This window comes from Mchenga conophoros, linkage group LG15, assembly GCF_057382185.1.
Source record: "Mchenga conophoros isolate Kocher_MC1m ecotype Shallow Benthic linkage group LG15, M_conophoros_male_GT1.1, whole genome shotgun sequence".
In the NCBI taxonomy this organism is placed as follows: Eukaryota; Metazoa; Chordata; class Actinopteri; order Cichliformes; family Cichlidae; genus Mchenga; species Mchenga conophoros.
In genome coordinates, this window is record NC_140540.1 from 6100446 (window position 1) to 6172534 (window position 72089).

Consider the following 72089-nt stretch of genomic DNA (forward strand, 5'->3'; position numbering starts at 1 on the left):
TTGACATTCTGTGAATATGTGGATGCACAACATGTTATAGGTATCGATTTTTAAGGAGAGCCTGGGCAGGAACCAGGATGACCTTTAACCTTATTGTTGTATATATATATTTTGTGTTATTTGTGTGTTGATCATCCTCATTCCTGAAAAATAGCAAATGCACAAATTTATTAAAATTTAATATTACCCAAAATGTGTGCCTGATCCAGTGTACCCAAGTGGTCAAATGCACTGCAACTCAAGAAAACACAAGAAAACAAAAAAATGTAACACTGAAACGAAACAGAAGTGTTTCTGGGGAGACAATAACCTGACAGAGCAGCTGTGGAAGTGACAAGCTAGCAGTAAAAGGCTAATGGCAAACATGTATCTACAGTATTATATGAATCATGTGATTAAAACACATATTACCTGCATCTTTCACTAATTCCCTACACTAATGAATCCACCACTTCTTCTAAGTGTGTCTCAGCGCATTGCTTCGCTTATTTGGATTTCTTTCACTTCAGCAGCCGGTGCACAAACGCAGAAATGTTTCTTTTGTGTTTTGTTCAGTTCTGTTGTGCTTTGTGTGCTGTTGCTGCATTTTTCTATTTGCTGGCATTTTCTTGAGTTGCAGTCTGTTCGATCTCTCAGGTCCACCATAGTCTGAGAACATTTTTCCACATATTTCACTGGGATCATTAGTCTTTTTGCAGTTTCGGGTATCGTCCCCTGGTGGTGTTTAAAAAGAATGCAGGTTAGAGGAACCTCCATGTCGACTTCACTTTTCAGACCCAGAAGCTACATCCATCTTTTATTCCGTCTATGCTCTTGATCTAGCTTGCAGTGGCAATCTGCTTTTTACTCCCATGATTCTTAGCTGTCATTTTATTTTATCTTCTGATCACCTCAACCACCCAGTTGCTGCCTTTGACCAACTTTGAATAACTGTGCACAAATTCCTCCTCTAATCTCACACTTCCTTCTTGACTTCGTTTCCTCTTTGCTTGCTTTTGAATTGATAGATAAATCTTTACAGATGTATCTGGGTCTTTCCCGGGGGATTGAAAATCCATAAAATTAGCTCTCTCTCGCCTCTGTTCTTTCCCATGCTTACAGACAAACCGACGAGTGCAGCAGCAAGATAAAAGCCAGTGTTATGTGAAAACACGAAATCACTCACTTTCATTTCATTTGAAAGGATCTTCCTAAAAAACCACTCCCTTTAGTCAAGGAGAGGTGTAGAGTCATGGATAGAGCTCAGCAGCACAGCAGTAGTATGGTTTCAGGCTTTACTAAAAACAGAGATTTTTGTCTGTATGAGATGTTCTCAGGCAGCTCTGTGTTATTCACCTGCTCTGTAGCCTTACTATCCACATGCTTTACTGAGAAACTGACTGAATATGTGTTAATGCACAGCCTCCTCATGCCAGCTCGACTCAAAGCGCCATAGCTTTCTGCAGGCATGTAAAAATAAATGTATTTCACAATAAGCTCCTCAGTCTTACGAGTGCACGGAGTCATACACATTCAACAGTTTTGACAATATTCATTTAACTGCAGCCAATTAAAACTCAGGTAACAAAATGAATGGCTCTCTGGCCCTCACTCTAAAGACATTTTTAACTATTTCTCATGAATAACTGACAAATTCAGTTATTCAGCGGGGACATAATTTTATTCTCTCTGCTGAGGTTTCTTTATTGAAAGAGATAAGTGAAAGCAAATATACCCACAAAGAATATCCAGTCTAAATATATTGGCAGGAAAAGGAAAGATAGATAAAGCTCAGTTCAGTTTGAAAATGCAAATACTACTGTGGGTTTTTTGAGGGTGTGTGTGGGTGATGTGATGTAAACTGTATCCTTGGGGTCTGCTCTGGAAATAAAGCTGAAGTAGCCCCCAGCTTGACTAATACTGTCATCTGAGATGGGAACATTTAGAAAACATAACATCTGTGAGGCGTTTTTGTTTTTTTCTTAAACTGTTTTGGAGATCTCAGTAGAAAGAAAGGCAGCACACACTCCTCTAAGCTCTTTCCCCTGAATAATCTAGCATTACAAATTCACAAGGTATGCTCAAAACCAGCACCTGCTCTTCGTGCTATTTTTATAGACAGCGCCTGAGTCACATAAGCTAAATGAGCCTCTTTTTAGAGTTTGCAGTCTGTCCAAAGCCCTCCTTAATACCCCAAGCAATTTCATTAGAATCCAAAATTAGCATGTTGTTATTGTTTTTAAAACGAGACAACACAATAACAATCCAGCCCAAATCAATTATGTTAAACGTACTTCTTATTTTACAGCTGTAGGGAAATATCATATAGTGTGACCTAAGTGGGAGGAGACGAGGGGGTGCTTGCTCTTCAATTTTCATTTCCATCAGTCTCCTCTACCGATATGGAATTCTCATGGGTGTCTTGGAGCAAGTTATCTCCTCAAAAAGAAAAAGAAAAAGACAATTGTTGATGGGGTGGGGGTGCTGGAAATATCTGGGTTGCGATGCATTACATCCCTAAATCTATGTGCAGAACATTTCTGCAAAAAGTTTATTTTTCCGACCAGCTTCATTTTCATCTTTGTCTCCTTCTGTTGCAGGAAAATGGAAAAAATGAGAAATGGTAACTGCAGTGCACGGCAGCTGAGAAGGAAATCACACTTAAAACCATGAGGGACATGTAGTGTTGACACTGTAATTAATACCCAAATTGTTTCTGTAGTTTGGAAGCTGCTCCACATGTCTTTTTTTTGGCTTAATCCACCGCTAAACATGATTACTGGAACAACTCCACTTGCTCACAGATTTTGTTATGCATAAGGGTTCATAAAGTGGGGTTTCCAAAGAACCGCACCATCCTTGAGTGAAACACAAAAATGCATCTGAGAAATCCACATGTAGACTGCAGTCCAGTGCTGTAGCTTCCAGTCAGAAACATGAGGTGAGCAAATACAGCCAGCCTGTTTCTCTCCTGCAGGAATCTTTGGCATTGCCAAGAAACGCTCATTGAAATGATGAAAAGTGACTCATCCACAGATGAGAGCAACCGAGGAAGTTGCTTTGCTTTTTCTTCTTTGTAAACTCTCAATAATTGACAGTCTGTGAAGATTTTATTAGTGACTTCATAACAACAGGCCCCCTTTCCTGCACCTTCACAAATGATTTTATTTAATTTAAATGTACACAAGAAATCCCTCGTGCACAAATCAGACACAAAATATTTTCCCACTCACTGTCTTGTTTTCTCAGGCAAAAGCACGGAGCATTGGCAAACACAACAGCCTTCTTTTGATCTATACTGCTTATTAATTCAATCTGCTTGTTTGTCTGCCTGTTCAGCATATCCTGGTGGAAAAAAAGTGAAGCAAGCTCTTTGTTTTGTTTTATATGAGCACTTTTCACCCTGGATGACTAGGCAAGCATCTCATCATTGGTTATTGTGCTGCAGCATGTTCACTGACAAAGACATCAGCATGTGACTCACTCCTCACTCTCCTACTGTAATGAGAGCTCTTCCCCAGCTGGTGCTGCAGTCGCTGCTGTTGCATGTATGCTGGCACGGCAGAGCCGCGTTTAACCCTCTCACAGAGGGGATTCGGCTATGCAAATTTAGTTTCTTCATTCTTAAGGAGGAAGGCGTACTTCAGTTTTTGTCAGCATAACTAAAAAAAAAAAGCACATTCATCAACCTGATTCAGCTGCAGCATAGTGACACCAACAATGCTTACAAACTGGAACATGCACAGAACCGGCTGGCTACAAGTAACAAATTAGCAGCTTTAAGAAATAAGTAATTCAAATAGCTGGGTGAAATGTTTGACATTTTAAATAAAACAAGCTGTTGAAGCCAGCTAAAATGATTGTAATTAATGTGCATGTTAGCTAATGTAATAGCTAACATATGGTGTATTGTACGGCTATTAAGGCCTCAGTTTGAATTCACCCCAGGTTTACTGGCTGTCATTCCCCTGCTGTTTCTCAGCTTCCTTATCTTCTGTCTACTGTCCTATTCAATAAAGAAAAAAAAATGAAATGATAGAGATTAAGCTACATACTAACCTTTATTATAGCGGTTAATAGACAACAGAATTAACTGTTAGCTAGTGTAAAAATTGAAAGGCAGTGGCTTGAAACTGTAAATACTAAAGGGGAATTAATCAGTTACTAAGAGTAGGAAAAAGTTGCAGCTGATGGTGACTTTGAAAGAAAATGCAAGTAAAATATCAAAAATGTAATGAATAACTGAAATAGCTGAGCTTAATTCAGGGAATAATCCTTTTACAAAAGTCATGTGATACAGCACAGGAAAAGCCGGCCAAAGATTGAGCTTGAGAATCTTGGTAAATACAGCCAAGCAATGATGCGATGCAGAGTTCTAATATTTTGATTTCACCATTTGCAAACATTTTCAAAACTATGTGTGATAAATGTAGTCTGCGGAGCAGTTTGTGATGCATAAATTGCAGATAATGCAGCACTTCCCAAAATCCTCACCCTGTAAACCTATTGACTATAATAGGAAAACTCATACTTGATGAGGCCACACTCAGCCGAAGGTATGATCTGGCCAGTCAGACTTTCAAATTTTCCTCCCTAGTGATGCTGGTGACCTTTTCTTCTTTGTGACAATACCAAAGAAGAAAAGTGCAGACAATCGCTTTTTGCCTTTTTACTAAATCACCATAAATTAAAGAAGGGACACAGTTTGACAAGTTAAAAGTCATGGAGATAGATTAAAAAAATCTGCTTTTTTAAGCCAGCAGTATTAATATTTTAGGAAACAAACAAGTAAAGTGGTGTTTGCGGGCTGCACCACACCCGTTGTGCTCATCTGATACACTGTGGGGGTATGTACAACAACAACAACAGAAAAAAAAGTTGAGAGCCATTGATAATGTGCACCACAACCAACAATCACAACAGAATATAACATCATTGCTCTTCTTTGTCAAAGTGACTGCCGCAATAATAGGACACCATGTGGGAAATGTTAGCTTGTTCTGTTGGCATTTTGTTCACTGTGTGAAATTTTGAGCTGGGTAGGCTACAGCTCTGCTGTTCAATAATCATAATGGTTGACAACACAAAGGGAAATGTACTTTCCTGCATGCAGCAAAGAGAATGGTGCAGTTATACAGATTTCAAAGCTGCTCCTCTGTCTCTTTCTGGCAAAACCACCTACACCCCATGACTCAGTCTGTGTTTGCTTTTGCTTTAAGAACAACTCAAGCATCTCAATTACTCAGCCAGTTCCTTCAGATTGTGAAGGGCTTTTCAGATATGAATCCAACTATAGAACTTCACATTACAAAAATCAGAGAAAGAATTTTTGCTTCCAAGAAAGGCCATCCTTCCTGATTTATTTGTCATTACATTTGAACATGTCTTTATTTGCAATATGTACATGTTGCCGTCACACAAGATAGGAAAGAAATCCCAAAGATAATGTAACAACATTGTTTTTCTTTAACGCGGCTTAAAGCACGACACGAAGAGATCACTATCAACCTGGCATTCAGCAAACTTCTTTGTTGCATGGATGTGTAGCTCATCACAATGAGGAAAAAAAAGAATAACAGCATTAAAACTTACGTATTGTTGTAACACTTTGCACAATACCATGTTGCCAAAGAAGCCAGCTAAAAACACATCATTTGAATGACACGCTACAAAACACAAAGCATCTTCATCGCTATCAGCAATAAAACTTTCTCCGTGAGATGAAAACAAACTTTCGCTATAGGTACAGTGATGGTGATGTGTGCATACACTGCAATCAGTAGCTTGTGAGTTAAGTTTGGGACAAGTGGTCAAAAAGGTGTCAAAGGTTATCAGACTAAACATATACAGATACATTATCCTGTCTTCAGAACCCCTTAAGAGTGCACTGTGGTCCATTTCTGACTTATTTTAGTCAGAAGATGATTGTTTACCCATAAAGGCAGTCAAAGACAACATTCAAAAGAAACTTTGGGGTTTTTGAATTAAACTGCAGCTCGGACCCCAAACTTCAAGCTTCCTCTTGTAGAGAATATGTAAAGATATTCACTCGTCATTAGCACATGAGAACAGAGTTACATTTTAGCCTAAAAATTTCACAGAACCAAGGATGTGTGTAAATGGATTGTTTACTTGCCTGGTTTGACAGCAAGCAGTGACATCAAAAGTGGCTTATTAGTGAAATTAATGTGGTTGTGCTATTTTAGGGCTATGCTCCAGAGAATATGCATTCCTTCAGAAAAAGCCATTAATGGGAGCTAATTGTGCACCATAACTGTCAGGTATGACTAATGCAGGACCTGTGCAGGGTAGCAAAGTGTATATCATCCCCTCTTGAGGCTTCACTGCTTGAAATAGTATCTGCCAGACTTGTGTAAAAACACAAGCTAAAATATCAGTAATTAATAAGCCCTTCTTGCAGACAATCTGTGAACTTGTCTGTTGAACGTCTTCACCTTCAAAGTGTGAAGGAACAAAGCGAAATCTCCCCTGTTTTATTAGCTGGAATAAGGGAAAGTGGGAAAAGGCATTGTGCAAAATATGAGCCTTTTGGTTTGTTTTTTAATTTAACTCAGTTGAATTTATGATTAAGGAAAGCTCTAAATCAAATAAATGATCAGAGCTAAAATCAGGACTACCACACTTGGAAAAGTCTACATATATATATACATATATTAGGAGTGCAACAATACTCGTATCGATATTGAACCGTTCGATACAGTGCTTTCGGTTTGAACAATACCAAATTTTTTATTTATTTTATCAACTTTTCTTCTGACGATGCTGTCTGTGTTAAGAGCTCAGTGGATCTGCGTTCGACTACTCCGCCTAGGCTGCACTGTCGAGTGCAGATCCACTGAGCGCAGCACAAGCTAGCAAGACAGAAGCTAAGCTCGTTGCAACATGGCAACTGCCTCAACGCTACCCGAAATTGAACCTCCCCCACCCTCATTCTCTGTATTGAACTCTCTTTTCCAAAGATGAGTGATTCCTCGATCAGATAGATTTATTTGTTTTATTATTTTGCTTTTGTTGTTTCAGCAACATTAAATTTAAAACTGTACTTTTGAGTTAAAATATATATTCATAATTTTAATAAATGACAAATTAAAAAGGCATGAACATTTTTTTGTATCGAAAAAATATCGACCCGTGACACCAAAGTATCGAACCGAACCGTGAATTTTGTGTATCGTTGCACCCCTAATATATATATATATATATATATATATATATATATATATATATATATACACAGTTAGAAGTCTGGAATCTATATACGTCACCAAATGTTGCATTTCCTTGCTTCAGATTCACTGCTAGGCCTTTACTGTGGTCACATTTAATTGCTTATTATTGGGTTTGTATTTAACGACATGCTCGGTTCAGACAGATACGCACGAATTACTTCACCATTGAAGGATATGTAACTGTTTTGCCTTGGGTTGCTTTTGCAGTATGCTTTCCATTTCCACTGTGAAGTTCAGTGTGATCAGTTTTACAGCTACAGCTGAATCTGAGCAGAGTGTAGTCGTGTCATTATCATCAATAAACACCAGTGACTCAGTTCCACTACCAAATGCCACATTTGACCATTTGAATCTACTCCAGATCTTTTATTTGCTTAATTTATAATACAACGGTGCAGAAAACCAGGCCTCACCTGGCTGTGTAACTGCTTGTTAGTCCATTGTCCAATTATAAGTATTTTTTGAGCCTCTTGAAATTAAATACTAATTAAATACTTCTGTTAAACCACTTGAATGAAATCGGAAAGTCTGCACATCTTGATCGTTTGATTTCCAACAAACCAGAATTTACACAATTAAGTCTTTGTCCAAAAACCAAGAACCTAACTGTATGTAAGTCCTGCTTTGAACTGACATTATGTACTTTATGTATATGGCATCCTTAAATGGCTCGTGCTTCATTTCATATTTCATGCTGTGTTATCAGATGTATCACTTGTAGAAACACTGGACACCATTTGCCCTGAATATCTGGCCATCTCACATCTGTGCTTTACTTCAAAGGCCATAAATGAAAATTAGTTTAAGCAGTATTAATGAAGACACTTTTTAAACAGTAGAGAACACAAAAGGACAAACATTAAAAAAACAAACAAAATAAAGCAAATTTGTATGTATGTAGGCAAACATATCTGCATGAGCAGATTTTAGGAGTACTAGGGATTTGACAGATGGCTAGCTTTACTGAGGAAAAATGCAGGCCTGTGGCTCCATTGAGATTTTTCTGATTCATGCCAGTGCATTTGTTTTAATGAGAAGGGAACCCTGTTCCCTATTATAATTATTATTATTTTGATTTTCAAGAGTTTGATCCTTTATTGATGAACGCTCTATATTTTTTTTCTTATGTCCCTCTGGAAATAAGTCCTTTGTCATGGTTTAAGAAAGTGTAAATATTCTCACATCTTCTTTTTTTATTTTATTTAAATCTTGCGGTGTGAGGCAGTCAGCCCAGAGACAAATGCATTTTTGAGCTGATGGGGGCAGATTATAGTATATTAAAGACAATCCTAGGTGGCAAACTGAGATGATACAGGGCAAGACTCCACAGGGCAGCTCCAATTTTAACAGCAGCTCAAACAACAACAGTATAGTATTGGTTTAGGTGAATAAGTTACACTGTGTTGATCTGAACCTTCCTAAACCTCTGCTTGTTAATAATTGGTTAAGTTCAATAGGTTACTGTATGAGCTTCTCTCTTCAAAGTTTCTTTAGGGCTTGTGGAACCTAAAAATCCGTCAGGAGAGGATGAAGCAAACATGGATTTAAGCCATTGCAATGCAAACTGGGCTCCAACATGGAATGCTTCCTTTACTCAAACCCTCTGTCTCAGCAGTCTCTCTCAATCCACAGGCCTCCCTCTTCTTGCCCTCTTGCTTGACCTCTCTCCAGTCACTGTGGCAAATCTTGGCTGACAGAGGGCCTGCAGGGAGAGAAGTCTGGAACAAAAGGAAGGTGGAGGGGGGGAAAAATTGTACATCCTGGAAAAACTTTCCTCAAAGTCTGCAGGCGCAGTGACATTCCCCAGAGGACGGTGTTCTCTTCCTGGGCTCCCTGGAGGTGTTTGGAAAGAAGGTGTGACTGCTATATGTGCCCTGGTTTAGAAAGGTAGGCAATGAGCGCTACCACTACCCCTACATACACACCGGTGCCTATAGTGATGGAGAGGGCAGCTAAGAACAAAGCCCTTCGGGAGGCGATGTTGGCCAGCGGGAAGTCACCTTTGTTCACTGCCTTAGTGGTCTGTAAAAGAGAAAACAAAGAAGAAGAAGAAGAAAGTCAGAGGCTGATATCATTTGCAACGACTTCAAGAGAAATGGTGAGCCACTGAAAAATATGTTGTTTATCGTTTCTATTGCAATGTAAAACCTAAAGTCATGGAAATGGAGAGACCAACTGACTGACCTGTGCAAATAAATACATGAACTGAATAAAAAATGCATTGCAGGACTAAGAAATCGCAATCAGTGTGAAAATGTGAAGGACAGGAGGTTATGGTCACCTCAGCTGCTATCACTGAATGACAAAAATCGTATGGGGGGAAACAAGATAGATAATTTATCATTGAACTAAAAAAATAATAATTATTTTCATATTTATATATCACACAGTTAATCCATGCTTTCAAGTCACAGAGTGTAAAGCTGGTTCTTTGTGTGCCCACACTGCTTTTTTCCCCCTCCAAAGAGTGACTCCCACTGACATGACCCATTTACAACAGGCACATATAGATCCTCTTCACGAGCCCCTGTTAGTGTAGCTAGAAAAAGCAGCCGTTAAACCGCAGTAAATACTAGTTTTTGTTTTCAATCAAATAAGAATCCTAAAATTGGTGTTATATTTTGTCCTCTGACATACATTTATTTTTCAAGCAATCTGCTTTTATAACAAAAACCACTCTGAGAGCACAAACCTCTGCCAAGGCTTCTCGTTGTCTGGGCAGTATTTGGTTTCAAGGAAATGGGAAATGGCATTGAGATCTTTATGCATTCATTTTGCTTTCTTTGTTCTTTTTATTCATTCTTTAAGAAGTGTGTTGTACAATAAAAAGTAATTTCAGGCTTTTCTTTTTTCTCTGTTGAAACCCATTTTAATATACTTGACATGTTTTTCAGTACAATTATGTTTTACTTTACTTACTAAACTTAATTTTAAATGTTTAGTGATAAATGTCAAGCGAAAACGTTTCTATTGATTTTTTGTTTGATAGTTTTGTTTTCCAAGTAAAATCATACTTGTTCATGAGCATGTATTCAAATTGTTATGTATTTAAACACTTAGCCTTTTACTGTAATGTATATAACAACATCAAAATAAAATATTAATAATATTATAATAAATATAATATTTATTCACTGTTTTCCCATACATTGTCAATACAAACAATGGCAGTGATAAACATATTTTTAAATACCTACAGCTTTACTATCACTTTGACTTTCAGATCAACCTATTAACATTAAAGGAAAGGTCAAAGGTCAAATGGGGAATGATATTTTATATCGTTATACTGCACTGTACTTTCAATACTAAGAATCATAGTTTATAGGTGAGGTTATAAGGCTTTTGTCAGTTTTTAAATCCATTAATCATTAAGCTGACCTTTAAGACCTTGTAGGATGAAAGCCAAGTTTTAATGAATTGTTAACATTACCCAACTCTACACACATACAAAGTTTTATCAGAAGTGATTCAAAACTCTTTGAGCTTTTCTGTGTTTACAGACATGAATGATGACACGCATGCAGGTACTGCAGCCTTTTTTTCTAAGTATATATGCCAACTGGAAAACCAATTGACAAAAAGAAAAATATATATATGTATGTATACATTTACAATATAATCACGTATATATGATTTGCAATTTGACTAAATTTGATTTGTATATTTAATCTGTCTGATTTGCGTTTCCAGGAAACTACTGACTTTGTGTTTTACAGTGCAAACACTGAAGCGATTATGTTGCATGATTCAGCGTAATGAATATACGCTTGAGCATTAATATAGTGTATTTTTAGAAGTGTATTAGAAGAGTCTATGGTAAAAGAAGAAACTAAATGAACACTGTGAGATTAACAATGGGCAGTACTTACATTCTCAGAAATAACAATTATTTGATACGTAATAACTTCAGAAATAAACAGACTGAAACTTGGTTATGTTTTGAAGTGGTCCGTTTCCTGCCTCATTAGTCACTGTAGATGTATATTAAACATGTTGGTTGTATTTAAACACATCTAAATGTAATCATGTAGGCGAAAAATTCATCCTAATTTTGTGGTGATTGTAATGTGAAGTCTGGGCTCCAAAACACTGAGCTGAAAATGATTATAAAGCAGGGAGCTGCAGAGTTGTGCAGTGTTTGGATGTAGTATTTGGAATCTACATCAAAACATACATTTTTTTAGCATTTATCATCACACTATAATTATTGTAATATATGCATGCATGTATGTTTCCTATCTCCCACACATAGGGCGGGGGATTTGCTAGTTAATAATGGTAAATAGAGAATCTCCTCTCTAAAGCAGGAGCAGGTATAAAGACTTGTGGTTGCTGTGCTATGTAACCTTTAGCTATCTTCTTGTTCAAATGGATTTCCTCGCCAGAAGGGAAAGGAAGGGAAAGGAAGGGAAAATAGACTATTTTGATTTCTCTTTTTCATTTAGTTTACTGAGTGGAGGTTATCCCTGAAGCAGAAATTACAGAGCATAAACTGTTATATTGGCGTTTTTTGGCCTTTGTATTGGCTTTTTAAGTTTCTTGTTTCATTTTTCTTCCACTAAATTAAAATAAATTCAGTTTTTTTATTACAATGCCTTACTGTATTTACTACTTTTTTTTCCTTCACAGCAGTCAAAGATTCAGCAGTCTCCAGTGTTCAACATGTTTATAAATTACAACCATAATTCAATGTGCCAACAACACAACACAGTCAGATGGGTGTGAACCTGTGCTAACAGAATTTTGAAATGCACTGTGTGGATGCATGAAATGGCCTTCATTATTCTTGTATCCAATTTAATAATGATGTGTGGCATGTGAGTATGATGAAGTTGGCCTTAGGGTCACACTAGCTCACTCTGCCACTTTCATTTTGGAGGTGAGCCACAGCACCAAGTACATGAGGTAACATTTCTTACTAAAAATCAAGGTTAACAAGGATTGCACTGCTACTCAGGTGCAGCTCTCTCAGTAGTCAGAGAGTTTGCATCTGGCAGAGGCAGGGAGTGGAACCCTAAACACAAAGTCTCTATTAAAAAAAAAAAAGAGCTATACTTGGTTTGACCTTTGACTTTGAAAGTCTTGCATATGAGTTGCTTTTGTAGAATTGCTTTGCTCAACATAAGGGAAAACTGAGAAGAATTCTGAAATCTTCTTCTCATTGAGAAGAGCGAGCTGGTTCAGGTATGTAGTCTAATAGCATCTTTCTTTATTTAAGTGTGGTCTTGTTGGATATCTGAGGGGAGAGAAGAAATACTGACTGGAGTAAGGATTACTTGAAGTTTACTTTTTTAACATAGTATAATCTGAGATAGTTCTCGAGGCTTTCTGAAGGCCTTTCAAAGTTGCTTTTCCTTGAAGATTGGCTGTTTGGTTTTTTCTTGTGCTAGTCATATAAATAGTAAAACAAAATCTGTCTTTGTAACATTAAGCCAGTATAATGTTTAAGTATTGCACTTAAAATTTAATATTTTATACAGTACTGTATAATGCTAATACTGTTTTTAGCCGCCTGTAACAAAAACACATAATTTATTCTAATTTCTTTAGTTGAATCTACAAAAAAAAAAGCCAAAGATGACATAACACAGTATTTTTGTAGCAATAAGGTGATTCCCAAATAGCTGTTAGCTGAAAACGTATCTTGGCATCGAGTGCAACATGTCCTTAAACAAAATGAGGACATTTTCCTTCAGGAAAATGAGGATAGTAGAGAAAATAGAGAGTGGAAGATGCAATAAAAAGTGGCAAGACTATTTCCTAAACTATATTTGAAGGTGATGCTGACATTTTTTACTATTTACAAAGAAGAAAATCCAGCAATGACGTTTGACAGGACCCGAGAGATGCATCTGGCTCTTCAGTTGATCCATCTACTTGCGTCATTAGAAATGGTCTTACTGGGAGACCATGTGAAACATACAGTGGAACAGTATCAGCCATAGATTGGCCTCCCCAGAGTTCGGACCGCAACATTTTTGAAGCAGTGTGGGAACATCTTGACAGAACAGAACAAAAGGCAGCACACATCTAAAAAGAGCTTTATATGTCCTTCAAGAAGCCTGGAGAACTATTCATCAATCAGACTCAGAATACTTTATTAATCCCTAAGAAAATTATTTGGTCACAGTTGCTCCAAGACAATAAGAACAGTAACAGACTGAACTAAATTAAATAATACAATATATTACAAAGTGACAAATTTAAGAAATTGGCTCTAATACATGCAAACAGCTTAGTTCAGTCTTTCTTCAATAATGAAGGTGCTCATACCAATTATTGACATTCAAACTTATTAGAATTGTGCAAACTCTGTGTTTGCCTTAGAAACTGTATTATGTTTGCACGTTTTAATAAATCGCCGCACCTACTTCCTGTTCTACCAGCAAAATATAAGGAAATATCGGAAGGCTCAACTCTTTCGCACATTACAGTACAGTTTACAGAAATACAGTGATAACAAAGAATGAGTGCAGTGTGCGATAAATCTAATGTAAAATATATATTGAAATTTCTATTAGGAAGATTGTCTTGATGCTAGCTCTGTTTAGATTACTGCACATCCCTCTCTCCCGTTTCCCCACTTCAAACTCATCACTTTTTCCTGAGGTCATTTATTCTCTGCCAAACCAATCAGATTGTGCTTTCTCTCCCACTGCCAGGTGTTATTTTAGTGTGGAATTAATGCAATTCTCTTCAACCTTACTGGTGGGTTCTTCACATCCCTCCAGTTCTCATGTCATCACTCCTCATCCACCACCAGGGTCTAGACTCCATAAAATGACTAACCCGTTAAAATAATGACATCACAATGGGGTCTACTCACAAAAGGCTAATGGCATATTTCTTTTCCCTTTTGTGCATATTAAGTCGAATACATTATTTTAATTACTCTTTAAGTGTCTTGCTTTATCGCTCTCTCCTGACAAAAATATTGTATTATTCATAGTCTCTGCCAATTTGCACTACAGTCATGCAAACAGCGACAAAGCAGCTGTACCAGAATATGACCTCTAGTTACTCATGCCTTCCTCCATTTAGCTCGAAATTCTGGATCTCATTCTCTGCAGTTTCTCACCAGGGTAAAATAACTCCAGTGAAGCAGATATAAATGAATTTTGCATATTTAGTCCGGCTTTAGCCAATTATATTAGAACAGAACGACAGGCATTGTTTATGTAGTCATTTCAATATATTGTTAAGAACATAAATGCAGACAGGATTAATAATCAGTTGTTTTCTGCTTTTAAGGAAGCATTGTTAATTGCCATGAGCTCAGAGCTCAAGAGGATTTTTTGATGCTTACTGGACGGAAAACTTTGTGTTGGGGTTGTTTTTTAGGGTACGGAGACAATTACGAAGCATTTAAACAAAATCAGATGCCTAAAACTTTCTGTATGTTTCTGCGAGTGCCCACAGCAAGTGAAGAAGATGTTTCACTGCAGATTACTGAAAAACCAATCACTTGTTTGAATTCCTGACTTTTGTGGATGTAGCCCTGGCTCAGACACAACGCATCTGTCAGAACCTTCTGTAGTTTTGCAGAATGCACGCAGAGTGGCCATTAGGAAGGGTCTTGTATCACTTTGATTGTTTGAACTTAATAAAAAAAACAGCACAAGGTATTGCCACTTTGCTCTGTTTCTCTAAGGCTGAGCAGATTTTTGAAGACAAAGTTAATAGTCCAAGACAAAGACAGCTAGATTAGAGCCAACGAGAGAGGCTCTTTAGACAAATGCCTCGAAAGGTCAGGAAGAAAATCCAGACGAAATATGTGCATTCGAGGCAGCCTTCAGCTTCCACATCAATACAGTAATCACTGGAACAGAAGCACCATTATGAGGGGTTTATGGGAAATTAGGCTTTAATTTGCTTTCAAAATGACACAAAGCACATTCTCCCTCTGACAATATATTAGCACAACCCCACAGAGGTCTTTGGGGACACTAAAATAGTTCTGACTTGTTTTGAGATTCAGACTGAAGAGGGTTTTTTTTCTACAGAGGCTATTCAAAGGGCACTCACTCGAGGATCAGTTTCTCTGGTGCATTTGTCAAATATGATACGCAATGTTTGTCAGTTAAAATGAAATCAAGGCATTTTGTGACAAACTGAAATAATGCTGTAATGTGGACTGAGAGTGATGAAAATATCGCAGCTTAACTTTTAACACTGTCAATCATTGTATTTTTCCTTGAATACCCTTGAGAGCAAAATGGTTAGAAGCATTTAAGGCTTTATCTCCACCACCTTGACAAAATGATTGAAATGTGGTGTCATAGAAAAAAGATAACATCTGAGACTCGGCTGCATGGAGACTCGGCACCCTTAACAGGTTTTTCTTCCAAACAAACAACACTCGACGCCCCCTTCTCTGTGTCTGTGTCTCCGCCTCCCTCGCACAGACAGGCACAAATAGAGAAACAGTTTCACTATAACGAGCTCATTCATTTTCATTCTTTATTATGGCTCGTACGCCATACGATAACTTCAGGGGAGTCTTATTTGCAAGATCGTGAAATAGATTGTTGCTGCTCCTCAGCCCTGCACTTTCCAGTGCAGATGTCTCAGAGCTAAGTGACGAATTTATCAGCATCTCCAAAACAAAACACTCACCCAATTAGCGGCAATAATTGAAACTCAATTCCGCTTCCCAATCAAATGCTCAAAGCTAATTTCCCTCAGATATTTATGGTATTCCAGTTATTATCAGCTGATGTGTGCGTTTGTGGGGGGAGGTTAACACTGAATCTCAAAATTGTGCACCACAAGTTACCATAAAGACATTATGCACAATAAAAGCCGTTGTCTTTGGCGAACAGCATTACAGCAGCATATGAATGCATGTCTGTTTTTGTGTTAAGGTGTTTGCTGACGCCTTCACTCACTCGTCTCCTTGGCAAAGCAGCGGCGCTGTATTTGACTAGGCCTGACCTTCCAGTGGAACAAAAACACTATTGATCTGCCATCCACAGAGTCTATTACAGTCGCTAACGTGTTTGTTTTTAAATGTCCTTAGAGTAAGTGGTGAAGCTGATGTGCTATCATTTCTAAAATATAAATAAATAAATTTCTTTGCCCTTGTCACATCTACAGTGTTCTACAAAGACAGAAAGCTCTGCCAAAGCAATGAAATGAGCAGGGTGTGTATATGTGAAAGGAACCTGCGACAGAGGTAAATCCCTATCTTAGAAAACTGATTTCCATCCCAGTTTGCATGTTAGGTGTGTTTTAACAGTCAGGTACAGGAGTGGATAATTCATTTTCCCAGAGGGCCACATGAGAACCTGGGACTGTTGTGGAAGGTACAGCCTTCTACAACAGTCCCAGTTTCTCAAGCGGCCCCTTGAGACAATTAATTGCCCAGCCTCGGTCAGGTAGCTTGTTGTAGGTAGGCAATATTTATAAGCATGGCTTAGGGTTGCTTAAGCATTCTCTCTCAGTAGATCTATTGAAGCTTTCTGATTGAAGTAAAGGGTAAATCAATATAGTTTTCATATACGGAATTTTCTTGATGCACTGATTGGAAATTTCAAAAACGTAACTGATTTTGCTATGTGGTCCACAGCTCTTCCAAAACAGTGCCCTCAACCCAGCAGCGAGCGAAACGCATGCTTTGTTGTATCTGAAAGCTCCATTTGTCTGATTTTTACCCCCAAACATCATTGTGACAGACAGATTACCTTAGGCAACAATGCAACATCTGTTTATTGTTTTCTCTCATCAGTTCTGGACAGCACATTCTCATCCCAGGGCATCACTTACTGCTGTTCCGGCAAATGACGCAGGCAGAGATGCACACAGGGTGCGTGCCATGGAAATATTAGATTTGGAAAAATAGCTGTCTTATTTTTGAGATCTACAAAGTACTCATTTGGAGTGGCAGTGGAATAATCAGCCAGAAGAACATGGCTTTGAATTTAGGGACTTTGTTTTGCTCTTTGCTTCACTTGCACCGCTATTTGGTTAGGTTTGGAAACTGAAACAGGGTTCGCTTGAATGCTCGCAGGATTGGGATGTTGGTATCACTAAGGATAGGATTCTAAGATTAACAAAGTCAGAATGATACTATTGATTGTGTGATGATTGCACAGTTTAGGAGGACCAGTTGCTAATCTTGCTATTTGAACCCATGTCTAAAACAAAAACACAGAAAATCAAAATTATCCTTTAATTATAATAATAATGGATACTTTATTGATCCCCATGGGGAAATTACTTGTTTTTCTCTGCATTTGACCCATTCACTCAGTGAAGCAGTGGGCAGCCCACTAAGCAGGCGCCCGGGGAACAGTGTGTAGGGACGGTACCTTGCTCAGGGGTACCTCAGGGTAGCCGTTAAGTGGATTCGAACCGCCGACCTTCCGATCATGGGGCGACCACTTTACCTACTGAGCTATCCCTGCCTAGATAACATCCAATCCAAAAAGGAAATCTGACTCAGCTACAACTAGTTATGGTTTGTGTTGGCTTCTTTTAATGAGTCATATATTCCTCAGCCATTATATTTTTATGAAGTAAAAGCTGATAAAGATTCTGATTTTACCTACATGTTGAGTTGATATTGCCATTATTGGCCACCAGTGCAGTGCAAATGCACCGGTAAGCATACTCAGACATGTGCTCTGCTAGCTCCTATAGAATCACCACTTTCAGGTTGGTCCTTCTGAATAACGGCATGAAACGAAGACCAGTGAAGTGGGTTATTGAACTATAAAATTAAGCGATCCCAAACTTCCTCCATATCTTTGAAATCCTGACAGCTCTTCAGGAAAGCACCTTCTAAAGGGGGGAGATTGGCAGAAAAATCATCCATCCCTAAACACAGCCATCACTTCCCCATAATTACCCAGGAAGAATCAAATTAGCTCCTGACAAGATAATTCACTGACGGGCTTAGACTACTTGCGCCCAAGATAAGGCAGCTAAATGCTTGAGCTTTTGATAAGAATTTGTGGTCAGACGCAGGGCAATTTAATGAAAAGCTTGTCTGTCTCTAGCACGTTTGTGTGTTTGTATGTGCAGTGCGTGTGTTTACATGCATTTTCGGACATACTGTGTGTTTACGCTTGTGCTGATAGCCTTTTAATGTGTTGTCTTTATTATGCTGATGATTCACAGGACAGACTTGATTAGCGGCAAGACAAGAGGCACTCCCTGTGCTCTTTGGTTGACATAACATCATCAGAGTCATTTCAAAGAGAACTGAAAAGAGGGAGGAAGTCTGGCTGGAATCTATTAGATACCTATTATGTTGTGATTGCAGACGTTACTGAAAAGAAAATATTGGTAAAGCTTCTCGCTTCAGATTACGTTGTTTAGGGTCATTTTTAGTATTTTTTTATGCTGGACTGCAATAAAACATTCGTTTTTAGTGCATCAGTCAAAAGAATGCCAGTGTGTCTGCAAAATAATTACGGCTCATCTTTCCCAAGGGCTCACCATCTTTAATACATCAGCCCGCCTTTAATTGGGTTCATCTTCAGTCCTCTTGAAAAGTCTACACGTTCAGAGATCCTCTCTCATCTTATTATTTTGAATACAACCTTTCTTGGCATTTACAGATAGAACCTTGAAAGTGATTTATAGACTCTTCCTAAAGGAGGCTCTCAGCCTGTTTACAGAGCATCAAGCAGCCATTACAGATTGGCCTTGAGTTATTGATGCATAGCTCAGTAAAAATTGGCCTTGTAGTAAGCGAGTCAGCTGTCAGTCCTTTTTTAAGAGTGAAGGCTCTTAATCTTTTGGTAATGAGTCATACATAAAGACGGATAGATGTGTGTGTTTACATGTTTGTGTGTTCCCATCTCTACGAATTTATAGAAGCATGTGTATGGGTGATTGGGGGGGAGGGGGTGGGGGCATGCTAGACCTTGACAACCAGATGCTGCATCATTCATGTGTGACAGACCACAACTTTGAAAGGGTATGCATTGCATGCCTGTGTTAATATGTGCATGTGTGGCCTCACCCCTTGTGAGAAGTAAAATGCTGCAATCCCCAAAGGCCAGAAACAGCAGAGCATGGAGAATATGGCCAGGCCGAGATGATCTCGTGGAGGGACAACTATGAAGTTGTCTTCACTCTCGCTGTCGGTAGAACAGTCTGTCTGCACAGAAAACAGCAGTTAATGTTAAAACATATAGCCATTTAAAATTTCATGATGTATATGGGCAGACTGTGTAGTTTCAGTGGCGATGTAGCAGTAAACAGGTGGTTTGAGAAAACACTGGAATTGATTCCTTTTGATTTTTGATGCAGACAGCTGCATCAAAATGCAGACAAAGACTGATGCCACTCTTATGCTTTGCAAAATTTAAGGCTATTGACAACAATCAGTTAGTATACAGCCTGGAGAACTGTAGAGACTAACAGCTAATCTACCCCTGCACAAAAGGCCACAAGCACTTCATTAACTGAAAAGCTATATTTTTGTCACAACTCATAGCCAATGACAAGATGGGTTGTTATGCCAATTGTGACTTTGTTTACAATAGTAAAAACAAAAGTAAAAATAATAAACATGAAGTATGTGGGGTCAGAGGTATCAGTTGTGGCATGGATGATTGAGATAAGCATTTTTCTGTTGTTGAAAGTGGAGTGGATCTTTTTGTTACTTAATTTTCTTAGGTCATTTTTTTCAACCCACAAGACAAAATTTTTTGTTGCTAAAAGTTTTTGCTGCATCTGAAATTTTTGAGTTAAGATCTCAAAATTTTGAAATGCAAAGAAAAAATTAAAAAAGCTAAAAACAAAAAAAACCACTACAAATGGAGAAAATAACCTGAAATTTCAAGCTACCAAGTTGGAATTTGTGTTGACTTGTGAATGAGAAAAAAATGTTTGTTTGCTTTTTTAGTGCCAGAATAAAGCTTCCATGGTAAGTAGGCAAACTTTGATTCTATTTGACAGAACTCTGTTTTATGTGCTAACCAGTTTTTGGTTGAAGACTAAAGTTAAAACCTGACCAACTTAGGTTAGATATTAGCCATTCGTCTTTTGGTATCGGCATATATAATAGCCCAAAAATGAACATTTAAAAAGATAGCAACCAGCTGATCCAAACCAAAATAAATAACCAAACAAAACAGATATTAGCAATATCTGTTTATATTAGGTTTGTGAGAAAGAAAAAAATAATCAGCCATTATATTGAAATATCTCAGTTTTAGATATTGGTATCACTCTTAAAACAGATTCAATATCCTCTAATCCTCAGTGAAAGCACAAGCATTATTAACCGTTGAACAGTTTCTAACTACTGAGATAGAAATTTCTCATTGCAAACTCATAGCAATACAGGTAATACAAGTAATATCACCAAGACACCTCATCCTGTATATTTTTGGGCGCCTAAGTCCAACCATGTGGAACTTCTGTAAATTTTCTGTCACTGGATGATGAAATTTGCCAACAAACATGCAGATAAAAACAGGATTTACTTTAAAATACATATGAGTAAGACTTCATTTATATGGTACAGCAGTCTTTGTACAGGTAGAGTTGGTTTTCAAGTTGAGTGGGTGGGAAAAGAATCTCCACTTATTGAGAAAGAAAAAGGCATTTGTGTAATGGGAAACAAAACATACCAGCGTATGCAGGATCATTTGCTTCCACATAATGTCACAGCTCACATTTATAGACTTTTGGTGATGGCCCATTAGTTTCTCATTAGTTCTGAGATATGCAGATTCCTACATTTTGGCATCTAAACAACAGATGGCATGAAAAAAATAGCTACGGTTGAAAGTACACCCCATTTCAGATGTGAAATAGTTATGAATCAAACACACCTCCTCCCTAAAGCTTTATGAAACTATTTCACGCTCCATGCAACATTTCTCACAAGAAACTGCAGCAAAAGAGAATAGATGCTCATACATCTGCATACAGTTTAGGATGATGCAAATTCAGAGTCCTGATCCAGAGCTGAAAAGATCAGTATGTGTTACAATTCACAAGTCGGTACAGGACGTTCTGACTACGTCATTGTCTAGCATGCACGTATACAAACACGTTCCTCTTGCGGCTTTGTTGTTGGATTCTTCGACGAAGCCGAGACCAAGTACAGAGATTTATTTTCCAGGGATGAAAAGAAGTCTCAGATTGAGGCCACAGTTTCTATATGAGACATTAAGCTGCATCCTTCCCACATTATCCTGTTTGAAGGATGATCCAGCATGAGGGTGGAACATGGAAAATAAATGAAAAATACAATCAAGGCTAACAAATTGTGGGTGACTATTGTGTCAAATAAATAGACGTCAATTTTGCTCAACATTTCAATAAGAGAGATGATGTCTGCACAGATGTTGGATGTCAGGCAAAAGGTCAGGGAAGGAAGGCAGAGTACGTGAGAATCGTTATGATATATGATCTGACCAGATAATAATAATTATTATTTTTTAAGATAGCTATAGTGACAATTTTATTCTTTTTTATACAAGTTCTGGTTAAGGCAGGGGTGTCAAACTCCAGTCCCGGAGGGCCAGTGTCCTGAAACTTTGCTGCAGCACACCTGAATAAAATTAGTAGGTCATTAAGAAGACTACAGAACTTGACTGTATGCTGAGGTGGCAGTTCAGCCATTTGATTCATGTTACAGAAGCTCATGAGTGAATGAACATGGTGCAATAAAAGTACTTTTAGAAGTTACCACCTTTCCTATCGCTCACACGTTGATTCCAGATATTGTATCAAGAACCAATCCTAGACCATGGCTGGCTTGATAGAAGAGTGTACAGTTTTTACTTAAAAATGCATTTCTGATGTTTATTTTTGTGTTTCATATCGGTGAACAAGAGTGCAGAACAGTGACATTAGCATTATATTGAAAGTTACGCTTCTGTAAACATGTTAGAGTATTGGAAATACATTTGGTTTGAGGGCAAAACAGTTTTTAATTAATTTCAATAACACACCCTCCTTGTAACAATGTTGCCTGATTGATGATGAGGATTAGCGGGTGGGTGGCTGAGATGTATGGGGGCCCTGCCCACCGATGGAGGGGGAAATACTGGTTTAATCGTCTCCAAAAATAGACCCTTTGAATGCAACCGTATTAGAGAAAGTAATTGAGCCGCAGAAGAACATTTCTAATTTCTCTGTGCACTCAGACAATGCCACGCTGTGTGAAAAGCTTTGCCTACAAAGCCGTTAAAAGCTGCAAAAACGGGCCCCTGTCTAGGTGGTCAATATATTTTCATGCTCTTTATAATGACATGTGGACACCAGAAGGTTGCAACACATGAACATAATGCAGCTTAAAGAGTGCATAATGTCAGTCTGCTGTTGTGGCCTTAAGCAAGCACTATGGTGCAATCTCTGCAGAGCCAGCCCTGCTGTGTGCTGTGCCTTAGAGCTCCCTGACAATATCTGCACAGCCTTCTGGCTGTTTGGAGAATCAAAACACACATCATCCAGGGATTCTATTGGCTTAGATTACTGTGGGGAGAAAAGTTCAGGAAGCAGGGGAGGCAGGCAGGTGAAGATTTAGGTTGTCTGAAATCAGTGCAGACCTGCAGATAAGTCTGTGTTTAAGGAAGGAAGGTCATTAATCACAAACCTTCAAAGTAAAACAGGCCACTAACCCGTCTGGAAGACTGTCTCAGTTGTCAGTGAAATTACTTTATCTTTTACAGCATTTTTCTCAAAATTAATGATGGGTATGAAATCAAATCAAGACCTGAATGACGTTACGGGTCGCAAACTTCTTTACCGGGTTTACAGAAAAACCCATCAACAAAAACTGTTGGATACTGTTTGTGACCACAATATTTAAACTTAGCCCTGCTTCCTGGCCCAACAAAAGCTTATTATTGTTATTAGAATATAATGGTTATTAGAACTGGAAAGTGAATGATGACAAAGGACCGCATTACCTAGAACAACACAGTGAATCACAGAATAGAATAGCCCTTTATTGTTATTGTACATGTACAATGAAATCATGGTTGATCCACTTCAACTGTGTAGGAATAAAATGTAAATAGCAAGGCAGCAGCAATAAATAAAAAACTGGAGAAATATATAGAAATAGAAACATTTCATTATTTATCATCATTTATTTCACAAAGCTTGAGGGGATAGGTTAATTGGAAAATCCAAATTGCCATTGTGTGAATGGTGTGAATGTGCGAGTGAATGTGAGTGCGAATGGTTGTCTGTCCCTGTGTGTTGGCCCTGCAACAGACTGGCGACCTGTCCAGGGTGTACCCCGCCTCTCGCCCTATGACAGCTGGAATAGGCTCCAGCGCCCCCCGCGACCCTGAAAAGGATAAGCGGAAGCGAATGGATGGATGGATGGATGGATGGATATTTCACAATGATTGCTTCTAAAAACACACCCTGCAAACCGTGCTGCTTTAACCTCTGCTCTGTGTCTCTGTTAAGCTCAGCTAAGTTAAATAGACACCCAGACCACAAGAGTTCCAGATAAATACACCACCACACGTTTTTAGTTTGTAATAGGAGATGCTTAAGTAAGAAAACCTTTATATTATTTATTACAGACATATTTATCTGGAAGATGCTGTAGATTATACCTTCAGTTTAAACAGCTTTGTAGTTTTTTGCCAAACTTTAAATGAGCAAATGCGCATGTGGGTTTGTTATGAAATGTTTATCTCTCCAGTAGCAGAAAGGACTAATGACTTGTGTATGCAGATGATGCTATCTGTGCTCAGATATCTCCTACGAGGTGTAAATCCTGTCAACATGCGGTAACTGGCTGACAGTTAATGAACAGCTAATGATTTCACCATTCTGCTGTGACAGCTTAAACAAAAGCTTGTGTAATTTGCACTACAGGAAATGTGCCCCCCAACCTGTAGAATTTAATTAAATGTTTTATTTATTGATTTATTTTCATCAGATCTGATGTCATCTAAATGTCACAATTCCTGATGACAACAGCAAGATCATTTTTAATCTTTGCAAAAATCATAGGGAGGATTTTCACAAATTTGGGTACCGAAGCATTTTATTTTATTACACATTACATGTATTATTTCATAAAATAACCCATTGTGTGTGTGTCTACCCGATAGTTTAGTATGCACTTCTGCCATTATTTTGTGAACAAAATTAAATACATCATTTTCCACTAATATCCAAAACAGTGCAATAAAAGAAAATGAAAGTTATATCTTCAACTACTTTAAAAGCAAAAGCCAGCAGTTTAAATAACAGAAATTAATTGTGTGAGGCTACGCAAAGGTAAAGTACTACAGGATGTTCTCTAGAAAGAAACTACTTAACAGCCACAGGGCACTGAATTATTTACCTGCTTAAAAAAATAGATTACATTCAGAATATTTATATTTCGGGTGGTGAATATGAATTCAGGTGAAATGAAAAGAAATCGTGCAAGAAAACAAAGAACGTTAAAGCAACAAGCAGAAGTCTGTAGCCACTAGCGATTCAGTACTAATTGACACAAAAAAGCATTATTGTAACAACCGTAATGACCTTTTTCCATTAGTACCTACTCCGGTCACCTCAGCACAGCTCAAAATGGTTTTTAGGGATTTCCATTAGGTCATAGTACCTGGTACCAGGTTTTTTTTTTTTAATACCTACTCGACCGGGGTTTCAAGCTATCTGAGGCGATCCAAAAATGTGACATCAGCAGACTGCATGCCACGGATTGGCTAGTCAGTGGCATCACTCAATGATTTATGAAAGCATCTTCTTCACAGAAATCAAAACAACCATTTATGAAACTATGAGGGGAGTGGCTGCACAGAAACAATACTCTGGTCTTGGAGTTTGACAAAAGAGCCACAGACTGAGTAGCAGGTATCACATAGAAATGATATTATGGGGTATTGCCATAACAACCACATGCACATTTGGTGGTACTCTGTTGTGTCTTCACCTCTAGCTGACACTCAACTTTACAGTCAGGTAGGCACACAGCCCCTCACCTCGCTAGCAGCTGAACACAAACAGCAACAATAGAACAATGAACTTCAAGGTCAGTTAAGCACTCATTTCAGCAGCATTGGCATATTAAATATTTAATGTAACTATTAACCTGGCCAGTGTACCCATTACCATTAACCATTTAACTATCAGAAATTCCCAGATGGATAACAAACCCAGCCTCAGCGCATCATAAGCTAGCATACAGCTAATGCTGGTATCAAGATAAATGCAATGCGTTAGGAAGGGCATCAGACATAAAATCTGTGCCAGTTCAACCATGCAGGTCCATCCACAGAGTTAATTTAACAGGATAACACCAAAAACAGTTATGTTTCTCTTAACGTCCCAGCAACTAGACAGAAAGAATGCTAGCCTACATTACCAACTACTTATCAAATCAAATATCTGGCATACAAACACCATACAGTTCCGCAACTGTATTTTTCTTTATTTTTCACCACATCAGACAACCTAAAAAAATAGTGTTGTCATTGGGGTTATTGTTTGCACTGTTCTAATCACAATAATTTTTTCACTCCTATGCTTCTGAAAATGGCATAAAGTATCAAATTTAATTTAATGTAATGTCTAAATTTGCATTTTCTTCTAACTAACAGAGCAACACTGCTCTGGTTATTTAAAAAAAAAAAAAGCCTCATCACATTCGATATATGACCTCAGTAAAAATTTTCCTAATAACCATATTTTCTCAGATGTTAGTTTATAGTCTATCAATACAGCACAATGTTTATTCTGTAACTTGTGGTTCCATTTAGAGTGAAAAAAGTATGATTTAGGGTGCAGATACAATTTGCTACCATGAGTGCTCACCATCCCTTGTTCTCACAGTCAGATCCCCATTTAGCTAGTAAAAAAAGATGCCCTAGATGTGTGGTTTTAGGGGTTTCAGAGGAATAACAGAAGAAACACCAAGTAAAAAATAATATAATCTTTACCATATGATTAGTAAGATTTACACAGTACCTGAGTGCACAAACTCTGGGTCGACGACACTCCTGTATGTGAGAGGCATATTCAGTATTAAGAGCTTTTCATGATGTCGTTCTCCCAAACATGTATTGCAGTTGATAGGTTTGTAGCTTGAACCCATCTGCTGGAACGTTGAAGACAATATAATTACACTGCAAGCAAGACGCAAGTAGGCAAACTTCTTCATGGTACTCGTGCACGGGAGAGAACCAGACAGAGCGCCGTTCCTTCGCTTGACCCCAGTAGCTCTCGTCCGTCCTCCCATACACTATCCTTTTATTGAGGTTACATGAATATGCATAGGTTCATTAACATACGACGTCTACATACACAAAGAGTACCTTGCCTGTGTGTGTGTGTGTGTGTGTGTGTGTGTGTGTGTGTGGACTGCTGATCAAAGGGTCAAACATCCTTGGTCAGGAAGAGGGTAGCCTCCCCCTCACCCTAGATGGTTCATCCTAGATAACACGGTGAGGAAGTCCTGCAGTTCATCTAAACAAAGAGCACTTAGACTAGAACAGACGCAACTACGTTAATCCTACCATAAAACAATAAGACACGGTATGACCTCTCATGCTCCCAAAGTGCTGTCTAATACACACAAAGTTTGCAGACTATCAAGGATCAAAACCTCTACCAATCTACAACTAATTACAAAACTCTAAGCATATATAAGTAAATATTTCTAAGCATAAATGACAATCAACAATACAAATCTAACAGCAGTTATAAGGGGATGTACTTGCAGTGTTGGATTAATGAACAAAATATTTGTTATTTTTCCTTTTCGTTGCCCCGTTGCTTCTTGTTGACAGGTGTGCAATTTAGGATCGTGTAATGAGGCTGCAAGAGGGAAACACTACACATCATGCTTAGCATTCACATCAGGTTGTGTAAACAGGTTGAAATGCATAAGCAAAACTGTGCTGTTGAGCACAGAAATTGGTGATTAAATCTGACAAAAATAACAAATTCTTGTTTTGTGGGACCCCAGTACAAGTTGGATTTTATCTTTTTTGAAACACTTTTTAAAGGTGCAGTTGTAGGGTTTCATGAATCATGAATCTGACTGGTCAATCCAAGGACTTTTGCTGTGTGTTGCTCCCCATATAGTACTACCATTCATTCCCATCACTTCTCCACTATGAAAAAAAAAAGGCATACATAGCATAAAGAAAAATGAAAAAACTCTATGACAAGGTAAAATGATCAAAATAAAAAACAAACAAATTAAAAAAAACATACAGAATCATGGATCATGAACTTTGTATAAATCATATAAGTTGCAATACTAATGCAACTTATATGGTTTATACAAAGTTGCAACTAATAATATTTCAGCAAACAGGAGCACACTGTGTTCCTACATTATGCAAATGAAAGAAACTCCTGAAAAAACTCAAAGGATAGGGCTGTCTTAACTAATCTAAGTAGCTTCAGAATATAGAACATCCAAAACACATTCCTGCAAGTTGGGATGAGAGCACCGTCACCCCAACTGAGACGGTAGCTGCATTAACAGTAAAAAAGCTTGCATCTATAATTTAGCAGGTAATTGATTCGCTGGTGCCTTTAGCTGTGTAATACGTGATTTGGCATGACTGTATTACATATTCACATCCATTGAAAAGGTGTCAAGTCAGACCTGCCACAGTAATGGAGAGGGACAGATGGGATATAAATCAGAACACCCTCTTGGTATTATAACTAGCCACAAATTCTACATATTGCTCATTTTGTGAGGAAGAAAAACCCCTAAATCTAACAGACTAATCATTACATGTCTGCCCATAAAAATAAATAAATAAATAAATAAATAAATAAATGAAAGAAAGAAAGAAAGAAAGAAAGAAAGAAAGAAAGAAAGAAAGAAAGAAAGAAAGAAAGAAAGAAAGAAAGAAAGAAAGAAAGAAAGAAAGAAAGAAAGAGGGAAAAAACTGCTCAGGGATTGCAACATGTAATCACTCCCGAAGGGCTGATATTACTCGAAACTCATTGCAAAAGCATCTTTCTCATTATTCACGTTGCTATTCAGGCAAGGATTAAAGTTGCAACAGTGACGTCTGGCAGAGAGAAAATCTGTGCTACTTCGTTTCTCTTTCAGGAATCTTATTCAGAACCAAAAATAAGGAGAGTCTTTTACTCCTTATTCTGTAATTAACAGTGAAAGCCACATATCATATTATCCTCATTTAGGATGACCAATTATGCCTGCTGCTGCTTACTGACTCCCACTCCTGTTCTGGGTAGAGACTGTGCAAACATGCACTTGAATCACTATGATGACCATCATTAATGCTTTTTCCTCTGCCTATTCTTAGAACCCAAATTGGTGTGCTCCTTTGTCTAAACAGTGGCTATGGGTAAATAAAAAAGAAAAATGATCTTTAAGATTAAATAAACAACTAAAAAGGCTGTTTGTGTCTCTACAACAACCTCATTTGACGTATTTATGATTAGGTTCAAGGCAGACTCAGGGTTTTGGTAAAACACTGTCATATTAGGAGATAATTCAGGTGGAGGAGGCACAAACAAACCTGTAGTCACACAGTTCATTAAAGTTGGTTTCTAAGTTGTATTAGCTCAAAGTGCAGTGGAAATGTTTTCCATAATCATCAGGTAGGAAAATACTAATAGAAAAACAAAGGTTTATGTAACTAAAAGATCTATAAAAAATAATTCCTTATATAAAATTCTGCAACTTTAAAAATATGTCATTATTCACACTCCCTCAAGGCCAAGTTTGCTTAATTTTATAATTCCTGTGGAACTAACCCTGTGGCTTTCCAAGTGATCATTTGTATAATATATAGGGCCATGTATTAATGCATGCTGAGTGGAAGAGAGCAAGGCCATGCCAAACAATTAATGAAATGCAGTGACTCAAACTGATATCCCATTTTAATACCACACGATCCCAGGAAGCAAAGATTGTCAGAATGCAAACAGAGTTTGGTTGGCATGTTTTGTTTGTGTGTGACTTAGTATTGCATTAGACAGAACATCACTGCCATACTTTTCCGTTTAATAATCACCCAAGGACTTATGATGTTGCTGTTAATACTCCTCCAACAAAATGTGTCCATGTGGTTGGAGGAGGACTTTAGTGTCCTATTAAATAGAATGGAAAAATCCGCTGCCTTTGCAGTGGTGCCTTTCATACCTATCTGGACTCTTTACAACTTCAAATATACTAATCATGCATGTTATCACACACAAAGTGGCAATCTGTCAGAACTCTTTTGCAATTTTAAGGAGAAATTCTGAGCTACTATTTCAAAAGTAGTTTTGGCACGAGATTTGATTCATTCTTTAAATGATGTAAAAAGGCAGCCAAGAGCAGAGCGACTTAATAAATACACATAAATGAGCATTCCTAAATCTTTTTATAAATTAACATTGAAGAAAAACTTAATATGGAATTAGTGTAAATTACTGACATTCCAAATGAATATAACATCAAAGGAGAAAAAAAACAATCTTTAATGAAGGATAAGGTTTCTGCTTATCATGACCACATTTTTGAGTTATTCTCGGCCAATGGAAGCAGTGACTCACAGACTCTGGAAAGTTACAATGTTCAATCAAGTTTTTGGAACCAGAAGATTTCGATAGATCAGAAAGATTTTCCAAGCTGAGAAATAAATATCTTTAGTTTGAAAAGAGAACACTTTCATTTTGCTGAATTGGGAATGACTCAAGAGATTGGTCTGTCATTTTCTGCCACAAAGAAATGTCTGAAAGATTTCACTAGAATACATGAAACATTGTCATAATGGTTAGACCTTTCAGAGGAAGAACAATGTGCGTGCAGTGAACTGAAGAATGACTACATTTTGGATTTAATTAAGCCATAGGCACTAATATTCCCACAGATTTAGACAGAATTGATAACCTTTTCAATCAAACTGGTCTGATTTAAAATTCAGAAAGGCAACAGAGGTCAATTATTGTATTTCTTTCTCTGGATTTCTCTTCAAGGCTTAGGGTTTTAAAATTACAATATCTCAATTGGAAAAGCTGAAGAAAGACAGGATTTAATGATTTAATGAAATGTTGCCACTGAATATGATATGCACTGATGAATGCAAATTCTGTACGCTGAAGAACATGCAACAGATGGTGCAGCCATTTTCAAACTCAAGTTTTGGTAGTATTCGTTGCTGTCATTTATTCTCCTCTTCCATTAACACTGTGCTGGTGAAGTCCTCCCATTCTAGGAAAGCCCACCAGGCGTTTTTCTTTTCCTGTTATATTTCTGAATATGTAGCTTCTCAAAGCACATTCCATGCTTTAAGGGAGTCATAAATATAGCACTTATAATGGAACTGTTCATATCATTAACACCATGTAAGTATGTTTACCAGCGAGGGTCAGAGGTTTTTCTCAAATTAACAATATGTGATATAACTACAAACAACATACACTAGCATAATGCTGCTGCTGTGACAGAGACGCATTTACTCAAATGATTTAAAGAACACCCATATTCCAGTATGTCAACGCCAGTAACACGTTAAGCCTGTTCATCCCTGATTCTATATATGTATAGTACACACATAATCGTTACACTAGTATCAGGGTTTTAGCGTGAAATTTAGGACCTTGGGGGGAGGGGTATTAACAGGACAGTTGAACATTGACATTGCAGCTCTCTGTACTTCTGTGCAGAGCTGCTGATGCTTTGTGGACAGTGAAAGAGAGACGATGGGATATGGGAGGATGACAGCTGAAGAAACAAAACGGTAATAAGACAACATATTTTAATTCTTCTCTTTTAATTTTAAACTTCTTTAGTTTTAACTCAGCCAACAGTATAAACTGACTTGTACAAAGCTAAATTAGTGTTTGCAGCTTAAGTATAAGAACAGTTTTAATGTATAAGTTAAAAACTGCCCCAATTATTTGGCCTATAAGTAGTCAGTTGGACACTTACAGACCTCTGGGGCCCAGTCAAAAATGAAATTAAACCACAGCCATAATACCTACTAAATCACCCTACTACAATGTTTAGCAATCATGTTATGATTAAGTGTCATTTCATTATACTGAAGTATTTGCCATCTAAAAACACAGATACTGATGTGTGAAATGGTAAGTAATGGGAACGGGTTATGATCAAGGCAAATCAGTTTCTGCTGGTTCATTAACTCCACCCGTCTTCTCAATTTGATACCACCACCACTATCACGGGATGAGTGATTTCAGGTAGTACCGTGGCCTTGGTGTATTTTGTCCTGCCACATCATGCTTCCTGCAAGCACTTATTTGATTGATGCACTCTCTTCAAGACCTATCCACCAGGTCTCTACCTGCCCCTGTGTAGAGCTTACCTGAAAAAACATCTTTCACCACCAAATTCAAAGGTTGCACCTCCCACTCAAATGTATTTATTTATTTTTTGCAGAGGATTCTCTCTCAACCCTGACTTGCAGTGAAAAAAATGCTCTAAATGCATTTTCTTCCCTCTTTTTTTTGGTTTCAGTTAGAAAAACATCAGTTACACTGTCCCCCTACTCAGACTCTGCACACCAAAACCGTCACCTTTAACTTGATTATATTGTCACACAACTAAATAATTAAGCAGAGCAGTAACTTGCCAACTGTTGTAATATGAGCACTGGCATCTTGACGGCCTGTATCAGTCACCGTGACATGATAATGACATCGTCTAACAGCATAAATTAAAAAAGAATAAACAAATAGATAAATAGTTTACCTCTCGTGTGACATACTTTATTGGCATTCAAGATTAGTGACTACAGCTGGGATCTGAGCAGGCATGCCTTTTGCATAATTTTGGAAAAATCAGTGCCTAAAACACAGGAGCGCTTTCAAATCAAGCTGACTGTATGTTCCCACCTCACAAAAGTGAGACCAGGAGCAAGGCAGAGAAAGAGGGCTTCATTTGGTAGCCCTCCTGTGGTTGATGCTGAAAAGAGAAGGCAGGTGAGGTTGCCTCAGTTGTCTGGAACAGACACCTCGAACACGTAAAGTGTTTTCTGAAGGCAAAACTCTCACCTTTCATGTTCTACATGGAGGTCACAATGCAGAACTGTGACCTTGCAGCTGGGACCGATTCTGGTGCATGCCATTATGCTGCTTCTATTCAGCAAATGTTCTGCTTACAAACTGCTCTGCTTTTTAATATTGCACTCAAAATAAAATAAAACTAATAAAGGGGAAAAACTAATAAAGTACTCTAATGGGAGATGTAAGACTTAAAAGGGGCTTTTGGACAGAGGATGCGTTTTGTAAAAAGGAATGTAAGTGTTAGTAAACAAAAGTTAATCATTTGATGTTTTAGTGTTTTGAATAAATTATTGGGGTTTTTTTTACACTTGAGATGTTACTGAGCTCTAAAAGTGTTTAAAAAAGACAAATGGTACTTTGAATCATACTGAGATTTCAGTTTCTCCAGTAATATCATTAAGAGCTGCTTTACTTCTAATTGCTATTCTACTTTACTGATTCTCCTCAGAGGCTATCTGCAATTTACTCATGCACTTTGATCATTGGAGAGTTTGTGCTTTATATAATAACTCTTTTCAGGCCCACCCTTTTAAAAATAAAATACTTCTTTCCACTGCAGTAGTTCTCTCTTTTTATCTATCTTTTTTGTAATTTAAACACACACACATATACACACATAATCAGCAAAATAAAGGAAAAGTAACATGAGCATACTGTACTGGCTAAGCTGTTCATTCATTAAGTAAAAAAAAAAAAAAAAAAAAGGGGGGGGGGGGGGGTAAACCTGATTAAAACCTGAAACCTGATTAAAAGATTTTCTCAGTAATGTGATCTTGAAATGTCCAAGAAAGGAATCCAACCAACTTGAGTGGAGCCACCCTATGCATATTATAATTTATGAAAATATATATGTGTTTGCATAGCCCTGAGAGATTTCATGATATATAGTATATTGGGAATTAAAAATTAAAGGAAGATATGTCGGGGCGACCGTGACTCAGGGGGTTGCATCTGTAATCGGAAGGTCGCCGGTTCAATCCCCGGGCTCTCTGTCCTGGTCGTTGTGTCCTTGGGCACTGGTGATGGCCAGAGGGGCCGATGGCGCGATATGGCAGCCTCGCTTCTGTCAGTCTGCCCCAGGGCAGCTGTGGCTACAACCGTAGCTTGCCTCCACCAGTGTGTGAATGTGAGAGTGAATGAATAGTGGCATTGTAAAGCGCTTTGGGTGCCTTGAAAAGCGCTATATAAATCCAATCCATTATTATGTCCTGGAGAAAATTCTGACACAGATGAAGGCCCTAGCATGAGTAGTGGTCAGAAGAAAGCAAAAAATGTATACTACGGACAAACCGAGCCAATCCCGCTATACCTGGGGCACGGGGAAAAATGATCAATATGCTTTTTGTGACATTTTTGTTTGGTGGTGCGCCGCATGATTTTTCTGATGTGAAATATATGCCGTGGCTCCAAAGGTTTGGGAAAACACTAATTTAGACTTTTAATTATTCATCAACTCAAAGCTCACTTAATTCTGCTTTTAATGAGCGATGAACTTCTTCCGATTTAAACCCTAATATTATTTATTTGTATTTTATTCATTTTAATGCACTATATTCTGTGGAATTTGTTACAATATGAGAGGTATAAAAAACTATTTCATTACCCTTCTGTGTTTCATAATCAAGATTCAAATACTGCTGGAGTAATGTGATACATTTGTGGTAGAAGCCTTATAAGTAACCACATCTGTGTAGCTGTAGTGTATAAAGACAGCCGTTCTGCTGTTGTAGACGCTCAGCAATGACATACAATTAGTTAAACTGTACTTCTTCTCATTGACAGGTTTAATGAGAGGTGAAGCAGGCACAAGTATTAATTGAATGTTTTAGGGCGTTTCTATATCCAGTGGATAACTGATGGAGTGGAAATGAAGCTCTGGCATGTGCACTCAGTTCGACAAGGACTGAGAAGTCAGGCAGGAGACAGATTTACTACAGCACACATTTGAATTTGGCTATGACTTGGAGTTTTTCTCTGGAACAATCTGAGTAGGCATGGCACGCACTGTCCCTGGGACCATAAGAGACTTATACAGTTAAATGTATATATTATGAACAAAGAAACTTTTGTTATTGCAAGAAAAGACTAAGGAATTCGGGAACTTACAGATCTGAAGTGGGACAATATAAGAACAATTTGGTGAGCACAGCTCAGGCAGTATGAATGCCACCTCAGGTATAAAGTGTGTTAATTGGGTGAGACAGCTTCGAGCCTTAAATGGTTGGATAGAAAGGAGCTTGTGACTAACATCTTGTGACTGAACTACCATTTAAGGTAGGCAATATATCAGATCTAACATGACTACACACTGACAGAGGGAATATGAGAGTTAAGTTAGCTGTAGTGGAAAGTGCACTGTTTGAATTCATGCAAGCATCCATCAGCAGCAATATTCACTTAAGTGTACAAAAGCTGAACTGAAGATATTTAAACAACCTGAGGTTCAGTTCGTCATGACTTGTGTGACTTCACAACACAAGTCATCCTTAACCACTCAACACTCACATAGAAGAGAGAACTAAATTGAGGGAGTGTGGGATGGAGGGCTATATACATTTTGGAAAAGACCAAATTTAATACAGATATATAGTTGTTATGAAAAATCCCATTCTACGCCAAATCCAGTTCAGGTGATTGTGGTAATGGACCATGAAATTGTTTGCAACCATCAAAAACAGCAATATCCACGCTGAAAAAAGAATGCTCCCTGTCTGCATTACTGTGCGTCACAACAACACGAGGTCAGGAACACAAAGTGAATTAACCAAAGCTGCCAAACTGCTACCAATGTAGGGGCAATGTGGTAAGCAGAGAACAAGCAGAATAAAACTACAGTACTAATGCCACCTGCCATTTTAAATTCCATTGTAATTGGTGCCAGGCGTTTAATACTATAAGCAGCGCCAGACGTTTAAAACATGTGATGGCACCAGGCTTTTAATAAGGGCGATGCGGGCAAGGACAGCTGGCTGTGTAGTGTAATGGGTAAGGCAAATACCTTTCATGACAATCTGGGGTTTACTATAGGGAACGTAAGAGAACCCTATAAATGAGTTTTTCACTCAATTAAGGGATAAATCTATTTAGCATGAGTGATGTATCGATTCACAATGCAGATACGGATTATATGATTAAAAAATTATATATCAAAATTTAGACTTTTAAATGTATTTTGTGATTCTACATACTATAAACACTGTGTATTAAGAAAAGGATATAGCCAAGGTAACATCACATCATCACATTTCTTGAAATTGCACATCATGAGTGAGTTATGGTTCCAAGGTAGAACCTTAGCAGACAGTGAACATACACACGGTAGTCTGCTGTCTATTTTAAAAATGGAAACAGTTTACAAAATAAATATCATACACAATTGAAAATGACCATTAACTCACATGGTTACTTTTTTGTAGTCTGTTACAATAGGAATCAAAAAGCTGGTTTATTACACTTTCACATCAGCTTCAATTTTGAGATCAGGAACTTTGAGTTTCTTTATATATTTTTTAAACCCATTATGATTATTAGATGACAGTGAACAAGTAAGTTTCTAATTGTTAAGAATAACCCATAGCTGGACTGCCAAATTGGATCATTTTACATTGGTTAATAAAAAAAGTCCAACAAGAGCAAATCTCAACTCATTTGATTGAAATGGGAAGTGAAGGAAATGACTAGCAGTCCAGATAAAGTTCATACTAATTTAAATGATGCCAAAAAGGTGAGAAGATCTATGAGGATATCAGCTGCTATACTAGTTCTTTTGGGATTGGGTGGATCAGGTTAACAGCCTTTTCAAAATGGCATCCAATTAAGAGAAATGAAGAGAAACGGCAGGTGGTGATATTAAAATGGCAGCAGAGAGAATGACACAAATTATGACCCCAACAGCTTTCTGTGTAAATGAAGACTGCCTGATTTATAAAGCATGTTTTTGGATGGGCCCAACTGGCCAGGAATGGGGTTTGTGACTAATGCTAACACTGTGCCTGCCTGAAACGCTGCAAAGGTCTGTTTATAAGTGATTCTAAGCGAATGGGCTTTATATATTTGATCTAAAGAATTTGCATTCATATTTCTGTCTTTATATAAAACCGGCACATACAGTAGTATTAAGGTCCAGCGCACCAGTAAAAAGGCTTTTGTCCAAATCTTAACCAAGCTGACAAAAATACCATAACTCTAATCACCAGAATCATGCTTCAAGCAGACATAGATCACATTATGTAGTCGGAAGCACTGCACTTCAATGTTTGCTGTTCTATAAGCCTGCAAATTTTTTTGTTGCTGAGTTTGGTTGATTAGCTTTCTAGTTATTAGTTTTAGTAATTCAGAAACTTTATAGATAATATGCTTTTTACACTGGTGGTATCATTCCTGGTTACAGGAATAATGATGATTATGGATTAGACATCGCAAAAGAAGTAGTTTTGGTTAAGCAATACCAATGGTTCTAAAAGAAAGAAAGAAACCATAGAGAAAAACTCTTTTCTCATTGCTCTATTCAGCTGAGTCAGGCAAAAACCATTACACCTTACTGATCCCTTTATTAAATCAATTCAACTCACTAAGGAGGAGCTGCAAATAAAGAGAAGCAGACTAGATAAAAGGATTAAAAACTTCAAAAAGTCAATGTGGAGTAAACAAAAAAAAAAAGGAAAAGGAAAACTTCTTCTTCTTTGTAATTACATTGTGAAAGGAAATGAGGCTGGATTTTGGATCAGTTGAGCATTGGTCATGTAAGACCTAGTGCCTAAAACAAAGGATGGTAATATATGGCAGCGCTTGCAGAGTGTCACACAAATTGGCACCCATGTTATGCTTTAAACAAATAAAATTGTGTTACATTAGGCAAACTGTATTTGTATCATATTTCACAATATGCCTTAAAAGTCCACATGTGCTACACAAAATAATCTAGTACCTCTTCACATTTAGGATTTAGGATTTTCAGTTTCAGGTGGGTCATTAAAGGCACCCTGTTGAGTTTCTGCTATGATCTCTAAAGAACAAACTTTTATATGGGATTTATATGGGCTGTTATATGGGAGTCAAAATCATAGACTGTATAAAAGGTGGGTATAGGTGCTGTGATATTACCCATCGGTTTTGGAGCCTCAATATGGGAGTTTCTGCCATCATCATCTTGGTTGGAAACAATGAAAAGAAATTACATGACGAGGAGGCCCTAGTCTGACTGAAAACTGCATGCTCACGAGCTAACAACTTGATACTGGCAAGTTGTTAGCCAATAAGCATACAATTTCCTACCACAGATAGTCGTTCATTTTGAAACACACTAAGGCCGAGACTTGCAAAATAGGCTCAATTTGTTTTAATTCAGTGTGACCCAAATTTGACTAAGCCAATAAAGTAAGTAAGAAATTTAGAGAGAGGGTGTTTATATAAAGGTCAAGTCAAAAAGCGGTTTTCCTATATACGTTCCATAGACCCATTCCCATTTTAAGGCCTTTAGACAGAATTAAGTTATAAGGCACTTTGATATTGGATCTATTTTTACAACCTATAAGCTAAATCCATGTGTTTTTTATTGTCCATAGCCACAGTCCTGCTGTGACTTTCAGGTTACTGTTTGGAATAAAAGTACATAAAAACTATAGCAGAGTGCTAGCAAAGGCAGTGAAGAATACAAAAACTAGTAACTTGCATTCTGTGCAAGTTACTGATGTGTATTTTTTTTGCATGAGAGAACAAATCAATATGCTATTGATTGGTAGCTGTTTGCTAGTTACATTGCAAATACATCCTGTATGGCAGTGTTTCGAATGGTAGACACAGACGAGTTTTTGCATGTCAGTGTAGGGGCATTCTAGTCTTCCTTCTGCACATTGTGTCAGACTGTGGGCCTGGTGGTAGAGACACCACACACTTTGTGGTGTCAATGATCTCCTGTTGGGAGGCTACATAATGAGTCCCACTGTGTATTTGCCTCTTTTACATCTCAAATCTGGCTGTGGGGCCTGATGATGCTTTTTTAAGCACTTGTTCATTTTTAAACAGGAAGTGTGTGGAAAAATATGAACTATATGGTAATGTGTTCGCTTAACCTTTGAGTGGGTTAAAAGGAACCTCTAGAAGTCTATGAATAGAGACTTTGTGTGAATTCAGTAAGAATTGTAACTCATGTATTCGCTCTTATTTTGTGTGCAAATCTACAACTACAATGGAATAAACCTTCACATCAGAAAATCTGGATTTTATTTGCTCTTGACATTTGCACATCAAATTTTTTCCTCAGCTCATCCTGCCAGGATGAGCTCAGTTAATCATTTACATTCCTCCCTTCCCCAGCTTCTATTTCTATGAGCTATATATACCCATTTCACGCAGCATTTCTGCAGCTGCATGTTTATCACTGCAGTCCAGGTTCATTCTAGTGGACTCAGGTGTGTGGCAGCCAGTCCATTAAGCGTTGCAGGACACTGGTCGACTCTTAACACCCTATTCCATCAGTCCAATCCCCTAAATCCTTTGGAGTGCTTTGTGCTATTGGTCATGTCGGTTGAGAGTGAAAATACTGTGGCTAAAGCTGTGGTACCTAATATTCCTGTGTGAGGCAGACATGGGTGATTTATTATTATCTAACGAATTTTACAAGAGTTGGGAATTGAGGCCAAGGTCAGTGGATCAAATGGATTTGTGTTTAGCAAAAATGGCAGACTGATCCAGGAGCTAAGCTCAATCCTTTGGTGTGATGATATAAATGCAGATCTACCACAGGAATACAAGCAAGCTTGCTGTCAATTAACAGAAACACATGCACACCCACATTAGCTGCCTGCTTTGGGTTTTTCCTACGAAACTGCACATGCGTCTATGAATGACTGAACTGAAATTTATATGTATATTAAAATATTATATATATGGTACTATTCGGTACAATTCACTTACAAATCCCTCAACATTCTGGTCCTTCGGTACCTATCTGACCTGCTGCACCCATACAAACAGTCTCTAATGCAATGGGCCTGCTTTTGTCCCACGCACCACCCTCCACACCTCTGGGGACAGAGCCTTCAGTGTGGCAGGCCCCACCCTCTGGAACTCTCTGTAATCTGAACTTTGAAACACCCCACACTGAACTCTTAAGGAACCTCTCAAAAATAATCTCTTCAACAAAGCGTTCACCCTCCAGCCTTTTTGTTTACTTATATACTTTTGTAAAGCATGTAAAGCACCCTTGGGTTTCTTGAAAGGCGCTAAACAAGTTCATTTTTTTATTACTTTTGGATTCTTCTATTTTAATTTTAGTTCTACGTGCTTTTTGTTAAGAACAGAGCAAATTTTAAAAAGTATCTAAAATAATGCAAGCTTTCTATCATGCATTGTCTTTCCATGCTGAATGCATTTTTTGCCCTTACCTCATATTCCACATACTCCTCCTCCTCCACCTCATAGGAAACCGTTTGGATCTTGATGTGTTCGCCGTCCTCCAGCAGCTTCGTCTGGGGTTCTTCCGTGCTGGGCGTGTCTGCCCCTGTTGTGTTGGACACCTCCTTTGCCTTTTTCTCAGTGAAGGTGGTCTCACAGCACTCATTTCTGTATTCCTTAGCCTTAATGCTGCCACTGTCCTCCTTGTATAGGATGAAATTGGGTCTGTAGAAGGCTTCTACTGCCAGATGTAGCGAGGTGGCATCCAAAAACTGCTGGGATTTCACCTTCCCGTTGGTATTGTAACTTCCGCTCACTGCATTGCCATTACTCACTTTTCCTCCTCCTCCACCTTCACCTCCTCCACCTCCTCCTCCTCCAGCAAAGTAGTTTATAATGTTTTCCTGATAATGATTGTTGGGGAATTCTCCTCCGTAACCATTGATCATGTGTTTACTGTTTTTGTCCAGCAAAGGATTTTGGAGTTCACTGAGATTCTCCATAATCAGCAGGGGTAAAAAAGTGGAAGGAGCTTCTCGGTGACAGCAGGGAGATGAAAGAGTGATGTGAAAGAGGCTCCTCGGTGACTGGTTTATGTCAGTGAAGGAGTTAATGGCATTAAGCACTCTGAGACCTAGAGGAAAAAGAAACAGCAATAGAGACGGGGAGCGTTTTTAGAGTCAGTGGAAAACTTGGAAGGAGAATTTTATTTGTCATGTACCAGCAGGTAGCAGTTACTCAAATCTCGCTCGCATCAGATCAAAGTTTAGCTGTCGTTTCCTCAGCAGAAACAAATTTTACAACATTCTGCTTGTCGAGAGGTGCACCCTGCAGACGACTCAATTAAGTTTAATTTGCTTCCTTGCTCTAGACACATAAAGTAACATGAACACACACACACACACTGGAGTATTAACAGCAGTACATCATAGAAATTTCCATCTACTAAAAATATCAACCTCCACCATCAGTGTCCATGTGTTCTCTGTCCACCTAATTTGATTTTTATCACTACATTGTTTATAGAGATCATTGGGGTGTCATTACTGTCACAGTCTGATCCTGATAAGCTGAGGCCTCCTACCCATATAAAGCTCAGAAGGCTCCCATGTATGTATAAATTTATGACTCATTATACTAAAATCAGTTACACATCGGCTATGAAATGTACGATAAATAAAATCGGTTGACGATGGACATAACACAGCGGGTAGAGCATTAAAAATGACTTGCTAGTATTCTGTAACTGTATTGTGATGATTCATAATAGTGGTTCACACATTCATCTTACACTCGAACACACGAATTACTGCTTCTGGGGGTCACAACCCCCCCTGAAAAAATATGGTATAAAATCTGTGCCAAATCAAACATGTGGATACATTCACTGTAGAGACCCTTTGAGAAATAAGGGAACATGCAGAATGTTCCCAAAGACTTAAATGGCCTCATTAGTTAGGGAGCAAATAATGATCCCGTGTTAACAGGAGTTACCTGGTGTTTGAGTAGACTCCAAGTTGGATACATGTAAATGCAGATTTTAAAATAATTCTTATTTTGATTGTGTATAAACCTGCAGTTTAGAAGTGGGTTTTGAATTTAACATTCTTAAATATTATACTTTAATAAACAGTTTCTCATAAGTTTATATCCAGACATAAATTACATTTGTAATTGGCTTCCCTATATCTATATTTTAGGAGCGGGAACTATGTATATAAATATAGTTGTTATATCTGTTTAAAAATCTGGGATTCTGCCATGAATGTATACTGCAGATGTGCAGCCTTAAATAGCTACAGGCTTGTAATACTGAAGCCAACATTGATTATTAGCATTATAAACATGTAGGTATAATATTGATGCCAATCATGCAGTGCAAAGCTAAGAAAAGTGTGAGCTTCAGAGGATGGACCAAATACTTAACACCAGACTTATAGGCCTCAGTCAGTCCTAAAAAGCAATCCAAACCAAATTACAAACTTCCCCCCTTCCCAGCTATTTCTATACTGCAAAAATAGTCCAGAGTTTTCTGCCTCCCAGTCGGCACCCTGAACTCTTGTCTGATTAATCTGCGTTTAAAATAGAAATGCCAAGAGCAGATTATTTCTGGGGGGTCCTGACCCCAATCATGTATATCTGGCTTGCTGGCGTATTTCTAAATGCTTGAAGGTAATGTATTTCCAATTGAAGACAACAAGATTACACAAAATGCAAACTGGCATTATGGTGATGGGATAAGGATAATAGTCTGTCAGTTCATAGGTTAATAATGTCACGGAAGATTCGTGTACTTTCTTTGTAGATTGATTGTGGTTGTAAAGCACTGGTGATCATATTAGAATAACGTTTAATTCTTCATACTGTGTAGGCTTTTGTGTTCTGTGCCATACATTTATTCCTCCCTTAGAGAAAGATGAGAGATGATCAGGAGAAGTTGTGAAAATATTTAGGCTTTGTTTTTGTTTTTTCTGACAAATAATTCATCTCAAAACAGGCAGTTGTTTTTGGAATAAACTCTAGAACAAAAGAACAAAAGCCCCTATAAAAGTCCAACATACTCAGGTTCCTGGAGGGGAAACTGATTTAGAATCACCTAAAGACTCTTTCTATTAACATTTCTTCTCTTTATTCCTCCATCCATGCTTTGTATGTAACAGCTCCCTCATTATACTCTGTATACTCTTTAATTTGCTGCGTATTCATCACTTCCTTCTCAGATTCCCCGACTCCCCTTCCCTTATTTACTTTATATGTTGCAGTTTTCTTTCTTTCGCTTCCTCAAATTACCTCGATGTAGGATTTTTGTTAGCTATCCTTTTTATGTTTTCTGCGCCATGAATAAAACACAAGCCCCATGCTCCCAGATTTCCTGAAGCTCTGTAAGCACTGGACAGCCAGCAAAGTTTTCATGGTTCCTCCCTGTTGGACCTCCTGCGTCTGAATATGCTGACATTGTTGTTCCATGCCAGTGCTCCTTTTGGTCCGCGCATAGCCCTGGGGATCACATACTTCTTCAGTTCGTCAGATAGTGTGAGTACCTTGTAAAAAAAGATGAGCCGGCCCTGGGATTGCCAAATACTTTAGATGCTGATGTTGTGTGTGTTACGTGCTGTTGTTTAAGCAGCAGGATGCTCTCTGACCCATGTGTGCTTAAGTGTCAAAAATCCACAGCTAGCAGCCCTGACAGCTACAAGCATTGCTGAAAATCAGCTGTAATCTCCCTGGTGGGGTTAATGAATAATCCATGCAGATTTTGTGGACACAAAGTTAATTTATATTTTAGTATTTCTACTGCTTTATATTAATTGGTTCCAACAGGGAGTGAGTGATAAACGTTACATAACACACCCCATGTCCAAGTGATGTCAAAGGACATCAAAGGATCAAGACTTAAAGGGGCCACAAATAGCATTTTAACATCAATAAATCACGACTGCATTAATACTAAAGTACAGCTGCGATTACCATAATCATGTGGGACAGCTACCAAGCCTGAGAGCTTCAATGGGATAGTAGTGAGTAGGCTCTGTTGAAGGCAAAGTTGAATGAAACCTCAGCTGAGTGAAATTGTATGTACCCTTCAACCAGTGACTGGTTGGGTATACAACTTATGGTGGTGGTGGGAGGTAGTTATTGGGGTTATGTCATCGCTACATTTACTAAATCTGCCAGATGAATTGGAGTGCACTCTACCTCATAGAACACATTACCCCAACAGAACACTTCACTTTCAGACTGCTGGCTTATTTGTGGTTTCTAGGATATTTAAAAGTAGAGTATGAGGCAGAGCCTTCAGCTTTCAGGCTCCTCTTCTGTCGAACAGGCTCCCAGTTTGGGATTCAGGAGACAAACACCCTCTTTACTTTTAGGGTTAGGCTTCCCGCGATGCACTGTGTATTTCTTCTTCATTCCCCTTTCATTACTCACTATGTGTTTATACACCACTCTGCATTTAATCATTATGTGGGAGTGGGAGGCAAGTTAGGGAGGTTGCCCCTTCCTTCCTATATGTCCTGGAGGAAGCAGCTTGAGGTGACTGTTGTTGTGATTTGACGCTCTATAAATGAAATAGAATTGAACAGAGTCCATTAAAAGCTAGAGTAACATAAAAAAGTCAATTGAATTTGCTGTTAATTCATTTGGAACCAACTAACTAAAATTTTAGCAAATGTAAATTTAATCAGACCAGCAATCACAGCGGCAGACGGGATCATTTTTCCCCGTTAAAAGTAACATTACCAAAAATCAGTTTGGACAGACAAAAATCTGTCGTATTTACCAAAAACAATTAGCAGCTAACTTCAAAACTACAGCTATTCTTTTGTTAAAAACACAAAGTTTGCGTCACTAAGTGAATTTGCTCCGATAACGGCTAAATGGGATTTTCATCTTCCAAAAAGGTACACAAGATTTTGTGACAGATGGTGGAGTCTAATACACAAATTAACATTTTGCTTTCTTTTGTGTCCAAACACACCAGTGCATCAGCTAATGCAAAAATAAATGCTAAATAATTCACTCTGACGTGGGCTGAGGAACGAGATACGATGGGCTGTGATGCACACAGCCCAAAAAAACATTTCCTCTAAACTTCCCAGCTTTTGCTTCTGTAAAAACTCCCACTCTGCACAAAGCTACGAGCTGACAGCGGATTACTTTTCGTGTCATTACTTAGGGATGCTCTGAGTAATCTTTTTGGTGCTGTCATCCTTGCAAATACATTGCTGCCACAATGCTGGTGTAGAGCAAGGGTTATTTGGCTGCAAACAGGAATTAAAGTGTGAATACAGTATTTTTGTCACGGCTGGCGGAGGGAGCCGTGTGGTGTGGAGGAAAAGGAGGACCCAAGATGCAGCAAACTGATGATACGAGTGATGTTTTATTTACAAAGGTGGTGGTGACAAAAACAGGCAACGAGGTATGAGTACTTTACAAACGGAAACCTAAACTGGGAGAAACTAAATAGCAAACCTGAGACCGTACAAAGGGGGTGCGGGGCAGAGGGACGCAGAGACAGGACACCATGGAACGCAGATGAATGCAGAAATACACGGATGAGTGCAGACGAGCCGACGAGGAGCACAGGCAGACACCAACTATAAACACACACACCAGGTAATGAGGAAATGGCACACAGGAGGGGACACAGCTGGAACTTAATGGGCATAACGAGACACAGACCTACAAAGTAAAACAGGAAATCTAGAACCCGAACCGGACACAAGGGGGGAGGACACAGAATAACTAGAACAGAGGGAAATAGTCACAAAACACAAAACGCTGGGTCAACGACCCAGGACCATGACAATTTTAGTGCAAGCCGAAGACAACTCAGTATGGGTGATGATAAATGCTGAAGAAATAACCACAGATTTGTGTGTTTATTAATGTGCGCGCATTTGTTTGTTGGAGGATGTGTATTGTGCGTGTGCGGCTGTGAGTAAATAAACGTGTGTATGAGTGGGTGGAGGTGTTTGGAAAGGAAGGGAGAGTAGCAAAGAGACAGAGAGAGAAGATGGGTGGGAGAAAGCGAGAGAGAGAGAGAGAGAGATCACACTTTTGTGCTATTCTCTGGTCGAGTGCATTTGGGCATGTTGGCGGGCAGCAGAGGTTATGGAGTCGTAAGGAGCTGGGAGGTATAGCTGAAAGCGAATGAGGCAGAGCAATCATTGTTGCAAGGGAAACAGTTCAGCATGAGAGCGACAGCACAAGAGGGGGCCTGTGTGCTGCCGTGTAAGACATCTCAGAGGTGTCTGACAAGGGGTTAAAAGATTAGAGAACAACCTGTAAGAATACACGTGCGTGAGGGTAAGAATGAGGCTGTGGCACTGCTAACATGTCAGACGCGCTGATACGTCTGTGCGCTCCAACCCCATTAGACTCCAGTCAGCACAATCAATTTTCCCATGTCAGCCCATTGCCAATCAACCTTGGACCTCTGACCCTGAAGCCAAGCGTGGGCATTTTCAGCCGGCGGCGAAGAGCAGCTGAATACCAATGTGTCTCATCCGTCGGCCACGTTTACCAATCCGTTCCATCCAGACTGCGTCTCTCACAGCTTTTCCTGTGCACCGCATGTAGAGATCTGCTCGCTGCACCCGACAACAACAACTTCATCTTCCTGTAATTTAATTTAGAGGCAGCGGCTGGCATATAATATGCATAATAAGGTAGCGCCCGGCAGTTATTGATGATCACAAATCGGGATAATGCACGAGATCTTATTGCTGAAAATGCAAATACCAACATAGGCTACATTTGTCAGTGAATCTTACTCCCGGCCTCAGCACGTGAAGGTCCACTGACAGATTAGGAGACAGAAAATGACAAAGTGAAGTAACTGACTTAACACCATGTTGACTGATCCTTTTATGAACTATTATCTTCAAAGGAGACTGTGTAAAATGCCATAATCCACTTGAAATTAATCTGAAGCCTATTCCTCTTACAGCAGCCACTGCTGTCCCTTCTGTCTACATGTCTATCTGTGAGCTGATAAAGCATTAAACCCTTAGCAAGTTCCCTTTAACATAGAAGTCGGGGCTCCTCTGAAGCCCCTGAGCTCATCATCTGGCTTACTGTCTTCCACACCTTTGTTGGTTGATTTAAAGTGTTCTTCAGTATGTTAATCCACCATCTCTGTTACGTGTTTGAATAATTCACTGGTTGGGCGTTGCAAAAAGCAGCCGTGTATGCCTCTGCTGGAGTGTTTTGTTGTTTATGAGATGCAGGCTCTGGCTAAGTTGCCTTTGTTGTTGCCTATTGATCACAATCTCCATTAGCAGATGATAGCAACATTTAGGTTGTTTCTAGTCTGTAGCACTCATTTCTAAACGTGCTCGTTATTCTGAAGATAGACAGATGAATGAATGTACAGTAACAGAATGAGAATCATCTCCTTTTAAAAAATACAAAAAAATAACAAACAATAAAAACAAGACAAGGTGGAAGCTGAAACGTACCACTTTTCCCAGTTCCATCTATTAAAGCAGTTAAAGCAGAGATCAGGCCTGACTTTGCTTGTGCTACCCCAATTATTAAAGGCACCAGGGGTAGATCAGAGGGAGGGGGCAGTCTCTCTATCTGTGTGTGTGTGTGTGTGTGTGTGTGTGGGTGTGTGTGTGTGTGTGTTACTCATAGAGGGGCCATAAATCTGTTTGCACAGGCACATTTTGGGGACCTGCCGCAAAAAGCAAAACCACACATATAATGACTTGATTTAATGTTGGTGTGTGTTAGGCTTAAGTCATCTGAAGTAATGTTAGTTTTTGTGTGCGGGTGTGTTGAGTGTGCAAGTGTGTAAGTGTGTGGGTTAGAGTGCATGGTCTTGCACTCCTGTTGTATGCCCCCTTATTTTGCCCTCACTACTAAATCTCTGATATAACTATAACTGTGTAAGAGCTGCTAGAGTACCTCAAACCATAACTAACTACATGCATGACAACAACAATAATAACAACAACAACAAAATATATCCTGAATGCACACAGAATCATCACTTTGGTTCCCTTTGTTTATGTTTATGAGGTAAAAATGACCCTGGTGCATTCTTTGGCCAAGTGTTCTAGTCTATTTGCAGAGGGACAAAAGAACCAAAAGGCGCTGTTACAGTAGGAGGTCACAGAATAACTTGATGACTTCATGCCAAAAGCACTTCTCACTTAAAAACACACAAAGAAAAGGAAGGGATTTTTTTTTTTTTGGTCCAGCAATCGCAGGTGGAAACTGTGTGGAGAGTTCTTCATCAGCATCATCCTCCATCCTCCATCACAGAATACATTGCAGTGCGACATATTCATTACTTATTTCTATTTATAACTTAAACATGAACATGTGTATTCACGTAAAAGCACCGTCTGGGTGCACAGAGTTTACTGTAGACAATTAAATAAAAATAAAACCCTTAAAAACAGATCAAAACGCACACTATTAAAAGGCAGTTTTTAACAAATAACCGAAGAATGTTCTTTACGCTTTAAGGATTTATACATATTTTTTCCTTACCTCTGAGTTCTCGTCAATCCAGATATTGTTTGAAGGACGCAAAGACTGGCTTGTTTTCGCCTGTACATTATGGCTCGGATGCTGATGGTGTCGCCCACAGAAAAAGACATTTCTCAGACTTTCTCATTTGAAGAAATGGCCAATCGCTCAGGAAAAAAAAGGGGAAAAAAAAAGAAACCCACTGCCGCCTGCCACAGTATCGTAATTTCTCTCCTCTATAAATTTGAAGGTCGCTTTGTTCAATAAGCCATTTGGCCACTGAAATTCTGTCGTCTTTGCAAAGTTAAAATAGCTTCTGTGAACGAGAAAGAGAGAGAGAGCGGGAGAGTGTGTAGGGAGGTTTAGAGACGCGGATGATGAGATGAGGTGAGGAGTGTACACGCTTCGCAGTGCGCGCAAAGCGAGAGCCCCCAGAGCAGCGTCCACCCCTGCCCGTCTGCATGCATCTTACTTTCACAGTACTGAAAACGGTAGCGAGGTTAATCTTGTCTTACAGATGATGATGATGGTGTGTGTGTGTGTGTGTGTGTGTGTTTTCTTCCTCTTGCAAATCATTAAGAGGTAGAGGCAGGCTTTAAAAGCTCCACCTCTGAGAAGTGTGGGCAATTGCCCATCATTTAGACGCTCCATGATTTCAATCAGTTATTTCAGACAGCAGCCGCTTATGTCACGGAAGAGCAAATAACTACAACACATGTTCTGCTAGAGATTAAAAAAAGTAAGAAAAGTAATTCTGTAATTGTTGTGATTATTCGTGAAAAAATAGTTGCGGTGGACTGTCGTATCTCGAAGTGTTTCACGGCAGACAGCAAAACCTTTCACAAGCTGCCTCCACAATTAGAGCGATTGGACTACAGCTGATGTCTATTGTGACTCTGCTGATTTGATTAGCTAAAATGGACTCGGTGATCTCAGTAAAGGCACTGTGACATCTGTGCGACTTGAATCTTTCATTTCAAAGTACACGGGGAGCCACAACTTTCCTATGATAGACATTGGAAGACCTGAAAGCAGAATTGAATGAACTTTTCAGTGATTCCATCTAATATGATTGTCAAAGTCACAGCAGTAGGCTGTAGATTATTTTGTACTGCGAGATTTTGTGTTTTTCGTGTAAACGTGAAGGTTTATTTTTATGTGGGCGTGGCTTAATTGAGTACAGGTGATGTCACACACCTTTAATGGCGTGCAATACTAAAAATGTTGGTATTGATCAGATACTGATTTTATAAAGGCAGCTTATGTAGAAAAGAGCAGTGTGACATGACTTATGTAACAAACCATCAACAATTTGCTAGTTCTGACCACATTTAATGACCAATTCACTGTATTCATTTTTACTTTCCACAACAATCAATTCATAATGTTGTACTAGTACGAATTGAATCCCAATACCAATGCTGTTATCCATACTATTGATATTGGGATCAGTCTGTGTAGGAGCCATAATTAAATGTATTGAATTTTGATGATCACTGGGTTTTCATTTGTTTGGTTGCTATGGTGATGTTTAATGAGAGTCACGTGGGTGCTAGCGGTGACATCAAGAGGGCGTTGTCAGTCTGTCATTCACTGGTTTGATTCTGACAGAGAGGAGGGCTGGGTAGCCGTAGTTTTTGTTGACCGCTGCGCAACGAGTTTCCCCTTGTTGCGTTAGAGTCTGTGATGTTTTAAAAGTCCGAATCGCGAGCCAATCACATTACTCTGTAAACTCTCAAAGCACTTTAATAATGAAGACTATCAGTATGAAAAAGAATACAAACATGCCAGTGGTGCTATTTTAATTTGAAATATCATGTGACGAGGCATAGAAGACATGGGAAGGTTTAAAAAGAGAATATTAACTTATAAACACAGCAAACTGTCAAATAAAATAAAGGAAATCAATGGGCTGTAATAGTCACAATGGCTTTCAAGTTATTAATTACAGCATCTTCAGTTTTATTTAATAATGGGGAGAATTGTCATTAAGTGGAGAAAAATACACTTTGAGGTTCTGTGGACAATAGTATTCACTTAGCTTTTACAGAAATATGATCATATTTAGAACTGAAAATGTCGACTGTGTCTAGGAAACTCAGTCCTGCACTATTATTCTGTATGCATTGCATATAAAAACCAGCAGTGGAGTGAAATTGCCATTTGACCTCCAATTTAATACTTCTAAGCAACTGGCTTTTAAACCCATCAAATACCTTGCTGAATAAAAATGCTGTCTGCTAATGAAAGTTCTAGTCTAAAGTTTAGTCTTATTGTATCTATCCTCTGATCCTCAGAGAATTTAAACGTCAGCTGGTTTTTGTGAACTCCATTTTCTCCTCTAAAAGGACCAGCTCAGACCTCCTTCATTCCCTGAGGCATCAGCTTAAATTTGCACAGTGAGACAGAGAGGAAACAAATAATAAGGCTGACGAGGCTTCATCTAAACTGAGAGGAAGCAGTGAGACAGAAACGTGTTGACAGAAATCTGAACATTTTAAGTTTCTTGAAAAGATATATAAAGATACATCAGCATAGTTTGACAATTACAGTTATTATGTGACTGTTTTAATACTTAATTGATAGTAGGAAAGATGTAGCAACCCCACATTTTGTGAGGCTTTCTTTTCCAACTTAATTTAAAAAAAAGAAAGATTGTGCAAAAGTCTTCAACTAACCCTGATTTCTTTATATTTTGCTTGGAAAATGGAAAAATATATTTGGTGTATATAAGACAAGAACAGAGTTTGTACAATTCTAACAAGCTTGAGAGTCAATATTTGGTATGGCCACCTTTATTCAACACATCTGTCATCATGATCTCACACTGTTTAAGTTGAGGTCTGGGCTATGGGGAGGCCAATCTATGATTGATAGCGCTCTATTGTGTGTGTCTTTCTATCCAGATATCCGTTTATGGTGTCATGCTAAATTAAGTGGTGGATCAAAATCTGATCCACCACTTTTCTGCATTCATAAGTCCATCAATATTTGAGAAAATACCAAATACTACTGTCTGAAATCCAACCTGAAACCATGACTCCTCTGCTGTGTTTTACAGATGACTGCTGACACTCACTGTTGTAACTCTGATCTCCTCATAACAACCTTTACATACTAAACATACTTACATACTATGTCAAATTTTGATTTATCACTCCATAAGATCTACTAGCACTGATTTTGAGGGCAGTTCTTGTGCAATTTGGCATATGTCATCCCTTTTTTCCTGTTTCCCTTCATTAAGAATTGGATTTCTTTACAGCCACCCTTCTTCCTCTGAGACCATTTCTGATGAGGCTTCAATGAACAGTAGATGAATCAGCCAGATGCATTTCTCAGGTCCTGTGTCAGGCATTTGCTGGATTTTTTTTTTTTTTTTAAGGACAGGACTTTCTGATACTCTTCATCGGCTGTAGATGGCTTTTTATGCCTGCTACTTCTTTTGTACTCCACTTTTCCAATTCCATTTGATTTTTTTAAAGAGAGACTGCAGACCATGCTGAGAAATGACAAGTTTATGGCTAATAGCTCTTTGGTAATTGCCTTGTTGATACAAAAACACTGTTTTATGTCTTTCAAGTTATGTTATCTTTGGCATTTTTAAGTATGTGTTGCTGTGACAGGCTGCTAGTAACAAAGTGACTAATGATACGGTTCAAGATTGGTTCTTTCTTAAATTGCTAAGTTGTAGGCAAAACACTGGTTCATCCCTGGAGTAACGTGTCTTTTTTATGCTTGAATGATTAATAGGTCAGAGTTAGGTGATTTAAAAGAAAAATAGCAATAGCAATTTTTTAAAAACCTTTGCACATTACTGTATGTAGTTTGAGAAATTCAAAGGCACAGCGTGTTCATCAAGGTACGAGGTGATGAATAAAGCTCAAAACCGAGGCCACTGAAATCATTCAAATCGGTCTTTATAGTGCAGTAATAAAGACAGTTAAATGCATGACAGGACAGAATACACAATAGTAAACTTTATCAAAGGTTGAATGATGTGATAACAAACACAAGCAGGGAGGAAAACCATAATAAAATGGTGACGGCAAAGCCCAAGCCAGTAACACCATGGCTAACAGCCAGGTAACAACAATACACTGAAAATTGTCAAAATATGTTGTTTCAAAAAATGTCATGAAACTGGAACACACATGTAAACAAAGGCACTGAAATTGGTCATACTTGACAAAAACAATAAGAAAAGCATGAGAGAGAAACATAATTAAACTGAGACTGGAAAGACATGAAAGTGACTATAACAGCTTTTTATTGACTAATATATCAGTGACCACATCCATTGTAAAATATGTGTAATAAATAGTAAACATTCTATAAATGTCCATGGACCGCTAAGGACAGCATAAAGCTGAGGGATATGATCAAAAGCAGAAAATGCATGTCCTTCATCAGAGCTACTGGTCTTTAAAATACAAACCAGGCTCTGTGTCTCTAATGAAGCTCAGCAAGCCCACAAAGAAAGCACAGACTATCAGCAGAAGACAAAAGACAGAGAGATCAGCTTTCTTTACTCTGCATCAGCTCTTCTTTTTTTGCCCATGGGAGCAGATGATTTGGTGGCAGGGAGCTTTGGAGATGTTCTCTTGGTCTCTCTGTACCAAGAAGTGAAAGGAGCTTTTAAAGACAGTGCGGTAGATGAGACGTCAGGATATTTAAGTGCTGGCTCTCAAGGGAACGTTGAAAATAAAAATAAACATAATTTCTTAATTGCATCTTAATTTCTTAATTGAGCAGCACTGGTCACTGTGAAGTGGCTATTATTAATTTAAAATACATCAACACCCTTCTGCTGCATACTGTTGATTTGTTTTCTTTGACTTTCACAAATTTTAGTTTTTAACTTGCAGCTTGTTTGACTTAATCGGTCTATAATTTTCAGACTGATTTGAAGTTTGGTTCTTTGTTTTGGATTTTAATCTTGTGTTTACCTTGATTAGGACATTAAAAACAGCAGATGCATTTGATATTTTACTGAATGTGTACAGCATAGAAACAGTCATCAAAAGATTGAACTTTTCTTCATTCATGGGTACATGATAATTAATGAACGTTTGTTCACTGCACAGACACTGTTGTCAAATTTGGTGTAATGTTTTCCTACTTTTCAATTATATTTCTTGCACAGTGTCATGTTTGCTCTTTATAAGATAATAACCACATTAATAGCTTATATTCACAGTTTTAATTGCAGAGGTTTTGTCACTGTTTTAAACTCTTCATGCATTTATCTTTCAAGGTTATTGAAACACGCTGAAAAGCAACTGGATGCCACTTACAACATCAGCCAGATAAAAGTAAAGAGCCCCAGTGGCTCAATTTAGAGGCGCCTGTGAAAAGGAAAAAGTCCAAGTCAAAGGGAAAGAAAAACTTTTGATTTGCTGAGTGTTGCTTTGTATATCTTGATTCAAAATGTCACACTGCCCCTGGGTGCCGACATCATATTTCCCTCTCTGCACTGCATGTGGTCGCCAGAGAGGCTTTAGGACAACAATACAGCTACAATAGTGTGGATGTTTTTCAGGTCAGTCAAAGAACTAATAAATTGTGTTATACATTCATCAGTAGTGATGCTTTTTAGCCTCTGTTAGGATTTTCCGAGGTAAATAGAACCAGCCAGAAATCCAGCTCTGAATGATGGTTATAGCTTCTTCCAGCTCTTAAAAGGGGATAATGACATTAGAGGGGGCTATTATTGTGCAATTACATTTACAATGCTTTCCTTACTTATTTTTGTGATGTCTTGACAAAAAAGTTTTAATTGTATCTCGACCGAGAAGGAAATCTTTTCAGTTCTTTTTTTTTTTCTGTTTGCTGAAGTCGTCATATGGACACAGCTATGGTGGAAAGTTAGACTTTTAATTCATTTTAAGACTGCATATATAAAAAATAGCAGAGTCTTTCCACTGAGACTATTAAACACCTATGGCTTCATATATGGGCTACCTATATCAGCACGAATCCATATGGGCACCACCCAAAGTGAGAGTGTTGCGCACATTTAGGCTAATTGATATTTAATTATGATGACTGGGTATACATTTTAAATTGCAGACTGCACACGATGAGCTGTCACACAGAGTTGGTGTTTTACAGTTTTACACAGCAGCTGTCCTCAAACTGAGTTTGTGTTTTACTGTTGGTAAAAATCTGATCTGTTCTTACTAGAACTGCATAAATCAGTTTAATACCACTCCATCTCCTGAAAATCTGATTTATTTATTTTTTTGTGCATGTTATATTTCTATATTTCTTTTTCTTCTTTTTGTTGTTGGGTCCTGCTGGCAAAGTTGATGCCTAAATGTTTTCTTGATTGAATTATTTAATTTTAGGTAACAGGCTTTGCTATAAAAGTCTTTCCTATGGCCTTTTTTACAGTTTTCAGCATGCAAATGAATAATAAAGAAGTTTCAGATATGATATAAAATGGCTGTGTCTAAAATATGTCCCTATACACTGCCTGAACATTAAATTGACTTCCAACTTTTCCAGAGACATATAATTCTGTTATAAGTATAAAGAAATAGAGCATTCTCAAGACATTGTGTCACTGAGCTGTGAGGACTATTCATCAAAATAAGAAAAATTTCTCACAAAAAAGGGCCAAGAAAAACAAAGCACATAAATAGCTGCTCTGATAAAGATAAGAATTTGTTTTAGTGTAATGGTCTAATAAATCAAAAAAGGAATGCACACCAGCTTTGTCAGTTGTCGCTGCTCTGTCTTAAAACCATCATTTCATAACATACAAAGGGAAGTAACTAAGTCTGAGGGACAAAGGACCCCCTGATGATCAGTGTTGGGGAGTAACGGAATACATGTACCGCCATTACGCATTTAAAATACAAAATATGAGTAACTGTATTCCGTAACAGTTACCGTTTAAAAAGGTGGTATTTAGAATACAGTTACACGGCTGTATTTTCCTGTTTCATGTTGTCGCGGGTCAGGATTTTGTTTGACAGCTATGTTATGTTTTTTTGAGGATAGTCCTCCCCCAGCTGCTATCAGGGCAGAAGATGTTCACACCTATGTCCGAACTGCAAATGAATCGCGCATGAACGAAGCCGCTGCTCCCGCACTGTAACACAGTCAATTCTTATTTCACTGTTATGCTGTTTTGTAGATCACGAGGTTTAAAACTACTTATAAACACACACACACACACACACACACACACACACAAAATAAGTCCACCAGAGTGCCTATTTCGGGTCACTTTTGCCGGTCCAAGCCCGGATAAAGGATCAAGGTTGGAATTGTGACATTAAGAAAAAACAATAATTGCTAAAAGAAATTTAATTTGTAGTTCTAAATAAACTCTAAATGCATTTAGGACGTTTTTTACTCACTTTGTCTCTTCCACAATGTTATTTCTCTCTCCAACAACATAGGTTACAATTAGATTAGCATGACCAATTGTGCAAATTAGGCGATGACATCATTTAGCGACTTCTAGCGACTTTTAGGACAACCAATAGCGATTTTCCTTACTGAGGAGTTGGCAACACTCGGGGAGAAAAAGGAGAGTGGAAAACTACGAGTTGTCATCGAGCAGAAACGGGAGCTGGAAGCATGTAAATATAATAATAACCACTGCAGCCAAGAAGAGTGCCTGACGAGTAAGTAAGCTATTAAAACTCGACTGTACACAGTGTTCGTGTTTTCCTCCGAAACAATAAGTTCCGTTGGAGCAGCCTTTCAACGCCTCTCTCTGTCTCTCGCTAGCAAACTTGACCCAGACAACAAAGTAAAGCTATTTTTCGGCTACCAGCCCGACACGGAACCCGACGTATTAGCCAAAGGTCCTCCCTTTACTACGGTTCGGAGCCGCGGACCTTCAGTAATAGTAATAAATCACATTCATGTAGTTGTAAACAGCATGATAATATATTAACAGGGTTCATACGCCTTTTTCAGGGTCAAATTCAAGCACCTTTTAAACACTTTCAAGGTCCCTTTTCAAGCTTCTCCAGCACATCTATTTAATTTATCATCTGTGATATTATTATGTACAATTCCAATGTATTTTGTTCATCTCCCTTAAATAAACAGGAAGCCTTAAAGTATGAAATATTCATATACAAATACACATATAAATGTGTGTACTGTCTGAGCGGCTGATTGTGCCCCACAGGTCTCAGTGTGAGCTTGAAGACATTTATGAGTTTTAAGTAGTTTAATGTGCAGGTACTGAAGATAAACACATTTTGAATGAAAGCCGGGGAACTTTGGTAGCACAGAAACAAGTGGCTATTCTTTGTGACCATATGGATCACTCATACCATTATTTCAAATACTCCAAAAAGCTGGGGTCCAGGGTATAATTGGCCGTTTTTGACTACTTTTGATTTGGCCTCTATATTTCACCTTTAAAAACTGTTTATCTGTTATTTACTCATTTTGACATACCGTATCAGCACAATTGATCTAAATTCAGACAAAATTTAAAATATGAGTAGAAAGTGATATTTTTGACTGTAAAAACCACAGGCATTTTCATAACTTGAAATGCAAAAAGAAATTGTACATTTTTTAAAAATATGCACAAGTTTTGCAAAGCTGTCAGACCTGCAAATCCTGCAGGTCTGACAGCAGCTGTGTCACTCAGCGTTTACACTGCAATCTGCCTTAGGTGGCTTTTTTGCAGCAACTGTCACATTCACTAGTAGAACTGACACACAAAACAAAACAACGACTACACTACACACTAACTACAAAATGGCCTGTATTTATATAGCGCTTTACTAGTCCCTAAGGACCCCAAAGCGCTTTACATATCCAGTCATCCACCCATTCACACACACATTCACACACTGGTGATGGCAAGCTACATTGTAGCCACAGCCACCCTGGGGCGCACTGACAGAGGCGAGGCTGCCGGACACTGGCGCCACCGGGCCCTCTGACCACCACCAGTAGGCAACGGGTGAAGTGTCTTGCCCAAGGACACAACGACCAAGACTGTCCAAGCTGGGGCTCGAACCGGCAACCTTCCGATTACAAGGCGAACGCCCAACGCTTGAGCCACGATCGCCCGTCAAAAGACAACACACTAACTTGAGACTCCAAACACGGTAAACGTCACAAATTTCTCATGTATCAAAACCGTCTCTCTCTCTCTTTCGCTCACTCCTAAAACTCCCCTCTCTTCCCAAACAACCAAATGCCACATGTTGCCATATCATTTTTTTGATTGGTACATTTTTCCACCAATAGGGAAGGAGAGTTTTTCTTTTTTCACCAATGACTGTTGTTTTTCACTCACAAGCAAAGCGTATTTGCTAGCGCTCTCCTTAGAAAACGCCATTTTTACCGTTTCTTCCCGGAGTAAACGCCACTGTTTTATTAAAAACAAAAAACATCGGTTTTACGTGGCCTATCAACACAATTTAAACACTGGTATATAGTTTGAAGTCCGCACGTTCGACCCAAGTTGAAATGGAGACTCTAGGACGTCGACCCCAGAGGGTTAACCAGAAAGACTTAAGTTAGCTAGTTATGTATCAGGCTAATGTTTAAAGCTTTCACTTGAGCAAAGTAACTCATATCACTGCTAAGTAATGTTAGCCAAGTTCACAGCATATTCCATTATAGCGCTGCCATACTGCATCACACTCAGTGCATTTCAATCATTTCTCCAGCGAGTTTGATAGCTAGCAAAATAATAATCATAATTTTTTAAAAATAGCATGTGTAACGTACACGTACTAGAAAATTATTTACTAGGACTCACCTATCATGCGACTGGAGACTGGAGAGCTTCTTTCCAAGCTCCTTGGACTACGATGACCTGGATGACTGAGAACCTTCAAGGCTTCTGTATATTTGTAATTGTCTTTTCCAACTGTTGCTGAAGAAGTTTGAGAAAGAATCCCACAACAATGGGTAAGCATTGTCTTTTGGTCTACAGGGTCATCTTTGTAAAAAGGGAAAATCCCCCCCCCCCCCAAAAAAACCCCAAAACAAAACAAAAAAACCCCACAAAACAATCAATAATCCTAACTGCACCTTCAACCTCCTAATATGGACTTTCACAGTCTTTAAAAGAAGACCCTGAGCTCACGTCAAACAACTTTTCCACTGCTACTTCATCAAGGCACGGACACCAAAAGAAACAGTCTTCTGTACTGTTGTGCCACTGTGACCTACCTCTTACAAGGAAGAAGTGCAAAGTGAACAACTCTTTTTTAAAATCAAACTTTTCTATCTTGCCATTTCCTGGATCTTAGCATCACCATCCATAGGGCAAACAGACTCACTGAATGGTTCAGCTAGGAAAAATTGAATCATGTACTAAAGCCCCACAGTCACCAAGATCTCAACTAAATTTTACCCTTGTGAGAGATTTTGGACCAGCATGTCAGACAACACTTTCCACCACTGCTTTCCAGAGACCTTCGAAGTGGACATCCAGCATTCATGCAACTTTAAAAAAGATTTCAGTGAGGCTGCATTTGTTTGGCTGAGATAGTGGTATGGTGGGTGTCACAGCTGTGAGCTCTGACTGCATGCTCTACCGTGGAGGTCAGACAGCAGCCGTAGAGTCCATTAGCACATTACACAGTCCTCTCAGCCAGGAGACGAGAAAAAGCCATTGAACATCCCATTCCACCCCGCCACCACACAGATTAGAGTGGTCCTAATGCAGCTACGATAGGTATGTTACTCATGAGAGAGGAGGAGAGGGAGCTGTGAACCAGAGGCTGAGGGTAACAGCAAACGAGCAAGTGAGGGGGAGAGGAAGACAAAGAGAATATTAGAAAGAGAAACGAGGAAGTAAATGAAGTGTGCGCCACTGATGATCATTCTCTTTGATGGCGTATTGGCATAGCGTCCAATAGACCACACACTCATTAGAGACAGAGAACAGAGTGCAACTTTCCTCCATATGCTTGGTTAAAGCAGGCCAGAAATTAAGAACAAAACTTAATAAAACACACTTCACTAATTATCCTGCTGTATCAGCATAAATGTTGACACGTTTATTTATTTATAGTTCCTCTGAGCACAAACCTGTATGTATAAAAAAGTGTGCTACAGCACACCCCTTGGGAAAACGTGCACTGAGCATGTCTGGGTAATGTGTGAGTTGAATGGAAGGACATATGTTTTATCTGTCTAATACTTTCTGATGCTGTTTTAGGGTTTCTGTGGAAGTGCACTGTGTCAGTGTTTTTTTTTCTTTTGATGAATTACGCAGCTCTTTCCGGTTCTACAAATTGATGGTGAAGATTTAAACAAAAAGCACATTTTCCATGAACAACATGGAAGTTTAACATGACTTGAAAGCCTTTTATTCTCTTGGGGAAAACCACATATCTACACTAGCATCACCGAGTTATTTTCCTTGCTCTCTTTTGGTTGCCGGATTTCATTTGTCTCTTGATTTGTTTTCCTTTCACCACTTGTAATAAACATATGTTAGAGTACATGAAAGGGTATTTGAATTTCCTTTATCTCAAAAGCAGCGAGTGATAATGCAAACTGCCTCAGAGGCAAAAGAAACCAATCCATTTAATAAACTTTTTCTCCACAATCTGTTTATATGGGCCTGCCTGCCAATGGCACATCAAAGAATAAACTTACAAAGGTTTTAGAGTGTGTGGTGCCTTATTACAATTCGCTTGAAATCATTAAAAGAATACTGGGTGGGTGTTGTTGCTTCTGGTTCGTCTTTCATATCAGGTGGTTTTGATGAAGGAATGGTTGGTAGGGAGACTTGGAGGCAGCAGCACAAGGTGGTAAACAACTCATGTCTCTTGCATTTATTTTTTGAAAAGCATTATAAGTATAAGAGACTGAAAAAATGAAGGAGGTGGAAGGGAGGGGTGTGGGTGTACAGTGATTCATTAAAACTGATTTCCAAGCTCAGTCGATTTCCCTGCTATCGGTCTCTGCAGACATGGAATGCCTTTGGGTATGTAACAGACACAGCACAGAGTGAGATATATTGGAAGTCTTGTTCAATGGATGCATTGATGGACAAACAGATAGGCTCAGGAACACCAACCATTTATAATCACTAATGTTATGCAACCACTTTTCCATGATATGAAAGCCTGGAGTACATGAGATATGACAATGTTTATTCTGGGGAAGCTTAGAAACATTAAACCAGGGGTGTCCCAGATGATCATCATTCTAACATTTGTTCACATAAATCAATAAATTCACCAATCTATCTATATACCCGCAGAACATATATAAATTTCTGTTCTCCCCCCCTCCCCCCTCCCATTTTCCCATGCTTTAATCAGCATGGAAAAACCTTAACTGACATCTTTTATAGTCATTTCGAGCAGTTTGCCATGTTTGTTGTTGTCAAATTGTATGCTAGGCTTGCTCATTAGCTTACTGCTCCTTGTAGTGGTGTGGAAGAGCTGGGAGAAATTTGCATAGATGCAATAACCCAAGATTAATTTTCCTTTCTTCTAACATTAAAAGCAACATTTGAATGTCTGTTACAATGAACAGAAGCATATTTAGACACTCTGGGCCAGATTTGCGCTGTTGCACAGTAGTTCTGCGGGCTATCTACTTATAGTGCAGTAATCTATCAACAAAGACACAGCCAATTTATTTGTGTATTCACAAACACATTCCACAAAGAGAAGTGCACATTAGTGAGTAACAAATGAGCAGACCTAATGAAGGGGTAGAGGTATGTACCAAAAGGTTGTGGTTCTGTTTGAAATCAACATAGCATTTGACATAGATTAGAGACAGCTGAAGGAGAATCGATATGTTTTTGTTATACAGGTGAACTCCTGTTAGAAGTCACTGTGAATTGTGTGGTCCTATAGGTTGACACAACTGTCCCCTGGATGAAAATGACAGCTCAGGTCGAGTGCTAGACTTATCCAGCATCTGACTGACAATAGCTTCATTTTTCAGCCTGGCAATGATCCCAAACACCCTGCCAATGAAGTAAAAGCATACCTGGATAGACACACAATGAAAGATCAGTTGCAGATCGGCCTCCCTGGAGCAGGGACCTTAATATTATTGAAGCAGTGTGGAATAATCTCATCAGAGAATGGAACAAAAGGCAGCCACCATCCAAAGAAGAGCTTTGAATGGCCTTTAAGAAGTATGAATAACTATTTCTGAAGACTACTTAAAGAAATTTCAAGAAATCTTACCTAAGAGAGTTCAAATTGTGTCCACACATTTCATTCGCAAAACTGAAATAACACCCCACGGCTAGGTAATGATGACAGTCTTTTTTTAAATACTAAAACAGAGTTTTGGGCTCGCACAAACTATTAATAAATCTGTCTGTTCATGTCAATATATGCTTAACATTATCTAGTGCTTACAGTAATGTACAAAGCTCAGCATAATATCTTTTGCAGCTCCCCCCCCCCCCCTTTTTTTTTTTTAACAGTAACAGCATTAATTTATTGATTAGAATTATAATCTTCTAAATCCACTGCATTTCATTTGTTGTTATCTAACAAGCTGTATAGACAAATAACTTGGTTTCCACTTCATCAAAATGGCAATTACTGTAGGCCTAATTGCAATAATCTTTAAAAAAAAATTCTATGCAGATATAAAAATCCTCCAAACACTTTAGGTATTTGTTTACATTGCTTTTAAAATTATTACATTAAATTGATTTGTGGGGATAGGTTAATTGGATAATCCAAATTGTCACTAGGTGTGAATGTGTGAATGAATGTGAGTGCGAATGGTTTTCTGTCTCTGTGTGTTGGCCCTGCGACAGACTGGCGACCTGTCCAGCACTGAAAAAAATATGTTGTTGGATTTACTTAATTCAATGGTGGACATTTGTTGCACACAGATGTTTTGCTTTGGCAGCAACTTAAACAATTGAGTTAAATTAACACAATTTATTCATGTTCAATAAACCTGTGCAATTTGTGTTGATAAAATGTGACTTAAACATGTTTTGATGAAGTAATTTGAGCTCTTGAAATATTTTAATCCTTCACAATTTTCTCACTTTATCCCAACACCATTCAATAACTTTTACCCAATACTACTTGGTCACTTAAATGCTACATGTTATCTTCAAATTACATTTTGCTATTATATTCTAGCATCAAATACACAATTTTCAAATGGAGGCCTTATAACAGATTGTATTGTTCTCTTCCAAGATGGTTGCTGGCATCCACCAGTAACCTTTCAAAACAAAATGTCTAATTTCACTGCATTGACAGTAGGTAAAGAATTAAACTGACATTACTCCTCCACTGAATCTACATAAATCAACAGTTAAATAATGTCAGTTCTTCCGTGTTCTCTGGAATCAATCACAGCAAAGAAATTAGACTGTTTCTTTTGAAAAATGTTGGGAAAGAACAATACAAAACATTCTATTTAAGGCCTCTGACGTCAAGATTCAGTTAAACAACAATTATAACTAAACAATTTGAGGTAATGTTAGTTTCCATTAACATTAAATTAGGTTACTGAATTGGCAAACACCTTCCTATTAACATTACCCATTTTACCCCAATAACTAAAGAAATTAGCACTTGCAGGTCAAAACCTTTATTCAAGAGATGCAAAAATAACATTGATACAGTGACTGTCAAAAATTACAGCACTGATCATACTGTGACATCTTGGTTCAAAACAGCACACTTAGAAATATTCAACGTTCTTTACTTCAACTGAATGAAACTGAAAATAACATTTCACACGACCCATATGGGATATTTAGACTGCATAACTGTTCATGCTACATCTCTTCACTAGTAAAAGAAAGAAAAAATACAAAGAGAAATTTAAAAATGCTGCCAAAATGCTGTACAGAGCAAAAGGAAAAACAAACAAAAACAACAAAAACGGCTCGTCCTCATGGCAGTTGCAGAGTATATAAAAATGAACCCTGCGATCTGTTCATGGAATTGAGCTTCAAAAATGCAGCAGAACAAGTGTGAGATTTAAATGTCCTCTCACCTAGAGCTGATCAGCTTGCATGCATAACAGTGAGCTTCGTTGCAGGAGCAGTTTTGTCTTAGTTGTGAGTTTTTCTTGAGAGCTGAGTTGCTTCCAACTCCATTACCACCCTTTGAATCACCTCAAAAGTGTAGCAGAGTTGTGATGGGTAACTCATATTGAAGGAATAAAAAAGGTCCAAACAGCATGGCTACTGCAAAGGTCACGTTATCCAGATCTTGAAGAACTACTATACCCTCGATGATGATGCCAACATCAGAAAAGTCATTGCCTGGTGCATCCTCTGGAGACAGATGTTCATTGTGGTTTTCTCAATCTGTGCAGTGGCCTCAGTCAAGTCCTGGTTAAACACAAAACATTTCTTTAAGATTCCTTTTTAAACTCATCTCTTTTGAATCTACCAGTTCTAATGTTAGAGTAATTTAAACCAATGCAAGCAACATAGTAAATAGCTATAGCCAAAGAGTTGCCTGCCATGCTGCCATTCATGGTCTAACAGAGTTTCTAAGACAGAGTGAAAAACATAATAATTTCAAATGCTTTACATTAGTTTTTGTTAGAAAGACACCGGCCCATCAGAAATCCAGGTTATGTCACTCAGAAGATGTTAGAATTTAGACTTTCAGCCCCACAATTTGGTTAGCTGTTGGTCTTCTTTTTTTTTTTTCAAACAAAAGCTAAATATTGGGGGGATTTTCCTTTGTTCACTAGAATGACAAATTTAAAGTTTTTTCACACTGATGTGACCCCTAATATAGGGGGGTGGGGCCTCAAGGGGGGGCGGCCGAGTTCACTACCAGGCCTCATGTGAACTTCAAATTATTAAAGAGGACTACTGGTCCTAACCAGTCCAATGAGGATCAAGTGGATAACTAAATGCATTTTTAAAAGTTGCAAAGCCACAATCTACTCATAAAACACTCACCATGAACTCCTGCACCAAGATGTTGCAATTGTCTTTCACACAGATGCGGAGCACTTTGATGAGACTCCCTTCGAGCATTAATGTCATCCTAAAGTATTATAACAAAGAAAACAGAGATTTGTGAACTTTTCAGTAGCACAGAAGAAAATGATCCCAGACAAAAACTTAAACCAGTCAACATGCAACACCAGCATCTACAAAGAAATATCAAAAGTTCCTGTTTGACATCAACTTTATGGATATATAGTTTCCAGAACATTTATTTTTTTTTAAAAAGATAAATTTTTCTCAGTGGGCCAGTAAATGCATAACGAAAATTATGGCATCCTTTCGGTGGAATCAGTACTCACGGGTAATAGTTGACTGTTTCAATGGATGCAGCATAAAAATCTTTTACTGACCTAATGCAATACATATACACTTTGTAGTTAAAGAATTTTAAAGTTCGTACTGTCATCATGGCAGCTACATCCTTTAGCTTTGTGCCCTGTTCCCCCGATCACTTTGCAAACACTTTCAGCAGACTGTCAGAGAGAAACTCAGCTCCGTCAGAAACCTTGACTGTAAAGGCATGGTTGGGATGCACTGGAATGCTGCATTTCATCTAAAATGACATAAAATTATTTTGAAATAACAGCAGGCACTGTGCTTGGTTAATCAGCAATGTTTTGTTGAATAAAAACTGTGTTTCCAGATCTTATGGGATTAAAAAAATCCAAAGATGTTTGTTTCTGATTTGCAACCCAAGAACCCACAAGTTACAACCTCATTTTAGTTCAAGTGTGCATTAATGTGAGTCCAGTAATCACCTTTCTGACAATACATACAGGTTAAACCTATGGCAGATTTTGGATTTCTCAGTTGTATTAATAGGGTGGTCTATTTGAGTATGCATGCACCTAATAACTATAAAAAATCTATTATAATTAGGTTACAGAAACCTTAAGCGAAAATAGAATATACTTTCTTACCATAACACCTTGAACCCACAATCCATCAGCTGACTCCTGGTGAAATGCAGAATAGAGGTCATCTCTCAATGTGCAGCAAAAAAAAAACAAAAACAAACGGACAGCAGGTGAGGGCAGGAGGGGTAGGGATGTAAGCTAGCATAATGCCACTGATGATATTAGCTTAAGCTGTTCAATGTCCAAAATCTCACTAACACCACGGTGCAGTAAATACACAATGTAACTGAAGAGTCAGTTGGCAAATCTATTCACACAGAAAACCAAATTATGTTGAGAGTGCCTCGTAATTAGGTTTAATGTGATATTACGGCTCTTGTGCCAAAGACAAATTCAAATGAAAAAGCGCCAATTCTTTGACAACAGATAAAACAGCAAATCAGCTAACGGCTCTTTTTTAGCATGTTACATGGCGGCACTCTAGACGTTTAACTACATTTGGCTGAAATATGGTAAACATTAATTCAAAAAATCAAGACATACCAAAAAACGTAGAGTTGGCTGCTCGACTTGACTGAGATGGATGCATTTTTTAAACCACGATCCAAAGCCCGTGAGATGAAATCACGCGTGGTTTCACGAGATTTAACGTTGCTATCTTATTGACTTACTTCACCTGAACATGATATGAACAATTTAATACACCCTTTCTGCATATCATGTAGTTTTTACACTATATAGTTACATTTATCTTTAAAACATGAGGCAATTGTGTTAAATACATGCAAGATGCTTACATAAATCCAAGAGATGGCCAGTCCCTTTTTTTCAGTGAGGGTGTACCCTGCCTCTCGCCCTATGACAGCTGGGATAGGCTCCAGCGCCCCCCGCGACCCTGAAAAGGATAAGCGGAAGCGAATGGATGGATGGATGGATGATTTAGAGCCTTGTGATGCACTGGCAACCTATACAGAGTGTACGTTGCCTCTCAGCCTGACAGGTGGGAAGGGCTCCCCATCAACCTAGATTGGATAGACCTCTAAGAAAATGGATGGATTAAAAGTCCAAAAATAAAAATCCAAGTAAGACTCTGTTTTTCTTTCCAAAACACTGCCAGAAGACTCAAACATTGCAAAAATGCAGTGAAAGGTCGTTATTTCTTCTTCATGCTTAACCATTACCTTCAGCCTCACCTTCACATCTTGGGTGCATTTCAAATCTAGCACACAACAGAAATTGACATTTTCGCTCCTAAATTCATCTCTCTGTACAAAGACTCTTGCCTCTTGTTTCACACAGAACTGTTGAGGCTCATTCATTTCTGCAGAACTCTGTCAGTTCACACAACATGCCCCCTATGACTTAGCTGAAATACCATGCAATGAAAAAGGCATTGCAAAAAGCCCTTCCTCTTTCAATAAAACATAATATTATCCCTTTAATCCTATGTTCAGAAGGACTGTATAGCACTTTACAGACAACACATCTTTTAGACCTCAAAATCTACCTGTTTATGTGTTCATGTATATGCAGTTTATCAAATGAATCTGATAGAATTTCCTGTGAATGACTAAATCGTACTGAAAGTAAACATATCTCTTTTTATGGTGGAAATAAAAGTGGTGATTACAATGAATGCTGTTTCTTGTGAGATGACCGATTATATGAACTCAACAACAAATATCAGAGGAAGACATGTGACATCACTGTCAGGTGAATGACTATTTGAACACAATGCATCAGTAGCAATACCTCCGAGAAGTGTCTGCAATATAAAAAGGGGGGGGTGAGACAAGCGCTGCCAAGACAAAAAGACCCATATGGCAGGGATAGACAAGAAAACAAAACATATCAAACTCTGATGCCAAAAACGCTGCCTCTCATAGCATATTTGTCTAACTAGGTTCTAACAGGCACTGTCAATCGTCGTCCCTCAGAAAAGCCAGAATTTATGTGTCTTCTCCTTGTTCTTGTGCTTATTTTGGTGAGATGAACAAACAGGGAGGAAGAGAGAGAGAGAGAGAGGTCATTTGAGGTACAGGTAAGCTGTTCTAAAATCCTGTGCATTTGCAGCACAGAAAGAGGACACAAAAAGATGATTTAAACAGGCAGTTTGATTCACACTGTTATTCTGTTTTAAAAATAGCATGTAATGCCATTTAAATGGCTTGGCTTGTTCTTGGCTTGTTCATTTAGCCTGTTTAGCTTCCTGCTGCATAATGGCATGAAAATGTTCAGGGATGAGGACTTTGGAAGGCAGGAGCAGAGTAGGGCATGTTGCCACAAACACAAACACAAACACATCATTTTAGGCATTATTTGTCTATGTAAATATATGTATTGACTTAAAACAAATTGAAAGGAAAACAACATTTGAAAACCTAATTAAAAAAAATAATAATATTGTAAGCATGCAATACAATAATAACCTTGGCTGACTCTTTAACTCTTCTGTTCCATTTTCTGTCCAGTTTTGTTTGTTTCATTAAGGAAATTTGTGACAACCCCGTCCTTTAGTGTCAGTTTTCCTTTGCATGTGTGTGAGGTAGAATTTTTTTTCTCCCTTCCTGGCTGCTATGAGTCTTCTCAAGACTATTTTGTGTCCACTGGCATAGATATTTGCCTGCACAGAGCCTAGACAACCTAGGCAAATGTGCCTGTGTGCAGTCTTCCAAAAAAACAGCAGGATGTAGCTCAACATGGATGATTCTATGTATAAGTTGAATCCTCATTGGTTGAAAGTGGGCTGGAACAGGAAAGGGAGCGATAGCAAAGTTCACCATGAACAAAGGAAGTGGAAAAAAACAGTGTCACAGCAAAGACAAAATCTCTATGTTACGGCTGAAGAACCAACAATAGCGTAAGAGCCCACAGAAGGGTGGTTTGGGACACTGACCCCATGGAAAGAGTGAAAAGATGCAACATGTAGAAGACGGTCTGCCAATCTGTCTGTAGGCTGCACATCGGAGTCATTAGGCTGTCAGATTGGTGTGCAGACAACAACCTGGACCTCAATACCACCAAAACAAAAGAACTGGTAGTTGACTTCAGAAGGAGGAAGTCCGAGCTGCAGCCTGTCAGCATCAACGGGGAGTGCGTGGAAAGGGTCTCCAGTTTCAAGTTTCTGGGTGTGCACATAGACACAGACCTCCAATGGAGCTCTAACACCTCTGCGGTCTTAAAGAAGGCCCAACAGCGTCTCCACTTTCTGAGAATCCTCAGAAAAATGGACCTGAAGAAGGAGCTGCTGACCGTCTTCTACCGCTGCTCCATTGAAAGTGTGCTGACATATTGCATCGGTGTGTGGTTCTCCAGCTGCACCACAGCACACAGAAAGGCACTCCAGAGGGTCATCAACATGGCCCAAAAAATCATTGGACATCCTCTTCCCTCCCTGAAGGACCTGTACAGCACTCGCTGTCTCAAGAGGGCACGCAGCATCCTACGGGACTGCACACACCCAGGACACCGGGTGTTTAAGCTGCTGCCGTCTGGCAGGAGGTTCAGGCTGCTGAGGTCCCGAACAAATAGACTCAAGGACAGCTTTTACAACAGGGCAATAGCCCTGATCAATGTAAATAGCTGACCTGACTGGATACCTCCCTGGACTTTTTAGGGGGAGGTAACAATGTTTAAAACGATAACAATAATATTTATATGTATAACAAGGTGCAATAATAATTAATGTGCAATAATAACAGTGTGCAATACACATACACTTATTCTTCTTTTTTATACTAAGTTAATATACTGTGTTGTGTTGTTTGTTACGTTGTGATGTGTCATATCGTGTCGTGTTGTGTTATATGTAGTGCCGACGTAGGACAGTTTTTCCAATTTCATTGTACTACTGTACTATGTATGACTGTGCAATGACAATAAAGAGTTATCTTATCTTATCTTATCTTATTATTTACATGCCTGATCAATTATAAGTTGTTTTAGATAAAACATCATATTTTCATTCAAACCAAAGGACATTTTCACCAGTGTTTTGAGTGATAGTGTATTTATAGCAGGGTGGTGCTGGAATACTGATAACCTCTGATTGTTATCAAATCAGAACAAAACAACACGGATGAATACATATCCCTTATGGCATGACTAATGGATTGGCAGCTGAATTAATTAATCTTCATCTGGGAAATAAATGGCATATTTATAATATTCATGGCCTATTTGTGTATATCTGTCTGTCTGTCGTTCGGTCTGTCTGTGTCTACTAAACCATATATATATACACATACACACACATATATATATACTATACACACACACACACACACACACATATATATATATATGTATATATATATATATGAGGTGTGCAGGAGTCACAGAGGTGTTGGGACATGGGACGATGGATGTGGGATTAAGTCAGAGAACAGCATCTTCTTCAGGGATCGGCTGATGGACGAGGCGTTGCAGACGACATTAGGATCTGTAGTGAGAGTAGCAAGCAGGTAGAAGTAGGCCTGGAAAGGTGGAGGTACACACTGGAGAGAAAAGCAATAGAAAGTTAGTAAAAGCAAGACAGAAGACATATGTGTGAGAATGAGAAAGAGAGAGGGAAAGGTGATGATCCAAGGAGTAGAGAGGAGTGAGCTAAAATACACAGGGTGGAGTGGTTGGAGAGGGGTGTCAGGGGTGATTTATGACAGGAGGATATCAGCAAGGGTGAAAAAGGAGGTTTACAAGATAGTAGCGAGACCTGCTATGATGTATGGTTTGGAGAGGGTGAAACTGAGAAAAAGATGTGAAGCCAAGATAGAGCTGCCAGGTTGAAGAAAAAAAGGAAGCTCATTCATGCATTTAGTGAAGGAGGACATGCAGCAGCATGGTGTGACAGAATATGCTAGAAACAGGAAGTGATGGAGGCAGATGATGTGTTGTGGTGACCCATAAAGGAAACAGATGAAAGAAGAAAAAGAAGATCATTTGTTTGCATTTGGGACATCTAGATCATGGTTAAAGGAAGAGTCCATTAGATTTAAGTGACTATACTCAAACTCTAGCACCAACAAAGGGTAAAAGTTTGAGGTGTTTTGAACTTATGTCAGATTTTCTCAGTGGTGAAGAGGTACGGTTCGATTCCTTGATGAATTTCAATACATTATGCCCAAGAAATCTACTTTATAGTAACTCCACTAAACTGTGAGAAATAAATAAGTCTTTCTTTCACTCCCCTAACTGCTATCCTATATTTTTGAAAACCTCTTGCAACTGTTTTGTAGCAAAACCAATTTACTCAAAGAGCTACTGCTCGACTCACCAACCTTTCCACTCAATTTCTCTTCTCCTCTGTCTCAGAAAATGTATAATATACCTCAGTGTTATGCATGAACCAACACAGAGTTTGACATTTTAATTGAATTCACAGAAGAAGAAAAAAACTTGACAGCCAGATTCTATGAGCATGTTATAGTAAGCCCAAGTTAGTTTTTTTTCTACTTCTTCCAAAATCCACCTCTAGCTGAGTCATTCACTCATAATCTCAGTAGCCTGAGGGTGTCATGACTTTCTTACATATATAAATCCCTTTGGTAGTCTACGTGTTTAACAAAATGATTTGACCATATGAGATAGCTTAAATGAGGCTTTAAAGAAATTGGAGCTTTTACAAGACATATGTCCACAACTGTATTAATTCCTGTTAAACCACATGCCACTGAGCTGTGAGTGTGTGCTGTGTTGCTGCATTGTAAACAGTGAGTACAGTATGTAGATGTGTATGTGACATTCACAGTCTATGCTTAGAGAACTGATTTTCACCAGAGCTGTTACTAACATGGCACTGGTTGGCCCAGTTGGTCTATATGAAGGTAAACAGTCAAGACAAACAAAACAAGCACATAAGCATTTTTTTAAATGAGCAAAATATCATCATTTTCACAAAATGTCTCTAAAGGTAGAGCTTAAATACATTTTGTGTTTTGTGTTTTGTTTTGTGTTTTTTATTTCAAGATGTGCTGGGAGCTATAAAGTATATGAAATGGAGACAAATGAAAACTGTCCTGACTCTTTGCCCTTTTTTTGTACAAATCCTGATCTCCCCAGGTGTGGGTGTCTAGCCCTGTGTTGCTGTCTTTTTATGTATTTGAAAACTCAGTTTTTGGGTGGTGATTCAGCACTCAGTTCTGAATATTCCTTCTTCAGTGATTCATTGTGCATTCTGACTCATTTTTAAGATGTCTGCCCACAATGAAGGTGACTCCAATAACCATCTTTCTGCACAAGCAAACCAGGTTTACACTGCTGGGGAATTCTTGCATTTTTCATGATTGTGTTTGTTAACAGTCCGAATGGGCCAGGGGAAGAAACTGTTTGTGAGTCTGGAGGTGTGGGACCTGACTGACCTGAGGTGCTGATCGAGGGCTGCGGATCAAACAAGTGGTGGGCAGGATGCACGCAGTCACCTGTGAGGGCCCTGGTTTTCTTGAGACAACTGGCAGGATGTCTGGCAGGATCTGGCAATGACCTCCAGGGGTGGCAAAGAGAAACCAATGATTCTTTTGGGCTTTGTTAATTACCCTCTGCTCAGCCTTCCTGTTCTCCGTTGTAGGAACATGAGACCTCATTTTCACACTTGGACTGGCTACCACAGAGACCTTAACCCCTTAAAATCTTTGGGATATTAATGAGAAGACTTTAGCAGTCACAGTCTTCCATCATAAGTATCAGGAGATCGCCAGGTGGAAAAAAATAATGTGATTTTGCATAAACTTGTTCAGATGCCATGTTAAATGCTGCCATCATCAAAGCTAAAGATGGTCCAACAAAATATTATAATGTGTGATCCCTTTTCTGGTCTGGCGGGGTATATGGCACAATACTGCTAAATAGGGATAACTATCATCTGCATATGAGCAGAAATGTATGCTCAAAGCATGATTAAAAATGAATAAGGTGGGGAAAATACATTGTGAGTGGCTGTCTGTAATGGAAATATGCATGTGTTCCACTCCTGAAAAAGAAAAGAAAAGAAAAAGTAATGTCAACAGTAACTTGTATGATAAATATTGGGAGATCATCATTAACTACAATCATGCTATCATGGTGTGTTCAAAGGTGTTCTAGCCATCAACGCAGAGCAGATGACATCACCCCAGAGAAATACTATCTAAAAATTTGAATTGATTATTCAGATTTTCCACAGGGAGCTGCATGAAATATCAAATGTGCCCTTTGACTGGCATTTCGACTGATTACCCAGGGTAGCCAAGACTGTATTCTGTGCTAATAGGGCAAAACTGACATGCTGTTCATTAGTGGGGCCTAGTAATCAAAGGTATGCAGGCCCTCATTAAACAGTTGCCAATCATTTATCCAGGATCTTCACAAGTCAGACTGAGCCACTGCAGGCTTGGCTGAGCATTTAGGGACAGTGAAATTAGGCCTGTCATTCTGCAAGGTGCAGTTATTTTAAAAGTGCCAACTGAAAAATATGAAAAAAAAAAGGTTTGATTTTGATTTTATGCTCATTCCTTATCCCCAATAAAAGCTAATTTTGCACCCACGTAAAAACGTGAAAACTTTCCTATATAAAAATTAGACGATACAACTAAAGAGAATACACTAAATTAACACAAGACTTAAAAGGTAATATAAAGATCTATGTATATGTACCATTTTTATAAAATATATTACAGTCATGATAATTTAATTAAAAGTTTGGTTATTTCCAAGAACACTGAGATGCTAGAGTCATAATGCACCTGGGAGCATTTGTTGGTGAGA

The 72089-nt window shown here is 38.5% G+C and overlaps 1 protein-coding gene and 1 long non-coding RNA gene across 3 annotated transcripts; both read right to left on the reverse strand.

Annotated features, from left to right (window-relative positions):
* Window positions 1–8438: 8438 nt before the first annotated feature.
* Window positions 8439–48088, reverse strand: syndig1l (synapse differentiation inducing 1-like). The gene is made up of 4 exons (XM_085247472.1): window positions 47586–48088; window positions 39569–40212; window positions 19204–19341; window positions 8439–9251 (listed from the first exon to the last, which is right to left on the reverse strand). Exons 2-4 carry the CDS (start codon window positions 40079–40081, stop codon window positions 9093–9095), a joined length of 810 nt encoding a protein of 269 aa, XP_085103598.1. The 5' UTR covers window positions 40082–40212; window positions 47586–48088; the 3' UTR covers window positions 8439–9092.
* Window positions 48089–62092: 14004 nt separating this feature from the next.
* LOC146557591 (uncharacterized) lies at window positions 62093–64980 on the reverse strand. 2 transcript variants are annotated; one of them, XR_014888714.1, is made up of 5 exons: window positions 64896–64980; window positions 64416–64451; window positions 63896–64048; window positions 63445–63532; window positions 62093–62859 (listed from the first exon to the last, which is right to left on the reverse strand). It is a non-coding gene; the product is annotated as an uncharacterized LOC146557591 (long non-coding RNA). The 2 variants fall into 2 exon arrangements; XR_014888713.1 differs by having other exon boundaries at window positions 64416–64955.
* Between the last annotated feature and the right edge of the window lie 7109 nt (window positions 64981–72089).

What these genes read in the sequence shown, in the direction of transcription:
- syndig1l (XM_085247472.1), bottom strand. Translation starts at nt 40,081, where the DNA reads ATGGAGAATCTCAGTGAACTCCAAAATCCTTTGCTGGACAAAAACAGT. An exon ending in AGGAGTATGTGGAATATGAG is followed by an intron (nt 19,342 to 39,568) that starts GTAAGGGCAAAA and finishes TTTTCTGTGCAG; the next exon opens with ACAGACTGTTCTACCGACAG. An exon ending in CATTTTACTTCTCACAAGGG is followed by an intron (nt 9,252 to 19,203) that starts GTGAGGCCACAC and finishes TCTCTTTTACAG; the next exon opens with ACCACTAAGGCAGTGAACAA.